The 60948-nt window shown below is 43.9% G+C and overlaps 1 long non-coding RNA gene across 1 annotated transcript; it reads right to left on the reverse strand.

Moving 5' to 3' along the window:
• Window positions 1–27533: 27533 nt before the first annotated feature.
• Window positions 27534–60697, reverse strand: LOC115945678 (uncharacterized). The gene is made up of 3 exons (XR_004079958.1): window positions 60553–60697; window positions 59659–59812; window positions 27534–27821 (listed from the first exon to the last, which is right to left on the reverse strand). It is a non-coding gene; the product is annotated as an uncharacterized lncRNA (long non-coding RNA).
• Between the last annotated feature and the right edge of the window lie 251 nt (window positions 60698–60948).

The following is a 60948-nucleotide window of genomic DNA, read 5'->3' on the forward strand; positions in this document are numbered from 1 at the left end:
GAGGCACAGTATAATAATTTATGACTTTTAGGTAATATGTCATATGAATCTTAACATATGGCATTATACTGTATGATGTCAATCTTGGCTCTTCCAAGGGAACCTGGATAACATCCAGTGAAATGTGAATGAGCCAAACGCAATAGAAAACCATATCAATGCTAATCCAGGTTTACACCTTTCATTCAGCACTCCAAGCTTTCACCAGATGGTTTTGCACAGAAGCACTAATGCCAGAAATAATTGTGTGGACTCCCCCAGCTTTCTGACATGGTATTTCAAAAGCCTTGAAAGTGAAAAGAATCCCAGTAAACAGTACCAGCTATCCCCATGTGCAAGAAATAGTCTTTGGAAGAAGGTGCTGAAAGGTGACTCAAGAGCTTTGCCATTCTGGGTGACGGCTGCTTCCTTTGGCTTGCAAGGGCAATCTGGGGAAGCTTCCTTACCTATTTTAGTGAGCCCTTTCCTAACAAACCCCATAATTATTTCACAGGAAATCAACAGAAGGCACAAGGACCTGGTACAGCAGCACACTGCCAATTCTGCCACTAGATACTATATAGGCCATTCTTCACCACCACCCAAATAAGCAGCCACAGACACCAGGTCAGGAGAAACCACACATTGCAAGACACTGTGCATTGGGTTTGCTGTGCCAGTACCCTCATACCAGGACACATAAGGATCAAGTCTGGATCTGGCCATTACACCCATGTATTACTGGGGGTTTTCTTTGGTGGAGGTGGTGGTGTTCGCATTGTGGGTTGGTTTATCCCAGCAGACTGCCTCAGGCAGTGCCTTTAGAACTTATAAAATACCTTAGAAGTTTATCAGGCTTTGATACAAGGAGCAGAATCAAGTTTTGCCATACCCTACTTCACAGACTGTGTAAATACTACAAGACCCTCAGCTGGTTCTTATAAGTTCCCTAGAGGAACTAGAAGTTCCCCTAGAGAGAACTTATAGGAAGCCTTCCCATGCCAAAAAAAGGCCTTTTTTAATCATTCCTGCCCCATTTATGCCTCTGTATTCTTACTTGCTTGATAGCGTATCATGCGCTTAGCTCCACAGAAAGCTCTCTTTTGTCTGAGGTACCTTAAAATGGCATATCCCTGGTCCTGAATGCTGCCGGCCATAGGGGATGTGCCCCTTATGAAGAGCACATATGTCAGCTTTTTCTTTCCTAAAAATCCAAAAGCCCACTTGTTCCCCCCTTTCCCTCCTGCCACCCCCAGCAGCATATGTGCCATGAACCAGCTGTCAAAGAAATACAATTTTAAGCTTCCTGCCTTGGATGCACATTTTCAGAGCAGTTGAAATAAAACAGCGTATTGCCCACATTGTGCCAGAAGTGTAAGGAAGAGGAAAGCAAAGGTTTAACTTTTACTGTTAGATCCCTGTTCTTTTGTAGGAGACATGGCTCCATCAGACACAATAGCTTTGTTACAGCACATTTCATTCAGGGCTGAAGCTCTGAATATTCAGCAGGGCTCCAGGCTACTGATTCTTTGCAGCAAGGTTTCTTGTCTTCCAGGAAGCCCTTGACAAAGGTCACAAACAATTCACTCATTCCTCTTATTAAAATAAAGATGGGAAGCATTGATGATAGCTCTGCCCAGCAGCTAACTTCATCATCTGTAGCAGTTCCAACATATGCTTGTGAGATAATGAAAAATACAGCATTAAATACAGTGGCAGATTGAATCTTGTTTCAGGGTAAATATAGTAAGTCATTTTTTTTTCCTCCTCATTTCCTCAGAACCTGTTTAGCATTAGACTGTTAATATCATCACTGATACATGACAAAACCATTGTATAATATACTGCATCCGAAGCCAGCCCCCCCATAAAAGTGAGCAATGACAAAGTATGAACATTATTCAAGCATTCATAATAATGAAGTGCTTTGAGCCACGTTTCCATGGGCAGACCTTCCAAGAACTTGGCTTCAGACTGGGATGTGTGCCTCCGAGTCTCTCATCTTCTAAGCCAAGTTCAAGACAGAGTCACTTCAGTCTTCATTTCAGATCCTGTGGTTTCCCTAATGTCGTTGACCCTTGCTCCTGGCCACTGCTTACTGTCAAAGCATACCTCAACTTGCAGTCTTGTCAGTATCCAAGGCAGCTGGTTTATTTTCTCCAAGGAGTCTTTATCAGAAGCCTAGACAGTATTTTCCCTGTTTTTCCAGTGTTTCCATGTGAAATACATATGCATATCTTCAACAGACAAACATCATCCTCGTGGCTCTCCTCTGACTTGCTCCACCAGCTCAATTGAGACAATCCTCCATCCTGCTTGATGATGGTACAGAACAGCGGTGACAAGTAGTACATCTGACCTTGAGGTCAAATCACTGTACTATGTGTGTTTCTACACGCTCCAACAGTGAACAAATCAAACCACTTCAATCAGAACAAATGCCTTCTTTTCTTTACTATTTTCAAGGTATCTTTTCAGGTATCTTTGTGGGGTTGGAACTAGATGATCTTAAGGTCCTTTCCAACCCAACGTATTGGAGGATTCTATGATATTTCCCAGGCTTTTCAGAAAAACAAACATAAAAAAACCCCCCTAGAATTTGACAGGTTTTGAAGACATACACCCTTGCAATATGGCTGTAGCACAACTAAAGCTAGCTGAGCTAGCTGCTAAAAGGTTCATGTAAAATCAGTTCCCAGAATCACCTGTCAGGTTTATCACATGCTTAACCATAAGCTATTGCAGGACGTGCCCCATTTCTGTGCTAAATTCTGTAGAAAAAGCAGGGAGTTGCACGATTCAACAACCATGATGACCAAAGGCTATTTTCAACAAAAAGGAGTATAACTTACGGACAAGCTATGTAACTTTCTCTGTACTATCCCCATACTGAGCTCTTGTGACCTGGTAGCACTGCACATTGTGCTCCGAGTTTCATCACTGTGGTAGAGACACAAATGTATTCCTGATCACAAGAGCCAATAAATCCTTTTGATACACCAAAGCCACCAGTGCAAAGCAAAGTCTATTTCAAGAGGAAGCAGGCACAAAATAAACCCCTCAGATACTGCTACACTAGAATGGCATAGGCTGTAAAAAGGTTTCTTTATGGATGAGGCTATGGTATCTCCTCTGACACACCTGCTTTTTGATGGAAGACTGGTCTAAGCAGTTGATATTCAAGTTCTCCATCTATCAGATAGTGGTAAATAAGCTATTGCAGTACTGCAAAAGCATTCCTAGCACATCAGCTGAATGTTCCTGCTGGTGATGCTCTCTGGGATTCACAGCCAGAAGCAGCAGAGTGCTCATGTCCTCATGACTTGGAATTTTAATTCCACAAATGACATGTTAGGAGAAAGAGAACACTCTGCTCATGTGTAATCCCCAGGGATGTGTAAGCTACAGAAACTTCAAGGCAGAGTTCACACTCAGGTATACCTGCACAACACCAAGAAACAAACTGACAGCATATTTTGAACATGCTCAGCCCAGTTCTTCCTAAACACCACACTGATGGGCTTAACTCCATCAGGTGAGGAAGTCCACTTCACCAGAGCTGACACACAGCCCATGTATTCTCTACACGCATTCTGCAGCTGTGGCTGAAGCACCTTGTAAACCCTACTCTCTGTTGCCACTGCATGAGAACATCAACTTTACTGTAATTGCTTGCACCAAGACACACGCTTTGGTATCATTCCCACACATGCACACAGAGATATAGAGATATTTGGTTTCTGAACAGGTGAAGCTAACAAGTAAGGCTGCCCAACAGTCTCCTGCTAGTATTGCAAATATCTTTCCCCTGTTCCCCTGGGGCTTCAGGGTGACCCTGGGCATGATGTGATAACCTCAGATGTACATTGCAGGCTGAAGCAGTCAGACAGATGTGACTTATGCAACCGACTCACCTTTTTTCTAGTAGTAGGCACATATATTACATTGATACTTTTCACTGACAGAATAAAAAACATGGTGAATTCAGTTAGTAACAAGACAGAAGTAACCTTTACAGTTAACAGCAGCAGTGACTACACTGAGCTCTTGAGAAGCAGGGTGATTGACAACTGGGTTTTGAGAAGAAAGGACTTATGTAAAACCCATACAAGCTGGTCTTAAATCTGCTTAATGAGTGGACATTTAAGTTCCACCAAGAACCATTCTATGCTTCTAAAATCCCTGCAGATGCATTCCCACTGCAAGAGAATTTATCTTGAAGCCAGAAAACTGCATTTTGAGTGTTGCCTTACTCAAGAAGTGCTACAGCTCTTGGTGTCACTTGACAGAACTAAGACAAGAAGCAGGTTATGGACAGTTCACCAGGCAGCTACAGAGAAAGTCGTTCATGGCTGTTCAGGCCATGACTGTCATTGCACTGTAACACAGGACAAAGAAACAAGCCATGAGAACTGGTCAGGTCAATCCTCTGGGTACTGCTCTGAGAGACTTCTTTACAAAAGTGCAAAACCGAGTGTTTAAAAGAATCACTGTAGATATACTAATAAAAGTAATTTTAATGGAAATGTATAAATATGTAATTCAACAGAATTTGATGGGAAGGTTCAGTCTTTCACCTACCAAAAGAGATCATGTCTGCATTGGTGATGATTTATACAGGATTGAAGTGTTTTATATAGAATTGAATTGAAATAATGTGTAGAGAAACCAAAGACACAAAGGAAGAAGGAAGGCCCTCCCACGGAGTCATGAGGTTCAGACTAGACCCCCTTGCTTCCTAAACTCCTGATGGAGCTGAGGTGCAGTTAGACCTAGCTCTAGTTTCAGGCCTGGACAACGGTTTATGTCTAATGGAATTTTAAAGGAAATTTACATAGAGGAGTTAGAAGTGAAAAGGAAAAGTGAAGCCCTCATATTGAGTCATGAGGTTCAGACTAGATCCCATTGTTTTGGCTGGATCTAGACTTAGTCTCAGACTTGGTCAACAGTGGATGTCTAAAGAATGACAAATGTAATTTAACAGCAGTTTGCATTATTAAAATTAACCACAAGATTTTGAAACCACTTTGTGTCAGTGACAATAGACAATGGTCCATGGTGAAACACACAATTATAGAAAAGTACTGTCTGGCACAGGCTATGGAAACATAACCTTGAAAATAGGCGAGTTAACACCGCTGTCAGCAAAAGGGAGTTTTATACCAGTAAACCTCTGTTCACATGCTGGCCATGTGTGCACTGATGTTGCAACTGGTAATTTTCCATTCCAACCTGAAGGGGGATATAAGGACCTGTGCAGGGACAGATAGGTGAGAAAGCCAGATACACATAGAATCATAGAATAGTTAGGATTGGAAAGGACCTCAAGATCATCTAGTTCCAACCCCCCTGCCATGGGCAGGGACACCTCACACTAAACCATATCACCCAAGGCTTCATCCAACCTGGTCTTGAACACTGCCAGGGATGGAGCATTCACAACCTCCCTGGGCAACCCATTCCAGTACCTCACCACCCTAACAGTAAAGAATTTCTTCCTTAGATCCAATCTAAACCTCTGCTGTTTAAGTTTCAACCCGTTACCCCTCGTCCTATCACTACAGTCCCCTCAACAGCATCCCTGTAGCCCCCCTTCAGATATTGGAAGGCTGCTATGAGGTCTCCACGCAGCCTTCTCTTCTCCAGGCTGAACAGCCCCAACTTTCTCAGCCTGTCTTCATATGGGGGGTGCTCCAGTCCCCTGATCATGCTCGTGGCCTCCTCTGGACTTGTTCTAACAGTACCATGTCCTTTTTATGTTGAGGACACCAGAACTGAACACAATACTCCAAGTGAGGTCTCACAAGAGCAGAGGGATGCTCTGATGACACACTGCCTACCACCCTTCTGACTGGGCAATGTGTTCCATCTCCTCCTGCTTGGCAGTATCCCAAGGCAACCAGGGGTTGGTATGTATGTAACCTGCTTTGCATTAATATATATGTATTTGCTTTGTACTAATAACTCAATAAATACACTAGAGCATTTGATTGTTTATACTGTGTTTGTTGTCCAGTCTTTGTACATGGGAATCCTACAAACCTGGAACACATTTCATCATTGAAGATGGGTATACGTGCACTTTCATCTGTACCTAACTAACCCAACAGACTAAGACTAAGATGGAGATATATAGATATATGGATGTATTTACATATACACATATATATGTATGTTAAACATTTTGCTCGGGTGCAGTGAAACATAGCATTACTAGTAATATACTCACATCAGCTTTGTCAGCATTCCTCAACAGCTTAGGGTCAGTGAGCAGCAGTAACAGCCCAAGCAGATGATCCCACTATTTTTTAAACTCTGAGGGTTTAGAGGCTCTTGAGAGGCATCCCACTCAGAGGGAGACAACTAGGTCACAGCTCACTGGAGTCCAGGGGAGCCCAATGGGACTCTCTTGGGACCACTATTTATCAGGCCATAAGATGATTGGCTTTAGTCACTGTAAATTTTTATCCTGGTATCACATCTTTGTCTGATTTGCCATCTCCAAAGAACTCCTGACATGATCTAGTCTCTAGGCCTTCCTGTTATCTACATAATCCTTCCTGCCTTTGTTAGACATTAGAATTAATTGTCAGGGGGTGCCCAGCCATCCAACTCCATGCATTTATGCAAAGGCTAACAGGAATTCCTGGGGGGTGTGGAGTGTGAAGCACAGGCACACTCCTGACCTGGGCCAATCCTAACAGACCAAGGCGTTCTGTCCGGATAAATTCCTTCAGCAGATCCTCACACCTCTCACTGCAGTGAGCTATTCCAATAAAAATCTCCAGACAATGCACAGCAGCTCCCTCCTCACCTTAATTAGGAGTGGCAGTTCCACTACATTAGCCAAGTGAGGATGGAGACTCGTGACCAACATGTCACCTCTCTCCCACTGCTGGATGTTTTGCATTTCCCAGTCCTGTTGTGTCGCTGAAGGGGAAGCTGAGAGACAGCATGCCAACCCAAGAGAGACCTAACCTGCCACAGAGCCAAGCAAGGCCAGGATTTGAAATCAGCACCATTTTTGACTGGTTTGCAGGTGCAAAGTGCTATTTGTGAAATGATTGCCTGAGACACCCACCTGGGTTTATGATGTTGAACTGGTTTGCATCAAGAGTTTCTCCTTTGTGAATAAGGAAAAGTCATCTCTCAAAATGCTTTGGTGAACTGGAACACTGAACTGAATCTTCCTTGCAAAGGTACACTCAGAAAAAAAAAGAAAAAAGAAGGAAAAAATTGCTTACTGTTTGAACCCCTTTGGCCAGCACAGAGGCTGCTAGAGGCAATGAGATCTGTTACAGGCAGCACAGTATAAGGAGGAAAGCAGGCTGTCACTGAGCAGGACAGAAGTACATGACAATTAAATGACACTTAAACAGAATCATTTAATAAGGTGCAGTGCTACTCCAGGGCCAACAGACCTCAGGGTTCTCAGCTCACACATGCAGGCCCCAGAATGGCAGCTCCACTTGAGCAGCTCAACTAGAAGCCTGACTCTGAAGTTACTGCTCATCTTCCCCAGCAATTCTTTCATATCAGGTTCCATTTTGCCATCATTCATGGTACAAAAAGCACATCTCATTTTCAAGTATGCCTTTAAAGCCTTTAGCCTCAGAAGGCAGCATGTCCAGCACAGGTCCCATAGCCTCATGGAGCAGTACTCATGTGCCATTCACTGATCTCTCCCACTTCAAGCTCACGCCTAGATTTAGCCTGAAGTCATCATCGTAAAACCTGAAACTTCACATTTCTTGCCTGTTCCCTCAGATGTCAGTTCTGGGACTTGAAGAAGTACAAAAACTGCATTCATTACAGTGTGATTTCCAAGAACTCAACCACGTTTAATGAAACAGGGGTTTAAAATAAAAAAACAGGTTTTTATTATATACTACAGACTTTTTCAAATACTTTAGATTATGAATTTAGATTTCTGCAGTGATGTTACAAAAAGAAAAAAAATATTCTAGGTTGCTTGAAGATGTTTTAGCTAAGCAGGCAGAACTCCCAGCTAGTAGGTACATATCCCTGCCATTCCCATTTCCACTGGTATTACCAGCACCATGGATTCTGCTGTCCATGCAGATCATGAGAACATTATTAAACAGATTAACCCATACTGCAATTGGGAAAACAGACTCAGCAAATAAAGCTGCTGGCCCCCCATGTTGGAATAGCCTTTAGAAGGTTTTAAGCACAGACATCAGGCATGCCAGGGACAAACAGGCATTACAGCCAGCAGTTCTTCAGTTTGAAGACAATCATCCAAATTGCTTGGAGAGAGATAAAAACAGGGGAGGAGGAGGAGGGTGGGAACAACAGACAAGAAAGGAGACAAGCATATTTTGCAAAACTGTGCAGACTTAGCTGCTCAGTATTCTCAGCTGATAAATTGATCTTAATGATGAAGACTTGGAGCACTGTGTGCAGCTCTGGTGTCTTCAGCATAAAAACGACATGGAACTGTTGGAGCAAGCCAGAGGAGGCCACAAGGATGATCAGAGGCTGGAGCACCTCCTGTACAAAGGCTAAGAAAATTGGGGCTGTTCAGCCTGGAAAAGAGAAGGCTGTGTGGAGACCTCATAGCAGCCTTCCAGTATCTGAAGGGAGCCTACAGGGATGCTAGTGAGTGACTATTCATCAGGGACTGTAACGATAGGACAACGAATGATGAGTTTAAACTGAAACAAGGGAAGTTTAGATTTGATATAAGGAAGAAGTTCTTTACTGTGAGGGTGGTAAAGCACTGGCACAGGTTGACCAAAGAAGTGGTAAATGCTCCATCCCTGTCAGTGTTCAAGGCCAGGTTGGACAGAGCTTTGGGTGACATGGTCTAGTGTGAGGCATCTCTGCCCATGGCAGGGGGTTGGAACTGGATGATCTTAAGGTGCTTTCCAACCCAAACCATTCTGTGAAAACCGGCCATCAGCAGCCATTGTTAGTCACTTGCTGAGGGGGGTGGCTTGAGAAAGGACGCCTGTGGCACCGGGGCGGAGCTGGGGGAGATCAGCATCCAGAAGCCTCACCACAGACCGACAAGAGCCACTGAGGAGGGAGCCTCAAGTCCTCAACAGGACTTGCCCAAGAGCTCAGCTACCACAAGGAGGTGACTCACGGGGGGCGGAGACAGGAGGAGGGGCACCAACTGTGAGTGGTTAAAAACCTACCCAGGGAGCGCGGCAACCAGGAGGGCCGCGAACAGAGCAGGCAAACAGAGCGGGTTGAGGCAGTTTTCGCGGCAGTTTGCGCGGGCAGGCGAGCGGGATGGTGAGCACTCACCGTATGACCAGGGTCTGGTCTGGGAGCTCTGCCTTGGCTGCCCCGGTGGTGGCCAGCACAGGCACCCAGACAGAGCCGGTAAGAGGGGAGGCTGTGGTGCAGAGCTTGGAGTGTGGAGAGTGCCTGCATTGGTCTTGTGAGGGAAAGTTGCAGAATGGGCAGGGCTGTGCTCGCTGCTCCCTGATGGAGGTCCTCCTCCAGCAGGTGGCTGAGCTACGGCATGCTGTCAGTAAGCTGCAAGATGTCAGGGAAGCTGAGAGGAAGCAGGACTGCTTGCTCCAGGACCAAACAGTGCAGGAGCCTCAAGCTTCCCCTCTAACTCGTGGAGGAAAGAAGGAGGCTGTTGATCAGGGAAGCTGGGAATTAGTAACAAAAAAAACCAACCAAAGGAGGAACAGAGCAATTAAAAGCAAGGGGCTTCCTCCTAAATCTGCTGTACCCACCCAGAACCGCTTTGCTGTCCTGCAGGGGGCTGATGAGGAAATGCACTTGCATCAGAAACAGTCGGCTGGTGCACTGGTACAGAAGATCTCTACTGGTGCCGCCAGGAAAAAGCGGTGGGTTGTAGTAGCAGGGGACTCTGCCTTGAAAGGGACAGAAGCGCTCATCTGTCGCCCTGACCCGGTCGCAAGGGAGGTGTGTTGCCTACCTGGGGCACGGATCAGGGATGTTGCAGAGAGGCTGCCTGCTCTAGTAAGTCCCACGGACTATTACCCGCTTCTAGTGATACATGTGGGTGCTAGGGATATGGATAGTAGTAGCCTGAGGAGTATAAAGAAGGACTACAGAGCTCTGGGAGAGGTGGTCAGGGGTTCTGGAGCTCAGATAGTCTTTTCGACAATTCTCCAAGACACAGGGGAGGACCTTCCAAAGGCAAGGAGGATTGGACAGGTTAATAAATGGTTAAAAGGGTGGTGTCATAGTCAAGGGTTTGGGTGTCTTGGACATGGGGCCCACATTTGTAGGCCAGGCCTACAAAGGCTGGTGGAACTGCTTTGATAAAGAAAGGGAAGAGTGGCTTTGCTGGGAGGCTTGCCAGACTTGTCAAGGATGCTTTAAACTAGTTGTGTTGGGGGAAGGGAGCATCATTCCATCCCAACACACCCAGTCAGTTGCCAGCACCTATAATAAATACTCTGAGCAATGTAGTAATATTCTAGCCACTCCAGCCACTGAGCTGGCTTCATCTGGAGCTCGGATCAGATGCCTCTATACAAATGCCCGTAGCATGTGGAATAAACAAGAGGAATTAGAGATGTGGGCACATCTACGGGGCTATGATATAATAAGCATCACCGAAACATGGTGGGATGGCTCGTTTGACTGGAGTGTTGGAATGGAAGGTTATAGGCTTTTTAGAAAAGACAGGCCCGGTAGGAGGGGAGGGGGAGTTGCCCTTTATGTTAGGGATAGGCTGGAGAGTATGGAACTCTCTCTGGGGACAGGTGATCAGTTAACAGAAAGTTTGTGGGTCAGGGTTAAGGGGAAATCGGTTATGGGACACATTACTGTGGGGATATGTTACAGACTGCCTGATCAAGAGGAACCTGTGGATGAAGAACTCTACAGACAAATAGGAAAAGCCTCACGCTCACAGGCCCTTGTTCTCATGGGGGACTTCAACCACCCTAACATCTGCTGGGGCAACAGTACGGCCCAGCACAAGCAATCCAGGAGGTTTCTCAATTGTGTGGAAGACAACTTCCTTCTGCAAGCAATAAAGGAGCCGACAAGGAGAGGTGCCCTGCTTGACCTCATGCTCACCAACAGGGAAGGGCTCATTGGAAATGTGACTCTCCAGGGAAGTTTTGGATGCAGTGATCATGAGATGGCCGAATTTGAGGTCCTCAAGACAGTGAGAAGAGCGTGCAGTAAGCTCACTGCCCTGGACTTTAGTAGAGCAGACTTTGGCCTCTTCAGGAACCTGCTTAGCAAGGTTCCATGGGATATAGCCCTAGAGGGCAAGGGGGCCCAAGACTCTTGGTTAATATTCAAGGATCACCTGCTACAAGCTCAGGAGTGTTGCATCCCAACTAGAAGGAAGTGCAGCAGGAGGGCCAGGAGACCTCCTTGGATGGATAAGGAGCTGCTGAGAAAAATTCACAGGAAAAAAGAGGCTTATAAAAGGTGGAAGCAAGGACAGGTGGCCTGGGATGAATACAGGGATGTTGTCTGGGTAGTTAGGGACCAAGTTAGGAAAGCTAAGGCCCAACTGGAGCTAAACATGGCAAGGGATGTTAAAGATAATAGGAAGGGATTTTATAGGTATGTAGAGGCTAAAAAACAAACTAAGGACAATGTAGGCCCCCTCCGGAAGCTTTTGGGAGAACTGGCTACACAGGACTTGGAGAAGGCTGAGGTTCTGAATGACTTCTTTGCCTCGGTCTTCACTGGCAAAGGCTCTGACTGCAGCACCCAAGTCTTGGGAGGTGGACACAGGGACTATGAAAACTTAGACCTTGGGTCCACTGTACATGAGGATCTGGTTCAAGACCATCTTAAGAACCTGAATGTACACAAGTCCATGGGACCTGATGAAATCCATCCACGGGTCCTGAAGGAGCTGGCGAATGAAGTTGCAAAGCCACTGGCCATCATATTTGAAAAATCATGGCAGTCAGGTGAAGTTCCCAACGACTGGAAAAAGGGAAATATAACCCCCATTTTCAAGAAGGTGAAAATGGATGAGCCGGGGAATTACAGACCAGTCAGTCTCACCTCTGTGCCTGGCAAAATCTGGGAGCAGATTCTCTTGGAAGGCATGCTAGGGCACATGAAAAACAACAAGGTGCTCAGTGACAGCCAGCATGGCTTTACTAGGGGAAAATCCTGCCTGACCAATTTGGTGGCCTTCTATGATGGGGCTACAAAAGTGATGGACAGGGGTGGAGCAGTTAACGTCATCTACCTGGACTTGAGCAAAGCGTTCGACACTGTCCCACATGACATCCTTGTCTCTAAATTGGAGTGTCATCAATTTGATAGGTGGACCACTCAGTGGATAAAGAACTGGCTGGATGGTCGCACTCAAAGAGTTGTGGTCAACGGTTCAATGTCCAGCTGGAGATCAGTAATGAGTGGTGTCCCTCAGGGGTCGGTGTTGGGACCGGTCTTGTTTAATATCTTTGTCGCTGATATGGACAATGGGATTGAGTGTGCCCTCAGCAAGCTTGCCAATGACAACAAGCTGTGTGGTTCGGTTGATACGCTGGAGGGAAGGAATGCCATCCAGAGGGACCTTGACACACTTGTGAGGTGGGCTGATGCCAACCTCATGAAGTTTAACCATGACAAGTGCAAGGTCCTACACGTGGGTGAGAGCAATCCCAGGCACAGGTACAGGTTGGGCAAAAAGGAAATACATGGTAGTCCTGCAGAGAAGGACTTGGGGGTGTTAGTCAATGAGAAAATGAACATGAGCCAGCTTCAGTGTGCACTCACAGCCGAGAAAGCCAACCGTATCCTGGGCTGCATCAAAAGAAGTGTGACCAGCAGGTCAAAGGAGGTGATCCTGCCCCTCTACTCTGCTCTTGTGAGACCTCACTTGGAGTATTGTGTGCAGTTCTGGTGTCCTCAACATAAAAAAACATGGAACTGTTGGAACAAGTCCAGAGGAGGCCACGAGGATGATCACGGGACTGGAGCACCTCCCATATGAAGACAGGCTGAGAAAGTTGGGGTTGTGCAGCCTGGAGAAGAGAAGGCTGCGTGGAGACCTCATAGCAGCCTTCCAGTATCTGAAGGGGGCCTACAGGGATGCTGGGGAGGGACTATTCTTTAGGGACTGTAGTGATAGGACAGGGGGTAATGGGTTGAAACTTAAATAGCAGGGGTTTAGACTGGATCTAAGGAAGAAATTCTTTACTGTTAGGGTGGTGAGGTACTGGAATGGGTTGCCCAGGGAGGTTGTGAATGCTCCATCCCTGGCAGTGTTCAAGACCAGGTTGGATGAAGCCTTGGGTGATATGGTTTAGTGTGAGGTGTCCCTGCCCATGGCAGGGGATTGGAACTAGATGATCTTGAGGTCCTTTCCAATCCTAACTATTCTATGATTCTATAATTCTATGGCTTCCCTGAATGAGAGGTATCAAAATATTCAGCTGACCTGGTTCAGCTGAAGGATGCAGTTGGATAAGTTCAAAGTTATCACCTCAAAAAAACTGCCATTAGTCAGGGAACAAAGGATCCTGTGCCTGCTGTCCTGCAGGGCCCAGGGCCAGGCTCACACCTCCTCCTTCCAACATCAGCCTGCTAAATGTTCACATGATCTGAAATTGATTGTTCTTAATTGCACCAGACAACTAATGAAAAGGCAAATGATGTCATGAAATAGGCAACTATGTTATAAACTGACAGGTCAGTTCAGCTATGACCTTATCCTAGATATATCCCTATATATATACATTTCAGACAGAATGCTCTCATTTCAGCACTGCTGGGCTTTGGAATACTCCGTGGCTGTACTTACAAAACTAGGACAGCTGTTCAACTGCGCCTTTTTTCTCCCCCAGAAGAGGTTCTCCACAGTACAGCATTACTGGCCATCCAGTTCAAAGAATCATACAATAAACTAGGTTGGAAAAGACCTTTAGGATCATCAAATCCAACCATTTCCCCAGCAGTTCCAAGACCACCACTAAACCATGTCACTGAGGGCCTCACCTACAAGTTTTGAGAACACTTCCAGGGACACTGACTCCTCCATTCCCTGGGCAGCCTGTTCTAATGCCTGATCACCCTCTCAGTGAAGAAATTGTTCCTAATATCCAGCTAAACCCTCCCTGGTGCAGCTTGAGGCCATTTCCTTTTGCCCTATTGTTTGTTACTTGCAAGAACAGACCAATCACATCTCACCACAACCTCCTTTCAGGCAGTTGTAGTAAGCATTAAGGTCACCCTGAGCCTTCTCTTCTCCAGACTAAGCCCTCCCAATTCCCTCAGCCATTCCCCATCACACTTGTGCTCCAGACCCTTTCACCAGGTCTGCTGCCTTTCTCTAGAACCCGCTCCAGCACCTCAATGTCTTGTAGTGAGGGGCCCAGAACTGAACACAGGATGCGAGTTGCAGGCTCACCAGTGCCCAGTACCGGGGGACAATCACTGCCCTGGCCCTGCTGGCTACGCTGTTTCTGATACAGGCCAGGATGCTGTTGGCCACCTTGGCTGTCCAGGCACAAGCTGCTCACGTTCAGCACCATCAGTGAGCACCCTCATGTCCTTTTCCACCAAGCAGATTTTCAGCCACAGAGTGGCATTCTAGTTCACAAACAGTGAACCTCAGAGAAAGAACTCATTAGGGATCTTAATACACTACAAAAAGGATATGAAGATGCCTCCTGTATCACCCACAAGGCTATCTGAGGCCTAGCTTAACGCTGTTAACCCAGCGTGTAACCTCATAAATGAATTTAATATTAGTTTCATTTACCATCCTCGTGTCTCCTGGCAGACTGGTTTAAAACTTGATACCTCAGAGCTCACCCTCCAATTTCCAGTCAATCACAGTCAGTTTTTATACATCCCTTCCCGTGTCCGTTTTATCTCTCAGCTTCAACAGCTTGTTTGCCTGACATATTCCCAGACTAATACCACCAGACAAGTCCAACTTAACTTGTCTCTTAAGATGGACATTCCTGCCCCTAACTCTGCTTTGCCTTACTTACTTATCTGTCCCAGTTGGCCATCTTCACTGTGTCTTGCACGACGCTTCCCTGTCTTTTGAAAATAAACCCAAAAAACCCTAAGGGAACTTGGCAGGAAGAAGTACAGCTGAATTCTAGGACTTTTCTGAACCACATAAACGGCATTTATACTAAAACAAGCAACAGCTTTGGAGTTATTTGGTACAGAAAATTCCATGTGAAGAGAGCTGTGGACTGGCCACTTAAAAAAAAAATAAGTGTCAGCTGCGACTCTCAGCATCTTCTCTCATTTTTTCAGCCCATTCTGAGTAAATAGCAGCACCAAATGGAAGCCACTTACAGAAAATAATGGAAGACAAATGTTTTGGAGAGTTGGGGTCCAAACGCAAACCTTCCAAACCTTCTTTCCAACTCTGAAAGATTATTCAGGTCTCCCACTCTTTTTTGGGTTGGTCCTTTTGGATTAGCCACCTCTACTTGTTCTCACTAAACTCACACACCCTTAGTCTTTCATCATGTCCCAGTTGCACACAGTTCCTTCAGTTCCTTAGGCACAAGGGGCTAGTTCGGTGTTCTGATGTTTATCCCTTTAAGCCACTCCTGCTTGTAGCCAAGTAGGTAATTTGCTATTTCTACCTGCTATGTAAACTGATTAATTGCAGGCAAACATAAGACCCATTCTCATGCTGAGGAGGAAGGAAATTTGTATCAACTACTCCTTTCAACACTTAAATTTCATCAGGCTTCCACCAATTGTAAACTCCAGCCTGTGCTCCAGCTCAAATCTGAACTTTCTTCTGGCCAAAAGGGCACAACTTTCCAGAAGTCTTTTAAACTCACTGTAAACCTCACAAGAAACACCAAGATTATTTACCTTATTTCAGCCTTAGACAACAAATACTCCCTCAGGCTCAGGACTATACAGATGGTTACTGAAGAGAACGGACCATCTTTCAAGGGCCAGTTGCAAAGTGACACCACCACTTTGTCACTCCAGCTTCCCACTTCCAGCAGAGTTGGAAATTCTTCATAAAGAAGCATTCTGCAGATGGCAACATTTGCACATGATGTATATCACCTTTAGGGAACCTGAGAGGTTAGACAGTGTTAAGATGTCCCTGGCATTGTCATCCATCACACTATCAAAGTCAGAAAGTTGAAAAGTAACCCTCCTTAGTGGTGAGTCACTCAAGCTCCCTGCACTTTGCCTGGAGGTGCAGAAAACCCCCTCACAGTGGGGGAGCCAAAGGCAGAGATTGATTTTCAGGGCCTAACTTTGGCTGGGAAGTCACATACAGATTAATCCGTTAGTGGAAATTACCCCATGTCTGACTAGCCCCAAGCAGCAGCACAGTGGGTACACTGAAGAGCAGACACAGGTTACAAAGCTGGCCAAGCTCATTTTCCTCCCTTATTGCCACAAAGGTACTGATCCTAAGGCAGCAGGATTTACCCATTCAACCTTCCCTCAGGTAAATAACTCCTTTTGTGTTCTACTGCAGCTTCTTCCTCTTCCAGCTCTTTTTTCTCCCTTCCTTCCCTCCTCCCACTCAGCCCATGCAGTATAAAAAAAGGAATAATCATCTTTCCATCCCTCCTGCAAGCATGTGTTTATCTCTTTATTTTTAAATGTTACAGCTTCCCAACATCTGTCTCTGTGTGGTATAATCTTACTGATGAAATATTTCATGTTTTCCTTGAGCTCTCATCAATATGTCTCTGTGTTATCAGCTTAGCAGATGGAGACTCAGAAGGAATAACCTCAGCTTACCTGGGTGATTTCTTCTTAAGTACATACTTATTGTACTCCAGGACAAGAATCATCATCATCTTAGCAATGCAACACAATATCTCTATGCAGCAAACTGAATTCTCTCCTCTTAAGTCACGTATGCCTACTTCATTGCAATTTTCCCCTTGGATTCTCCAAGTTATTCTCACCCACCACTAACATTCCTACCCACATTTCACACATACTGAAAAAACTCAGGCAGATACCAAGGCCACCAGAAAAGCCACTGGCATAGTCAGGAATTGAACCTCATTTTCCCTGTACTAAATCACATCTGTACCACCCACCTGCTTCCTGCCTCATGTGTTAACTGTGAAAAAGCATGCAAAATAATAGTCACCATGGTCAGGGAAAGAGCTTTGGTTACGTGGAGCTCTACTGATGATGTGAGAAGCAAAAGAAAGGACAGACACTTTCTTCTCAGCCTTGTAAAGGATGCCTGCGGAGCTTGCCTTGTTAAACAGTTCATGGCTACCACCCCAGCATGCTTCTGAAACATCTCCCCTTACACATTCAGACAGTGCAAGTTATGCAGTTGTTACTACAAAGCAACTTGGTAAAAATAATAATAATTAGTAGAAAATTGACCATGAAATCAACACTTTTCTCACTTCATATTTTGGAGGTTCCTCTCCATTTAAACGTTCTAGCGATTATACGGAGCAAAGAGGTTTGCTTGAGGTTTTCTCACCATTACAGAATGCCTGCCTACCTTTTGTCACAGTAGGATTTTGTGTTTGCCCTCCAACAAAGACACTTGACCACGACCTTATGCAGCAACAGCTCCACTAGACGTGACTAATACAACAAGACAGGTATAAGTCTCCTTTTTTTTACCACTTCCCCTCTCCTACAGCACAGAAACACTGCTCTTCACATAGAAAAGACAAGCAAGCAATAACATGAGGAACCATTCTGACCATCATTTACTGACCACTGACACAGATAACAGCCCAAGTCAATGCTTACAGCCATCAAGGTTCCGTCAAAAAAAGCCATTCCCTGTATTCAGCTGAAGAGAGCTTTTGGCCAAGTAACCAAGAACACATCAGCTGGTTCTAATCCTTTGTCTTGGAGTTGCATTCAGCATCAAAATTACATGCGCTTCCTATAAAGCCAAGTAAAGGAGGTACACATAGGAGCAGCCTCCCACGTAGCACATGCTGGCCTATCTCTCTGCAATCTCCCCTGACATTTAAACCATGTCTTCTCTGCACCATGCCTGTATCAAGACACTCACACAGAGTAAATGAGAATCCAGCCCAGGGTACTGCAGAGCTCAGCCTAACACATTAGAGGATGATTACAGAACTGAAGGTTATTTGTTGTATGTTAGGCTATGTTGGGGGGGTGGGGAAGGTTTTTTTATTCATTTGGTTTATAGTCCTATCTGAATAAAGGTAAACACATAGGGATTATAAATGAAATGAATCTGATGCAAAATAGAATGGGGGTGGTACAAAAAAAATCTCAAGAGGGTCAGGAGATAATGAAGATTATGCCTCAATATTGGGATTATGATGTTAGTTCTTTATTTCAATAAAACTGGATAGAGATCTTTTATATCAGGGACAGAGCTTAGCTGTAAGGACAAAGTAATCTTCTGGGAATTATGCATACAGGCTCGACATCATTTTTATTGGATGGCTGATGAACTGGAAAACTCCAGGATAGCCTGGTTTTAATTTGTAATCTTAATTTTCATATAAATCGGTACAGTTGAAGGAAGGGGGGCAGATGTAGAGGGACTCTGATGCTGTGCTAATATCACAGCATTAAGACAGCACATGCATTAAGGTTACAACTGTAACTCATCTAGTATCTGATCCTTTTTGCCTACCCATCTGTCTCCTATCTATCATTTCACCACAGAAGTATCTCAACAGTGACTCAAGAGCAGAAGACACACAATCAGTCTAATGTTGCATCCACCAAGAACCACCTCCATGTGCCCAGTGGCTCACCAGGAATCAACAATGTGAAAGAAGCAGCTTCAGACAAGAAGTTTTGGGATATCATATTTTGGGATTATCTCCATCCTAACCCTCTGGTCCAAAATAAACCACCAACAAGCCATGAGACTGAGCATTCTGTTTGTGATTTTAACTGTCAGGTCACCTAAACATGTCTTCCGAGCCTTATGGGTACTGCAGCCCTGACCATCCAATGGGCTGAGTATTCACAGCTTCTGGTGGTAGCCTGTTAAGAAAGTCAGAGAATGGTTTGGGTTGGAAAGCACCTTAAGATCATCCAGTTCCAACCCCCTGCCATGGGCAGGGACACCTCACATTAGACCATGTCACCCAAGGCTCTGTCCAGCCTGGCCTTGAACATTGCCAGCAATGGAGCATTCACCAGTTCTTTGGTCAACCTGTGCCAGTGCCTCACCACACTCATAGTAAAGAACTTCTTCCTTAGACCCAACCTGAACTTCCACTCTCTAAGTTCGAACCCATCATCCCTTGTCCTATTTCTACTCTCTCAAGAAGAGTCCCTCCCCAGCATCCTTGTAGGCTTCCTTCAGATACTGGAAGGCTGCTATGAGGTCTTCACACAGCTTTCTCTTCTCCTGGCTCAACAGCCCCAACTTTCTCATTGTCTTTGTACAGGAGGTGCTCCAGCCCCTGATCATTCTCATGGCCCCCTCTGGACTTGCTTCAACAAGAATACCAAGTATGGTATTAAGACTATTCCTGCCTGCACAACTGATGGTCTTAATGAAGCAGAACACATAAAAGACCTCCAGTAAAGCACCACAGAGGATGGGTCTTGTTTCAGGTCATGCAACAGGGTACTTGCCAGTTACACTGCTTGGGCTGGTATACTAAACACTCACATCAAATTCCTGTCCTCCAAGACACGGACTTCACATCTACTACCTTCAAAAAGTAACTAACAGTCCCAAGCTGCACAACCATCAGTAATGAGTTATGACCCCAGAGGTGAATTATTTCCTCAGCAATACTCTGTGGAACAAGCAACGGATTGAAGTAACCATGCTATCATTTCGATCACCCCTATCCCTCTACCTTCCTGATAAGTAACAAAGTCCACAGCATTGATAGAACAGCTGCTTTCATAAGGGCAGCAATAACGAAAGAAGCTCCCATAATTTCCTAGCATTTGAGCATCAAAACAAGATTTCCAGGGAGAAAATTGAAATGCCAAAAAGATTTATATTTACTTATGCAGATATCCTGCAATACTAGGCTTTAAAACGTGGCTTATTATATTGGTGCTGAGGGAGAGAAGAAAAAGGAACCAAACTTATCATTCCATTTCCCAAATATACAGCCACTGTAAAATATAGAGAATGGGCAAAGCTATTTTTTAAAAGCTACCTGATACCAAAATAGGGAGAGTGAATAACAGAAGAGAATCTGATCTAGTCGGACATAATCTTCAAGTGTAAATTTCTTCATTTTATTACTGTCGGGAAGGCCTTAAATCAATTCCCACTTTTGCTTTTGTTTCCGAGATGACACTCTGACGTGCTGACAGAAATACTGTATAAGCAAGCTGCATATAGGACTGCAGCTCTTCCCCTCTCACATCTCTCCACAAGTTCTTTGCTTACCTTAATCCTCCACTCTAGGAAAGCCAACAAGTCACTACAAAGAGCGAGCATAACCATCAGCAGCAGTCACAGCAGCGCAATAATCACCTATGAGCCTGGTTAGAGAATGGAAAATCATGACAGATAATGGGATTTCATCAAAATAGAAGATGAAGATGTATGTGATGGCATCTTATTCTGGACTTCCAAAAAGCCTCCAAGTGCCTCATAAGACCTTCCAGGAGAATTAAGAAGTTTTGCACAGACAGGCATTTTGGCTGCAAGTTAGTCAGAGGGATGAATGGAGAGGCAGGAAGAGATTAGGAGCAAATGGTCAATTAATAAAATGGCTCAAGATTAACAAGGAGGTGCCCCAAGACACTAAAACCATAGTTATTTACAGTCATTAGTCATGATTTAGGAAAGAGGCTGAGAAATGAGGTGATGACCTATGCAGATAATACCAAATCATTTGGATTAGTCAGATCTAGAGAAGCCTTCAGGGACCACAGAGGAGATGAAAGACAGAACCATAACAGCAGTGAAGAAGAAAGGTAATGAGCATTGGAACAAATAACAGGAACACTCTGGTGCCAAATTCTAAGCAGAGACTATTGCAAATCTGAAAAGCCAGCCAGTTTTTTTGACAACTGGACAAGAAACATCAATCCTGTATCCAGGTTGGATAAAGGAAAACAGAAAACTGTGCTGTAAGAATCTAAGTATGGAAGCAGCTCCAGAATGAGCACTGCAAATGGTCACAGGTTCCCTGTAAAGGGCCTGGATTCGTTTTTTGTCCAGTCATTACAAATAATGATTTCAGAAAGTGACAGACAAAAACCTAACCCAGGGAAATCTGAACAAACCAACTATATATGTATCACTATATAATCTGAAGGGAAGATTACACTCAGTGAAGACTGAATGGCAGCCACACTAAAATTCAAGATGAACATAGAATCATAGAATAGTTAGGGTTGGAAAGGACCTTAAGATCATCCAGTTCCAACCCCCTGCCATGAGGCAGGGACACCTCACACTAAACCATGTCACCCAAGGCCCTGTCCAACCTGGTCTTGAACACTGCCAGGGATGGAGCATTCACAACTTCCCTGGGCAACCCATTCCAGTACCTCACCACCCTAACAGTAAAGAATTTCTTCCTTAGATCCAATCTAAACCTCTGCTGTTTAAATCTCAGCCCGTTAACCCTTGTCCTATCACTGTAGTCCCTAATGAAGAGTCCCTCCCCAGCATCCCTGTAGGCCCCCTTCAGATACTGGAAGGCTGCTATGAGGTCTCCACGCAGCCTTCTCTTCTCCAGGCTGAACAGCCCCAACTTTCTCAGCCTGTCTTCATATGGGAGGTGCTCCAGTCCTATGATCATCCTCGTGGCCTCCTCTGGACTTGTTCCAACAGTTCCATGTTTTTTTTTATGTTGAGGACACCAGAACTGCACACAATACTCCAAGTGAGGTCTCACGAGAGCAGAGCAGAGGGGCAGGATCACCTCCTTTGACCTGCTGGTCACACTTCTTTTGATGCAGCCCAGGATACGGTTGGCTTTTTGGGCTGTGAGTGCACACTGCTGGCTCACGTTCAACACCCCCAAGTCCTTCTCTGCAGGGTTGCTCTGAATCTCTTCTCTGCCCAACCTGTAGCTATGCCTGGGATTGCTCTGACCCAGGTGTAGGACCTTGCACTTGTCATGGTTAAACATCATGAGGTTGGCATCAGCCCACCTCACAAGCGTGTCAAGGTCCCTCTGAATGGCATTCCTTCCCTCCAGTGTATCAACTGAACCACACAGCTTGGTGTCATCGGCAAACTTGCCTTTTTTTTTTTTTTTTTGCTGTTTATCCCTGTACTCAACTTTTTTTTTCTTTTTTCAGGTAAAACCAAGAAAATTATACATGTTTCTATCAGATGGTTGTCATAAGCAAAATATCCTGTTTAAGTTTAAACCCAACCATATATACTACCATGTGCTAAATATGCTCTCACTTGCTTTTACTACTCAGTCTCTGTCATCTTGCAACTGCCCATTCTGGAATTGCTTTTTACCTTTTTAAGTTTCCCCCAGAACAGTGGGTCTGCTCATCAGCAGCAAGATGATACAGGATAACCATGTAATTCCGTGTAATGTTCTGATGTTCCTGCTGCATTACTTTATGACAGCATGAATATGTAAAATGCAGGTGACTTTTACGTGACGTGAATTTTATCAACATGCTATATCCAGGTGTCCACAGATCACTAGTGACATTGAATTAACAAGTTTAAAAAGTATGTCTTAACTAAAAAGCAGGCAGTGAAATTCAGGTGGAGAAATCAAATTCCTTCCAAAATGTCTATTAGTCTCTATAATCTGGAGGATACAATTGAAAATTACTTAGCAGTGGGAAAAGGTCCACTTTTATGCAGTATTTTACAGCCTCCTGGTACTCCTGTTGTTTACAATAGTTTCTGAACTTCCCACCAAGTTAAGAAATTATACAACAGAAAAATACATCCTGGCTACTCCATCTGCACTTCTTCCAAGCCCATCACACCGTTTGTCAGCTGTGACCAGGACCTGATATCCATCTTTAGTGACATCCTAAAGCCCAAGAGACCCAGCACATGCTTCAGCAAGGCAACCACGCGAATGCTGGCACAGTATACCAGTATACCCTGGGAACAGGCAGCAGGTACGCAGACATCTCCAGGTCACCTGAGCCCCCTTGCAACCTAGGTGGAAGTTTATCCTGACTTCACAAAACTCTTCAGAAAGAACAGAAGTTCAGGGAGAAATAACAGACCTTCTGATTGCACTTGCCTGCAGATAAACAGAGTTGAACACATCCCATGCTACCTTAGTGTGTCACACAGAGCAGCTTGTAATGACATGTGCACATACACCCCTACATAACGGCTGGGGTTTCTGACAATTTCTAACTCGAAGGAGATACACAAGAGCTTAATTGCACTTCTTTAAAGCACTCCCAGTGCAGCATGAGCTGGCTTCTGGAGGCTCTGCTCTAAAATGAGGATAACATCCTTCTTATATTTCTTTCCACGCACACTCATGCTTACACTTCCTTTTCTTTTGTGATTGCAGAGAGTCCTGCTCACTGTGCAGAGCTTCCCCACACTTGGTTACATCTAGGCAGAGCTTCTATCATAGCCACAAGGACAGGTTGCCGAAAGAAGAGGTGAACACTCCATCCCTGGCAGTGTTCAAGGCCAGGCTGGACAGAGCCTGGGACGACATGGCCTGGTGTGAGGCATCCCTGCACATGGCAGGGGGTTGGCAGTCTGTGATTCTGTGATTTCATGACTAAGGACTATTAACAACTATTTATCTTACAACCCATGCCACAGTATATCAGGATTTGGTACCCAGGTTTCCAGCACAGCATAGGTTTGGTTTTGTCTTTTTCTTCCTCTAATCAGTAGAGCCTTCTGCCACCAAAGCTTAGTACACCACATAGTCTCAATTACAAAAGCAGTTAGAATTATGGTGCACTGCCTCTTTCTAGTCTTATTTCCTGTTAAGTTCCCATCAGTGGCAAGTAGAAACAACCAGAAAAGCTCATTTGGGTTCCAGCTGTCATCTTCCCTCCTTGTGCCATCTTTTCTTGCAATTTCAGGCTTGCTCATTCCAAATGCGCTTAGTTTAAAGCTTCTATTTTGGCTCTCAGGGCAAAGACTTGAGTATTTAGTAGCTTTCCCACTGTTCCTGTCTAATCTTCCTATTTATAAACCTGGAGATTCCTCAGCTTTGCTAATCTTTCCTGAGTGGATATATCCTCAGAGTGATTTCCTAAGCAAGAGAGTGTTAAACAAACTGCTTGATAATTGCCATTTGGAGCTTCTTGTCTTCTTTTGCACATTAAGCTCCAAGCCAACCACGACTATATCATTTGATACAACACAACTGCACATGCCTCTAATTCCCATTCTCTCCTCACGTATTTAATGCCACCAATATTTTTTACCCAAGATAAAAGGTGTTTTTTTCATAGGAAAACTACCCTTCACGCCCCTTTTCTCAAAAAGCTGATCACCACGTAAAGCAACTGGTCTTACTGCTGCACTAAGCAGGGAAGCTAATGGAATTCCCACAAGGAAATTCAAAAGTAAAACGAATTTCTGCTTTCCATATTTCCAAATTCCTCTGCTCTGTTAACATACTGCCAGGGAAATAGCTTGCATTTTTGCCTTCTTCCAAGCAAGAGGAGAAACACAACTAGGCAAGAATTTAAACATACCCCTCCCCCCATCTCTGTATAATATCTGTTTAATCAAGAATCCCAGCTTAATCCCAGCTTTCCAAGCAAAATAATCATAGAACATTTTATATACTACACTCATTCCAGAACTGGACATGAAAATACCTAATCCTGTAAAACTACACAAATTTCTGATCAAAGTATAGCAGGTAAATCAAACCTGAAATGAAAGGATTAGAAAAGGTTACTGTAATTCTTTTCTATTAAGTAACACAGTAGCAGATTTCACTGAATCTTGCTCTGTAATTCCCATCTGGAAAAGCAGCACTGGAGGATTGAACAGGTTTGATAAATGCAGTTTTATGACATCTGTAAAGTAAAAGCCAGCAATTGGAGCCCATCCTAATACTCCATCCAGCAGCAGGTACTGCAAGAGCACTGATCAAAACCCACTACTTGGGACAGCCAGAATGACTCAGACAGGTTGTGCTCTTCCCCCAGCTCTGTCCATGAGTTTTCCAACCTCTCTAATCCAGCTGAGAACCAGCTGTGCATTAAGAGAAGGCTTCCTCCTCATGCTCTCCCTGACACCCACCCACAGCACTGTGCAGTTCTATTCTAGCCTGTGACGCTTCCTAGGCTAACAGGAGAACATGCACAGGCTGCTGCTGGAGGATCCTCACCCAAGGGCCAGCTCCACCTCATCCACTCCCCCTTTTTCATGAACACTTACTTACAAAATGAAGACACAACACTGGAACCTCAAGGAAAGCTTGGGAACATGGCATGGATAGGAGCTATGCATCCACCTAGTTCTGAGGCACCAAAGGACAAACCCTGAAAGTTTCCCTCTTCCTTACAGATGATCCAATATCGCCCAAAGCCAAGAGACCACCCTTCACTTGCTTCATCAGGATGTGAAGAATCCTCAGATGGTCAGCTCACCACTCCAAAATACCACATAGCAGCCAAGGAAGCCTTCCCCAGCTATGTGTGAAGATACAGCATGCAGAAGTTATCTTCTCCTGGTTTTCCTTGACCCCATAAAGTTAACAGCCAAATTATTTCCCCACATCACACCTTTTTCTGGTGGAGAATTAACCCACAAAGCCTGGGAGAACTAACTCATATGCCAAGAAAAGGACAAATAGCTTAGCACGCTCCTCTGCTGCCCATTTCCAATACTTTCATCCATACTAACAATTCTTCTCAACTCCCAAACTACAACTTAAGAAATAATCAAATTCACACCATTCCAAGACAAGCCTGTAATGGTCTTTCCTACTGGAGGGTTAAAACAGATCTTTTCCCCCAAAGATTCTGGGGTTTTTCTGGCTTATTATTTTTCCAGAGCCCAGGAAAAATTGTGAATAAAAATTGGTTTTGTTCAGTGGCCCTCATTTAGCCCCAACTGTGAAAATCAAGCACAACATTTTGTGATTCAGAAGCCACAAGAAGCCACAATGAGTTTCCTGTAGTTTACAAAGAAGAATAAAGATCACCTAAAAGATTACTGCCCTAGTTGCTTCAACAATACACCTCAGAGGTCACCAACGAGCCAAAAAAGCTTCCCTGCACAAGACACTTAATTGTCATTAGAATCAACTAGATTGGAAAAGACTTTTAAGATCATCAAGTCCAACTGCCAAGGCCACCATTAAATCATGTCACTGAGGGCCTCATCTACACTGTTTGTGAACACTGTTTTTCAGGAATGTTGACACCACCACTGCCCTGGGCAGCCTGTTCCAATGTCTGACCACCCTTTCGGGGAAAAAATTATTCCTAATATCAAGTCTAAACCTCCCCTGGCACAGCCTGAGGCCACTTCCTCTTGCCCTGTCACTTGTTACTTTCAAGAAGAGACCAACCCCAGCTCACCACAATCTCCTTTCAGGTAGCTGTAAAAAGTGATAAGGTCACCCTGAGCCTTCTCTACTCCAGACTACCCCCCCCCCCACCCCCAGGTCCCTCAGCCATTCCCCATCACACTTGTGCTCCAGGCCCTTCAACAGCTCCATTGCCCTTCTCTGGACCCGCTCCAGTACCTCAATATCTCTCTTGTAATGAAGGGCCCAGAACTGAACACAGGATTCAAGGTGCTATTAGTCACTGTTTGTTCTTAGGGTCTTCTGAACTTCAGGCATTTCTTGGAGAAGCTTTACCGACAGATCCTGAGCTGTTCTGTCTCTCTTCTGTCTTCTCCCTTCTCAAGTGCCTGCAAACCTCATCATAGCTGTGGGCAAGCTCCAAGATCTGGACATACAGGCTTGCCTGAGGCTTTAGCGATATGTGCCGTTCCCTCAAACCATGGCAGACTGGTACCTTAGTACAGCACTTTGTCATGGCTTGATCTTGAGTCACAGCCCCATAAGCCCTCAAAGCTCAAGGCTCCTGGCTACCCCATTACCTGAAGAATGAATAGGGAGGCGTTAAGCACCTTGCTTCTCTCTGCATAACCAATCAACGATTTCCTTTGGCTTTTCCTGTGTGGCAAGCACAGGTACAGGCTCATTTTACTGTGCTTCACCTCTTGCTCTTCACAGATCAGTACTAATCATCAGCCCATAATGCAGTGCCGAATTGCTAGCCCCATCCTGATGATGTAGTTATTTCCAATTGGCACTTGGGAGCAGTGAAGATGGGAGGCATTACTCATCGCCAAGAGTACAGATGTTTCTAATTGCTTTCCATTACCAAGAATAACAGCTGTTTACATCTATCAGCAAATAATTCACAAGAGCTCCAGACTATTAAGATAACACACCCCACCTGGTCACCATCACAAGTTGTCAATGCCAAGGTAGTGGCTGCCAGAAACCCCCTTCTGCATCTCTGTTCATCAAATGACTGCATGTGTCACCTTCAGATATCCTTATGCTACCCCACAAGCCCAGTTTCTTGGTGGCCTGACAGATCAAATGGACATATGGACTCTTCATGGCTTTGCAGTAAATGTTTTATGGTTATACTGCAGCCAAGGGCAAATGACAGAGGAGCAAGAGACTTGCAAATAACACACTGAAAGAAATACCCATACTTTTAATAAATTAGTTAGCAAAAAAAGTGTGCCTGTGCTGCTCTCTGCAGCTGTGCACAGAATAGTCTTTATAATACATGGAGTAGCTGATGAAATTATTGTTTCTTCAGCTCTCTTGTGCACTGCCTAGGGATCAGGAAAGGAGCCTGCAGAAAATGGTCACAAGGGAACTCTGCTGCTCACTTCAGTGATCAAGTTCTCTTTTCTCAGACCACCACCAATCTCACTGTGGTCCATCACCAGACCAGGCTGTCAGCACTGTCCTCTTCTCAGCACTTCTCAGCTTGGGGCCCAGGTCTGTGGCAAAGACTCCCCACCACTTCTGCAACACAAATAGATAAGCAGCCAATTAAAATTAATTATTAGGAAACAGGTAGCATAACACCCTCCAAGTGCCTGTTCCAACTGCCAAGTTCTTCACTATTAACCATTTCCTAATCATCAAAGTTTCATTTTCATTTGCCTTACGGAGCTCTGTAGATTCATGTGTCTGTGAGCAAGAAACCCGATCACACAAATCAAAGCGCATTACTGCCACAGACTGAGCCAACTGGGCCAACCTGATTAGAAACAAAGGAGAGAGGAAGGAACAACAGTAAGGTCTCCATCAAATGTTTTGGTCCACATATAAGCTCTTTCTCCAGCCATCCTCTGGGAAACCTTTTCCTCATCTATAAATCCAGATTAACTGGCTCTGGAAACAGTAGGGATATTTCAGGATTTTCTCTTAACAGTACTCTACTAAACTGTTTCCACTCATGATATCTTTCTTGATTATTGTTTTATACCCTAATTACTATATTCGTAAAATACTGACAAAAGACATGACCCTACTTCATTTGGGGCCACGACAAGCAGCTTGTACTGCTTTAATTAGATTAGCACAGATGTGGCACCAACTCTTCCAAGTGTTAGTGTGCAGTTCCTATGAGTTCCATACACCAAAAAGAAAGATGATTTTGACAAAGTACCTCATTTGGAAGCTGCTCCTGATTCAGATGTGTCATCTGTGGCCCCCTCACCCCCTGCCACCTCCTTTATGCCTAAGTTACAAAAGGCTTTTTTCTGCAATTACAAAGGTACTACAGGTATATCCCTTTGATCTACTTTGGAAAACTTAATTTAGGAATGTATCTCTTTGGTTAATCCACTACTCTTTTTTTCCTTGGGAACATCAAGACACTCAATTTGCATTTCCTTTACAAGTTTCTTTCAGTACAGCAATCCCAAAAAAGGAATTACTCAAATCCCTCTATGATTTTTTGGTCTCCCAGAGCTGTCTAGCTATTGTTGTTCTCATCATTTCTGCTGTTTCAGGGCAGTGTCTCCTGCCCAGGGATTCCTGCCAACAAGAGCAGAATGCCATTACGAGAGAAGGCTGCTGTGAGCTGCCACCATCACAGGGAATTTATCACTGCAAGCCACAAGCATAATGGACTCCTTCACCAAATGACTTTGGGTGCACAGGGCTTTGGCACCAAATCTGCCATCCACACACAATTATTAAACTGAAAACGCATGTAATAAGAGCAGGGGACAGGGACATCACATCAGTGCAGGCAGCAATCTCTCAAAACCTCTGCATGCAGAAGCAGAGGAATTCACTCCAAAAGTCCAGACTGCCTGACACAAGGCCAGGAAAAAAACAGAAAGACACAAGAAAAGAAAAAAAAAAAAAAAACGGAACTCCAGAGGTTTGCTAAATCCAGCAGCCTGGGAGGGAGGGATGCTAATATCAAATGGTTTTGGCTGGGAGAATGTGCTTTGCCAGAAAACTCAAGCTGCAGAAGCTGCAGCATTATTTGCAAACCTTTGATGCCCAGACTTTTCATCCTTCCCTACCCTCTGCTGGATTATGTATCATTACATGAACTCTATTAAGCACATAGGGACCTTCCCCAATAGTCATTCCTTAATCAGGCAACTAATTAACTGGCTGATTTTCCAAAGCTTTCAGCAGCTCAAAACTCTCACAGTACTCAGAGAACAAGGTTTTCCCTGTGTGTGGCCTTGTCATCCTTCTAGGCCAGGATGGTTAAAGAAAACCTCATAGTTGTGAATGCAGAAAGACAGTTGGATATACAAAATGGAATGGCAGAGTACAACTAGAGAACTCACTGAACAATGCCATCTCATGTGCCCAGAAGCCATAGGCTTTCACAGCTTGGCTGGAAGCCTCAGTTCTTCCAAAATGGTTACCACCATCTCTTATGATTGTCATTTCTCCCTCAAGCACATCTTTCTCAGACTGCCTCACTCACAAAATAACCTAGGTATTTTCATTTTCTTTAGATCTATATCAAATTTCCCTGTCTTAAAAACCCAACTAGCCAGCTAACAGAGACAGATGCAGAGGCATGAGCACATGCAGTATATCACTAACTCCACCTAGGGTCTTGTGCTGTCTTCCCTCTCTCACCCTCAAGTACCCATAGGTTCTCCCACTGCTGTTATTTAGTTCCTGACACACAGTTGGATTCTTAAAATGTTGAACTAGGAGCAAGAGGTACTGCTATAAGCAGCTTCAGCCCCCACACACACCATTCTGGCCCCTGTGTAGCTTCCAAGAGCCTTATGGACCTCATGGATTCTCCTATACATAATAGGGGAGATAAGATCTGGATTTTGGATGCCTGGCTTCTTAGCTTATTTTTTTTTTGCTGAGGTGCTGAGCAATCTCAGGTGAACCATTGAATGAGAGCTGCCACAGTGCAAACCACAGGCCAGGGGTTGAAGCCCAAGTCATCTGATCACGTATTTCCTATTTCAAGTCCCTCTTATTTTCCACAATGCTTTTACCTTCCTCCTTTGCTTTTTCTTACTCTTTATTCTGCCTCTGCCAGCTGCTGGCCCTTACTACCACTTGTCACTTGTTCTCCCAATTCCCTGCCTTTACAGAACTGTACAGTCAGGGTATAGGAGGCAGAGGACATCCGCACATGCACACACTGCAGCAAGGCTTCTCTGCTTCAGTGCACGGCAACCAACATGACAGGAAGCTGTGTTTCCAAGTATCTGTGCTTCTGCAGGGTGGTGTGTAACGTTCAGAGCTCACAGGCAGCTTCTCATTACACAGTCCAAGTGCCCCGAGAAGGGGGATGTATATACATGGAGTCGTAGGATGGTTTGGGAAAGGACCTTAAGATCATCCAGTTCCAACCCCTTGCCATAGGTAGGGATGCCTCACAGTATGTGTTTATATAGGCAAACATAACAAGCAAGCCTGTTCAAACAGACCTTCTGATAACTGATCAATTATTCAGATAGCCCTAGGAGCACAAGGAATATGGAATACAGTGCACTGTCCCTTCCTTAATCTCCAGTCCTCTGGGAATTGCCACTGGCTGGTGACCAGATTAGCTTCTTCACTGGCTATTATCCATGCAATCTGTGTACCTTCCCCTCAGACTTCTCTCTCCTTTGTCATATCTTTCTGTATAAAATACATTCCTCTTAGGCACCAGTCCCTTTTGCTCTCCACATTCCACTGTTTGCAGTGTACCTCACCACCCTACTCCAACCCATGCTGAAGTGCTCCATCTACAGATTTCTTGCTGAAAGGAACTAGCAGAATATTCAGTGCCTTCAATGTCCATCTCTACTCCTCAGCAGACTCGTGAGTTTCATGCCATCTACAACTGTGCTGTATGAATCAGTTTCTACACTGACCAACATCATTAAAACACAAACAACAACAAAAGCCAAACAAACATCAAGGTGCTCATTCTCCTGGTGGCAGTTTCTTAAAAACCTTCAAAAAGCCTGCACTGTTAGAAACTCAAGAAGCACATTCTGGTTTAGGTCTTTTCTCCCCACTCCTTACTATCAATCTTTGAAAGCCTCAGGATTTCTGCAGCACTAGTCTCCTAGCTCTGCATGCTTGAGGCTGCCACCTGCTGCGAGTGTTAGGAAAGCAGAAAGCTGGGACTGTAGAGACTGAAGAAAAACCCAGTAACAGTAGCCAGAAATGCAGCAGAAGAGTTCCTACCCACAACTAATGCTCCTGGGGGTTCCTAAGCTGTCCTGGAAACCACTGTGTCCTGGTAACAGGAGCTGCAGAAGGCAGTCAAAGCCTCCATCTATCCATAAGGAACAGTATAATTCACCTGTATGTTTTTGGACTTGAGCATACAACACTATAGTTGATGTGGAAGACAGAGAGATAAACCTAGAATGTTGAGTCCTGAAAGCTGCCAGTACAATCCGAACCAATTAATCTTCCCAGAGTGGATGTGCTCTAATAGGATGCCCAGGCACACACCATTCATCAAACCACATCTATCCATCATGCTGCACCAGATACTGAGTTTGGCAGTGCTGCTGCGTGACAGTACACCTCTGAATCAGCATAACATAGTTTCTTTACATAATTACTTCTATTTGTCCTGAGAAAGAGGAGCCAAAACCTCTTACAAAACACTACTTATATCTTAGGAAGTGTCATGGGTTCAGCAGTAGCAGTCATTTTTTCTCCTTCTTGTAGCTGGTGCAATGCTGTGTTTTGACTTCTGGGCTGGGAACAGTTGCTTGATAGTGAGCATGTTTGAGGGTGTTTTTGTTCAGGGCCTTTTCTGAGCACGTGCTCTGCCGGGGAGGAGGGGAGGCCGGGAGGAAGGAGAGACAGGACACCTGACCCAGGCTAGCCAATGAGGTATTCCATACCATAGCACGTGATGCCCAGGATGCAACTGGGAGAGAGAGCTGGAAGGGTGGAGCTCTGGAGGAAAATGGAGGAGGGAGCACACAGTGCTCGGCTGGGCAGGGTGGAGTGAGTTATGGGTCGGTGGCTGGTGGGGTGTTGTATTCTCTTCACTTGTTATTGGCTGTATCATTATTATTTGTAGTAGTAATGGCAGTAGTGATTTGTGTTATACCTTAGCTATTAAACCATTCTTATCTCAATCCGTGGGGGCTACATTCTTTGGATTCTCCTTCCTAACTTTCTGGGACTTGGGGGAGCAAGGTGGGGAGTTGAGTGAGCGAACTGTGCAGAATTTGGTTTAAACCACGACAGGAAGACATCAAAAGAAAAACAAATCTTCTTGACACAACTTGCCTGACAAAATGAGAAGCTCATTTGCAGTAAGCATTTCAATTTCTTCTTTTTGAGGATGGGGTGCCCCAAAGAGATGCCATGCAGATGAGTGTGACTGTACATTCAAACTGTATATAAATAGCAACTGTTATGCCACCCCAAGCAGTGTTCCTACATCTGATGGTAAAGCAGCTGCTCTCAATTTCGATTTGTTCTCATAGCACTGAATATAGCCAGCAGAATAAGAGATCCTGATAAGAGACACATGTATCAATATAGGTATGCAGGAGAGGAAATAAGGCACTACTAAGGGAAAAGCCAAATGCCATCCTCCATGAGAGATTTCCAGTGAGCAAAGTGGAACACATATCCCAAGACAAAACAAAGCACCTGTCATCTTTTCCAGCAAAGGCCTTTCTTAACTCTCTTGTCCACCTAAATTCCGCTTTTATAGACTGGTCATTTTAATTCCTAAGAAAGTTATATCAAAGTAACATAAAGGACCCATATACTCTCATTTTGCACTCCATTTAAACTAATAGTAAAAAAAAAAAAAACCAGCACAAACCCTCAGATTACTGGGGATGGCTGAAACAAACTGAAGTGACAGAAAAGATTATTTGTTAAGAAAGACAAAACGTTTATTCATGCTTTAATCAGGAAGGAGGAAATCAAGTGACCCAGTATACAACTTGAAGATGAACAAGTTACTCTTAGTTGTATGACATGTACTGGAACAACCAAAGAGGAAAAAAACACTACTTCAGCTAATTAAAACAGACTTCCCACCACATTGCTATTTAACCTGCAAAACTCACCACTTTTTTTCCCCTTTACCCTCCTGCAAGGAATTTTTCTATAACTGCTCTATGTGGCAAAACCAGCTTCCCAAAAACATGCAGAATTTTCATGCAAGCACAACACAAACTGTAGCTCTGATCCCTTCTTTTAACTGACAAAGGGAATTTGCTCAGATAGGAAATTATTCTCCTCCATGGAACAGGCCTCCTTCACCAAGGTGACAGCAGCCAACACAGCAATGACTTCCACTTCAGCAGGCTATTCAACACCAGAACAGCCATTCTCTCACACTCCTTGGGAGCTATCTGGTGTTGACCCTCACCACAAGAAACAGGGCTATAGGATAGCTTCTTGAACAGTGAATGAAAAGCAAACAATGTTAGGTTGAGTGTGAGTTTCAAATGGCATTCTTTCTTGTTAAGAATTATCAACTTGCACCTTTTACCTACACTGCTGCCTCAGCCAGGATGCATTATCCCTCCACTCTGAGCCATGGAAAACAGCTATGGAAACATCTGTCTGAACTCCTAACCATGGCTGTGCACTGTGCTGCTGCTTCACCAAGCTTCTGACAGCTTTCCCACATGCTTTCCCACCTAAACACAACAGCCTGTTGACACATTTTTACAAGGGAACTTCAAATGGATCATTCCCTGGTGCACTCCCAAGAGGAAAGTCCAATGCATCTCTCCATGTCCAAGTGACTACTATTCTTTGTTCGAGGCTATATAAAAAGGCAGTATAGCTAATGGGAGCACAATATGCAAGGTGCCAGAGCAGCTCTGTGATTTACAGCATGTCTAATGAGCAAATCCATTGATGAGGCTTGTTGTCTACCATAAAACCAGCCTGATGTAAACAGTGATTAGATGCAATTAGCTCCATGCAGCACTAAATAACTTTCCATTGTTAATGTATTGCTTTCCCCACACCATCAGAGGTACACAGGCAAATATATGAAATAAGGCATACTCCATCTAAACCTCATGTATTCATATGCCTGGGTCAGGTGAATGGTAATGGGGAAGCAAGAAAAAAACAAGAGGATGGAACTAGTTCACATTTCAAAGCATACACACATGTAGCTGAGTAACCCAAGCCATCTCCTGTGCCATCTCTACCACATTCTTCAGGGAACTCAAGCATTGCTCCCAGTAGTAACTGTAACCAAACCACCACACGCTTGCAGCATCCTGAAAATTACGGATGTGTTGATCAGACTGTCCAAAGAAGCAGCGGCTGGTCAAGTAAACACACACATCTGTTTTGGGGAATTATTCATTTAAGTTTTGACCACAGCCAGGAATGGAGATCACAGCAGCACTCCAGGTCCCTGTTTGAATGCCTGAACACACTCCCAGGGAATTCATTTTTCCCTGATATCTAGTTGGAATTTTCTGTGTTCCATTTCACCCTGCTCACCCCCCAGGAGAGTCTGGCTCTGCCTTCTCTGCACTCTCACATTTGGCAGCTGTAGACAGCAGCAAGATCTCCCCTACTCAACATCTCAATAACGTCTTTTGTTACCCTAAGGGTACCCATTCCCAAGAGGTCATGGTTAAGAGCTTCCCTTCAACGTCAGACTGAGCAGTTCTGTTGCCTGTGCCTCTTTTCCTACCCTACACTCCCAAACACTCATGTGATACTGTATTAGTAGAGTGAACCAAAGCTTCTGGTAGCACAGTGTGGCTGAGTGCCTCTCTGGGCCAGTTGCCTTGTCTCAAAAAGATCACTTAGAGAGCCTTCAGGAAGACTCCCTGGAGAGCTTAGTCTTTCAGAAGTGCTGCTCATGACAATGATTTCTGCAGTCCCAGATTCCCTGCCTTTCCCTTACTTCCCTTCTGAAAAGCCACAGAGAAAAGGCAAGGGGGGGGGGGGGGGGGGGGGGGGCTGGAGCAAAAAGCTGGCGTGTGGCGGTTTGAAATGAGCAAGATGTTAACTAATTTTACTTTTAATCTTCCTTTTTGCTGCAAAGTGGGCCATTCAGGCATCACATCTTCTGCATTTTTCCTTGCCTCTTTCAGATAAGCATATTGGGGCAGAACTTGCCAGCTGTCTGCCTCCTTCGCCTTCTGCTACCATTATCCTGAGGTACCACCCCACCTTCTGGCCCTCCAGCTTGTGGGGGGGTGGGGAAGGGAAAAGGAAGAGGGAGGGAGGATGGGGAACACACACTTCTCCTTTACGACACATCACATGGGGGAGAACCACAATGAATCTACATCAATATCCCAACAGGACACAGCAGATACGGAGAGCCAGAGCTTTTCCAGACAGTTTACACCTGCCCTCATCTACAGGCAGGCACCCACACAAGCAAGGCAAGGGCCCTGCAGCTTTTGCTGTAGCTTGCCTTACAACTTCATCAAGCCTTCCCCATTCAGAACCAGAAACCCCTTTCCCCCCACGCCTTGGAAGTACTTGCTAACAGTAACGCTCAGCCAAATCAGTCAAGTCAGCCTTGGAATGACTGCAGTTTCGCACTTGCAGGCTCCAAGTACGCACAGCATCCTGAGAATCAAAGCCCTGATGCCTCATCCTGTTGGTGAGTAGGTGTAGCTGTTTGCAAAATACGCAGCATACAGACCTGCTGTGTGGCAACAGCTCTATATTTACAGATGGATTCCAGTGATGTGGAGCATGAGCACATAACATCAGTGTATAATTTTCCTATACTTAACCACCATACAAGAAAACGTGAGAAAGAGGAAATAGAAGAGTGTTTATGTATCCACTCAGAATCATAGAATTGCAGAATGGTTTGGGCTGGAAAGGACCTTAACACCATGTAGTTCCAGTTCCCTGCCATAGGCAGGGACACCTCACACTAGATCATGTCACCCAAGGCTCTGTCCACCCTGTACTTGAACACTGCTAGGGATGGAGCATTCATCACTTCTTTGGACAACCTGTGCCAGTGCCTCACCACACTTACAGTAAAGAACTTCTTCCTTAGATCTAACCTGAACTTCCCCTGTTTCAGTTTACACCCATCATCCCTTGTCCTACCCGCTACAATCCCTGATTGAACAGTCCCTCTCCAGCATCCCTGTAGGCCCCCTTCAGATACTGGAAGGCTGCTATGAGGTCTCCACGCAGCCTTCTCTTCTCCAGCCTGAACAGCCCCAACTTTCTCAGCCTGTCTTCATACAGGAGGTGCTCCAGCCCCAATTATCCTTGTGGCCTCCTCTTGACTTGCTCAAGCAGCTCCATGTCCTTCTTATTGAGGACACCAGAACTGCACACAGTGCTCCAAGCGGGATCTCACAAAAGCAGAGTAAAGGGGCAGGATCACCTCCTTCAGTCACACTTCTATTGAAGCAGCAGTAGAACACCACCAAAGCAGACTATTCCAGAGATCAGGCTATAGACCAACACAGAAACCCGGGATGTTCCATGAACAAGTTTGAGAAACAGGATTTATGTGGCTTCCCCTAAACTCATTTGCTCATGTGCTTTCTCTTACGTTAGTACTCATTTTAGCTGACACAGCATGCAGATTTCTCCATTGATTTCATTTATGTAGTCAAAGGAGATAGTAGACATTTATATTTTGATGCTCTTATTCTTCATACAACCATTTGTGCCTACATTCTCACATGTTTAAGGACATCACGTTATTCAAGTGCTCCACAAGTTCCAGAACTGAGCTGTAGTTAAGATCTGCCATAACTTATCTATTCAATCTAGTCCAAATCATACCTAAAACTTACGAAAAAGATCATTAACAAGATCAGACAGCTGATGACAAAAAACAGTGTGGTGCAGACAAAGAATGTAAAACTCCTTTCTAAATTATCAAGGTCCTCACGCATTGTTATAATTCTACCCCTCTGGAAGAAATAGAGCTTTGGTTTTCAAGTCCTGAAGACTTCCTCAGTCAACAAGCAACCTCTCTGATATACCACAAAGCATCTAGCAAATGCAAAGCGGGATTTCTGCTAACTAAATCAAGCTTTCTAGCCAGAATTAGCAGTCATCTCTGACACGCCCTTCAGGACAAAAATGCTCCAAATAGACTGACAAATCTCAGGAATTACAGCTGTGAAGAAACCAAAAAGGCTTTTAAAACTGCAAATCCTGAGTCTTGTGAGCAAAACAGTTTTGTTTTCTTTGGGCAATTCCAAAATAATTCCCAGTGGGGCTTCCCATTGTTTCTCCACTTTTGTTCATATACATCAAGCTACTCCTACAGCACTGAAGCAAACCACAGTGTAATGGCATTGCTACTAGCAACAAGCCAAGATAGGAAGGCCAACATAGCTTGTGCCGCTGTGACATATATACATTGTGAGAGGGAAGTTATAGCCACTGGGCACTACAGAGGAGAACCTTATTATGATAATGACATTCAGTATGATTCACATTATCTTTTGTTTCCTATAAGTTGGCAGTTGAGATCAGCTTCTTCCCCATCTTTTGCATCTAAAGGAGTTAAAATGTTAGCTATGCATGGTTCGGTGCTCACAGGGATAAAACAGAGGTCTGTGGGATGAGATGTGCAATAAAGTACCTCCCCTCATATGATCCAAACAGCACAAAATCTTAACATTGAGACCTGATCTGCAGCGTCAGCTAAAGCCACATCTGAAACTGGATTAGAAAAAATGCCTCTGGATTCATTTACAGTAATGAGTGGAGGACCTAAATCCACTGACAGCAAGCTCAAGGTAAAAACCAATGGAAAAATGTTTCTACCAAAAGAATGCACATAGGGATACTGACTGCCCTTCCACTTAACTGGCAGACAGAGCTCTCACACTCTTCCTCTGTGCTGCTCTGCTTTAGAAATCAGCTCCTGAAAGAATGTGTAATTGCAGACAAGTTGTGCAGGATAAATAAACTATTATGCTAAGGAGCAAAACTCTTAAGAGTTTCCACATTGCTTTGTTTTAAGCTAAATTAGAGACTTGTTTCCTGCCAGTAGAGTATCTTGTAACTTTCTTGTGCTTTTAGAGAGATTTTTTTTTTTGAGCTATTTAGCCATCTTGCCAAACACACATTGGCCTCAAGTCAAAATCTGCCTTAAATATCACAAGATAACAGCAACAGAGAACTACACACAACTGAATATGAACATTTCTTTTCTGTTACATTCCTTCCAAGACACCTCCTCTGATTTAGTGGATGATATGCCACTGAAATCCATGAGGTGGCATCCATTTATACCAACAGACAGTTTGAATAACTACTCAGTATTGGTTTCAGAAGCTGCACAACATGCTCTTGATCATTCCTGTGTATTTCAGGTATAAATAGGGTGCCAGTGGCCAATCCAATTCCAACCAAGACTAAGACAGTCACTTACCTACTGAGCCTACAACTAGGCTGTTCTAATTTGAGAGAAGGCAAGGAAGTAGTAAACACTGCAGACAGCCTGTACACGCAGCTATGGTAGTAATAGCAGAAATAACAACAGCAACCTGTGTTTTCTGTGTTATGCCAATGAAGATAAACACAACAAAACAGTCATGCCTCTTTTCTTGAGCTGTTCTGTGCAGCTTCTGCCCTTGGTATTTTTCTGCTTTTCCAGTACGCCTTTCTACAGGCATTCAAGAACAGCAATTCTTTGAACACCTCACTTGTGAGGCCCTTCTATTCTAAACTGCTATTAAGCAAAGCAACCCAGGAGACATTTCATGCACACAGCTGAGTGCTGCAAATAAGAACTGAAGGTTTAGAGCTGGCCTGGCTGTGAGGAAAGCTTTAGCACTGCTGATGCTAAGGGGGAGCGACAACCTTTAGTGTTCCTTTCTAGTTAGTCTGATGACTTACCATTACAGCAGACAACATGGAACCTTTTTTACACTGTTAAAATTAGACTCCCACTGATGAGAAAAATGAAGAATCCTTTATTCCCACAGCAGTGAAAAAACACTATTTTAAAGTGCAAGCAAAAGATTTCAGAGTTTCACATTTGGACTCTATTAACTTCCCTTACATTTTTCACAACAATAAAACCCTCTGTTTACACAAAACTGCCACTGTTCCCTTTTCTCAGTGTGACATACTGCCATACCTAAATTCAGGCCTGGCCTTCCTAAACTCTAACTTTGGTTTTGAGATATTGTCACTGTCCATTCACAACTGCACTATCACTCACTAGAGGTGTTTGTACGTGCCAACAAACTTCCTTGACCTTTGACACCTTATTTACACATGGAAACACATGGGTTGAAGGCAATTCCTGGGAACACATCTAAAGTGACAGAGCATTTTCTTTCACGCTTATTAACACATTTTCAGAATGACCCCTGTTTTAGGCATTTTAGTTTCTTCATTTTTCCTCTCTGGATGAATTTAAGAACCTTGATTTCAAAGCACTCCACATGACTTAAAATTAGCTCTCCTTGTGATGGAATTGCAGCACTTGGCATTTCATCAAATACAATCAATTCTGTGTGAATTATCAGAGAATCATAGAATGGATTGGGTTGGAAGAGACCTTTAAAAGTCACCCAGTTCCAAACCTGCTGCCATGGACAGGGACACATTTCACTAGATCAGGTTGCTCCAAGCTCCGTCCAGCCTTGCCTTGAACACTGCTAGGGATGGGGCAGACACACCTTCTCTGGGCAATCTGTGCCAGTGCTAGAAACACTCACCACCCTCATAGTAAAGAGTTTCTTCCTCATGTCTAAGCTAAATTTATCCTCATTCAGTTTAATGCCATTCCCTCTTGCTCGTTCCCTACATGCCCATGTCAAAAGTCCCTCCTCGGTGTTCCTGTCTTTCCCCTTAAGATACTGTAAGGCTGGTCTAACGTGTCCCCAGAGCCTTCTCTTCTTCAGGCTGAACAAGCCTGTCTTTCTCTACAGAAAAATAAAGTCAAGATCTTAAGGAGGCTTACCCTACACCTGGTTCACATGCCAGAAAACACCTAGTGCAAGTTGCAGAACTAACTCCAATACATTACACTGCAATGCAATAAGCTGATCTTTTTAAAATGGCAACCTTCATATTCAGCACAAAGGAAACCACCACCGGGCAGCAGCCTGGGATGCTGCACTCCATGCCTTGGCCACTTTTTATAAAAACTCTGTCCGTTTTACACCTGAGGCATTGCCTGGCTGAACATTAAAGTTATGCTGATGGAATAGTACAAACCAGATTTTCCTAAATGTTGCCATATCTTAATTCCTTATTTGTCTTCAATGAAATGATGTGCTGTTGCATGGCTCCCCTTTAATGTCTGTGCACTGAGTTATTAAATAAATGATTGTGTGCAGTGGCAGTGGCCCATGACACACAGCTATTTCATACTCACAATGCAAATTCAGCTGGATGGATGAAGCTGTCACACTGCATCCTCGGTAGGATATTTGTTAGCCTCATTTTGCTGCTGTCACAGGCTATGTATGTTACTCTGCCCTACTCTCATGCCAAGCAAGAGTTCACAACTCACTGCTGGAAAAGCTAAGTGTGGAAAGCAGTAGAAAATGAATTCTCAGTTTCTAGATATGGCTTTCAAAAGAAAACAAGAGAATTTGCATTACAGTGTAGAGAAAATGCAGATCCAAAAATCAAACATGCTCAAGAAGCACAAGTGTCTCACACGAGATTTTGAAGTTGAATGTCAAAATGCTTCTGCAATTCGATGATGGAGTTCTGAACATCATCTGTTCTGGTGCATCTCCAATATATACCAATAGTGGATATAATTAGCAGATGAAGGATACAGGAATGAGTACTTGCCCTTCTAACTGATATCAAGAATGGAAGATGAATGAAGCCAATGAGAGGCTAATGTGACTGAGCACCTCCGTGTCATCACCACCACCAAACAGGCCCACACTCTAGCACCATGCAGCACAGTGAACTGCCTGCTATTCAGTCAGATGCTGGACATTCCATCAGTGCTATTAAACCCAGCACTGAGTTTTGAGGCACATAGTTGCATATTCAAAACAGTGGCAACACAACCAAAGCCACTTAAGGAATGCTACCAGAAGCTGGCAGCTTTTAAGCAGGACAACAATGTGGATAGGACTTGAATGCCTCTTAGAGAACCCAGCATTAGTCATTGTATTCCTCATGGTGATATAATCCTCCCAAAATAACTGCTTTTGTGCATTCAACTTCCCACAATCTCACCCATTAAGTAGTGCCCTGATGATCTACATGCAGCCACACACAACCACACCACCATGTACACACATACACACATGCATATACAGATTCTAAAAGCCAAAATAACTTTGGCACAACACAAAGAGGTGGTTGTCAACAAAAACAGATGGTCAAAGAACTGGGCAAACACTCAGAGTTCCAGAAATGAAGCTTTTGCTTTCATTCTAAATGCCACACTTTCTTACCCAGCTCCAGACAAGAGGATACATGAAGCCAGTCAAAAGCTAGCTTCCTGCCAGGCTTCTCTGTTTTCATGACAAAATTAAGAGTCCACAGATGGAATAACTCAAAGCTAATTTTTACACAGGTTGGTTTCCCCTCTCTCCCTCCTCCCCATGATTCCAAACAACAAGAATAACATATTGTAGGAAACTGAAGCAACAAGTACAAGGAAGGGAGAGTAAAGTTGCAGTGTGAGGTCATTTTGTTGCTATGACTTCAGTATGAAGAGACCTCTGTTTATTTCAAGAAATTATTTCTTTTACACTGTGACCCAGGAAGTCTGTTTTAGCTAAAAGCCTGACAATATTAGGCTCCCCCATTCCAAGTTCTTGATCTTTTTTTGTCCCATAGACTGAAGACAACTATCTTACTCTTGCTCTGGCCAGTGATCAAACTCTCACCAAACTTAAATCAGCACAAGCTTTCTCTCTTACTGTCACTGCTCCTTCTCTCCCACCAATCCATGGAATCAAGCACAGCCCAATGGAAAGCAGACTGGGTAGAATCCTGCCTAGCCTGCAGCACAGTAGATCACAAGCACCCAACTTTAAAGCACTGATCATCCCTCTGAAACCATTCCTACAGGGAGACAAGTTCAAAGAAGGAAAAAAATTACAGTATTAAAAGCAAAATATGGGTTTATCTTTAATTCTTAAAGAAGTAAAGTTTAGAACTATCCCAGCAGCACATTGAATTTTCTGTCATTTGTGCTCAAATGAGCACTCCCAAGAAGTTGCTAAGAACAGAAGCATTCAGATACCCAAATAGTATTAAGAGTTAACAGCTCAAAGAGCTGTCATTTGCAGCATCACTGCCCTGTCATCTGTTACTTAAACCAGAAGAACAGAACTGGGCTACAGCACATCTAAAAATCTTTATAGCACAAGGTAAAAACATGGGTTTGTTAGGACATAGAAAAAAAGAAATGTTTTAAAAGATGTGTAAAAACACGTGAACTTCTTTTGTGAAGATCCTCCTGGCTCTTACCATTGCCTTCATCCCATTTTTTTGTTGCTCGCATTTGCAAAAGTGAAATTCCTTCTACTACACCCAAACCTCAGTGCAGTTTTGATTTTTAAATCACACATGTATCCTGCATATAGCTGCTAAAGGAGCTTTACACAGTATTATACTATTGCAATAAACACTTTATTTTTACTTTATTAAGCATATACAAAAAATAGTAAGCTATTTTAAGCATCACCTACCAGCTAGATAATTCCTAATCTATCTTTTACAGTACTACCTCTTACATTGCTGCACTGGGGAGGACAAGCACTGATATTCCAATGATTATTAGGGCCTACGTAACTCTTCGTAGCTTGCATTGAAAAAGCAGTATTCCCAGTTTAACTTACACAGCTTTTTACAGTGCTGAACTCTGACCCTTCTATTCAACAGTCTCTATAAAAGCCACCTGGCTCTAGCACATTACAGAGTTTTCACACAGCACCTCTACAGGGCAAAGCCAGTTTCACCACATACATACATTAACTGCACAACAAGGATTTACTCATCATGTAACTGAGCTAAGTGCTCATTAGCCACAGCAAACAGTACACAGGGCCAAGGTTAGCTGCCTGAGACTGACCTTTCTGAATATCATGCCTCCAAAATAAACTGCACCATCTACAGTGTTTGATGTTCTGGTTAATTGGAACCTCTTTTTCTTACGTTTTGTCAAATGCGGTAAATGTCACTGCAAATTTTAAGTGACAAGTGCTTGGAAGACATTTAATTTCCCAGTGGCATGTGACAAACTAAAGCACTGTTTGCATTATGCTTGTTAGAGTTGATCTCAAAGGTCCGAGGATGTGTAACATAACGAGGATGTGTGGAATGTTCATTTGCACATGAGCTTCTGCCCTCTGACCTCAGCAGTAGCTTCATTTATGAAGATGTGTAATGGGGTGACTGCAAAATTAGCTGCATAGAGCAATAAAGGCAAAAGCAGTGAGTTGGAAACTCATGACCAACAGCAGACTCTGCTCCAGTCTGGTTGCTTTACCTCAAAGAGCCCAGGCCAGGTAAAACCACTCAAGCCAAAGCAACCTGTGCCAACCCTGTGAGCTGAACAGAAACCAACGTGCCAGCAGGATGGGGCATTATTCACATACAGCTCATGGTTTTGATCCCTACCTTTCCTTCCCCCATCTAAGTAACTTTAGATACAAGAGGACTGAATCCTGCCCTACAGAAAAATAACTGCAGACCTTGACATGGATCAGGATCTTCATTATTACCCTGAATCTCACAACTGGGGTCTCTAGGAGCCTCTAGAGTATCTACAAGCTAGAGCTTCTGAAGTGCTGTTCTGTATTGAGAATGTCTTGAAGTAAAAGCTCTCTTTTCCATCTTGGACTAAGAGTTTGTCTCCTTCCTGACACACTATACTTAACCACAGTCCAGTAGACTACAACACTAATTAAGCACAGATGACATTTAGACAACCCGTTTTTTTGCCACTTTATTAGTTATTTTCCACATTCTGTTACCTCTGCACAACCCTGTTCTGTTTCCTCTTTAACCTTTCCATAATTTAATAGACATAGTCTCTTTGAGTATACATAGTTATTTACAGCAGCATACACTCACTTAAATGCCAAAAGGTAAATTTTAGCATTAGCTGATTGCTCTTAACCCTTGTCCTGAATACCAGAGCATGAGACTGAAAAGTCCTTAATCAGGGTAAGCATTACTTAGCAACAACTGAAAACATGGGTGTGTTACCAGCATTGTTCTCAGACTAAAGTAAAAAACACAGCACTGCACTAGCTAAGAAGGGAAAAAAATAACTTTACAGCTGAACCCAGGACAGTAAGAAATAACATAGCAATTGACAGCACAACAGCAACATTCTTGTCTTACACCTGAGGCAGCTCTCCTTCCTCAGCTGAGCACAGAGCTTATTTTGCCACCTAGGTTCCTGACCTTAGCACCCTGCAATCAGTACCACAAAGCCACAGGCTGTCATTTAACAACACATTAGCATTTCATCAATTCAGAAAAAACCTTATGATACATCCATTTCGTGATCTCCCCCCCCCACACACCCCCAAACCTCCCCCCAGACCCATAGCTTTCTCTGATTTCTTTCAACAACCAGTAAAATTTAGCTAAGTCATTAAGAAGCTACAGATGCATTTTGTAAGCATTCAGGGCTCTTTTAGTCTTAAATCATCTCCACAGTAGTTTTTTCCAGCAGAACATCTGCTGTGGCTCACACCAAAGAACCACCTAGCCCAGCATGCTGTCACAGAGGCCAGAGGCAGACACCTTGCAAAGGTACAGGAATAAAGCAGGCACATGGGGACACTTACTCAGAACACGCTCCCAGTCCTTAAGAACTTGTAGCTCAGGGACTTCTTGAGCTCAGGATGGCTTTTTTGAGTTTAACAACTCCCAGTGGGTTTCTCTTCCAAGCGCTCATACAGACGTCTCTCATGTGTGACAAGCCATCACTCACTCAATCAAACCTATCAGCAAACCTGTGTTTTGCTCCCTAGAGACCTTGATAGCTGCCCCTCCCTGCTCAACCACACCTTCCATCTCCAGCACATAAAGTCATCTGTGTATATCAATGCAGACAGCTTGGCTAAAGATTCTCTGCCATTCAAACAAAGGTCCCTGTCCCCTCAACACAAAAAAGACGGACAGCAGACACAGGACAGAAAAACCCTCATCCTTAGACACAGTTCTACACTTGGAAGCCACTGTGGCATTGGAAGATGCTGGCCAAACATTGGTAAGGCAGCTACCCTAGATGGTTCCCACCTGCATCTTCTCACAGTAATCCTGAGTTCCTCACCCAGGCATCTGCCATCAGCACAGTGTTTAAGGCACATGGTGTGACTAAAGGCACCACTGGGACTCTTGTCCTTGGCCTATGTTCAGAAAGGACACCAAATTGCAATTAGCCTGGTGAAGATTCAGCTTGTGCCTTGGAGGAGCTGAAAATAAGTTTTCCCTTTGGTGGTGGCCTACAGGTCATAAATTATTATTTTTCTATAACCCTTCTGTTACCCTCTTTTGCAAAGCCTCAGATTCCTCAACTGGGAGCATCCCACATGGAACCACTGGTAATAGACACAAGTCTAAACCAAAGCAGACACAACATGATCAAGAGAATCCCCAAGAGAGCTATTCCCTTCATTGCTGCATTTATAGCTCCATTTAGAGCATAGAGAAACTCAAGTTTCAGTCCCATTCCTGCTACCCAGTGGGGAGAGCCCCTCCCCTAAACAGATGGAGCCTGCAGCCCTCCTTGACTGTGTACATAGGACTGTGTACATTAGTTCTTCATTTCTTTCTGTGCAAAAGTAGCATCCCCGAGCAGGGGCCAATACAGCATCGAGCTCCCAGCACTATGGGTTCCAAGCACTCTGATTTTGATGGTGTACATCGTCTCCTGAAAAAAGCATACTCTGTTCAGGAGTACCCCTTCCTCCCATCCTGCTCTGATTAATCCTAAAATTATTTCTGACAAACCTCCTTCCCATTCCTGTCCTCATAACTTCCTCCATCTCTCTCCACAGAGCAATGCTGTGTCTTAAGAATTTAATTCCTATAGAAGCTCTCTGGAGCCAGGCATCTTTATTGCTCTGCAATAAGATAAAAAGCAAAAAGCAAGGAAAAGGGAGAGGTGGAAAGTACTTATATATCCTCACTGCAAGGTCAGCCACTAATATGCTATGAAACTATTAACAAAGAAACTTAAATTTAACATGTCCCCTGGGGGAGATCATGTACACTGCTTATACTCTGTCTCCTTTCTTGATCCGTCCCTTCATCTCTATGCTGACTCCTGACAGGACAGACCTACTGTGATAGGTCTGAGAAAGCCTGCCCAACTGGAATGCTATATGGGAATTCAGCAAACACCTGATCAACACCCCACTGACTCTCCCCCTACCTCCTTTGCTCCATCTCCATTTGGATCTGGATTCCATCTTTACACTATTCAGTAGGTGACCTGAATTCATCGCATCCCTTCTCTAGGCAGCTTCTTACATTATTCTAGGCACTCAGAGGCTGGTACCTTTCCTTTTCTACAGAAAATGAGGACCACAAACACACTGCTTCCAGTTGTAAAGACTGCTCAGCCTGCAGTGAGCCTTGCTGCCTAAGCACCAGGATCAGCTACCTGGCATTTCAACTACCTGATTCCTCCATTCAGACCCCATACAGGCTCTGCCACATAGCTTGCCTTGAACTCCCATTTGTTCCACCCCCAATAGCACAACGCCTGGGCTCTGACTGCTGGACATGCAAGCAACAGACAGGAAAACACTAATTCATTCCATAGACTCCCTCTTTCACGTGTAAGTTGGCAACAATCTCCTCCGTCACATGTGTACCAGCAGTTTTTTGCTATAGCAGGACAACTCTTTACTCTCTTACTAAGCCGCCTTACAGAACAAAATCCTGCACATCTCTAGCAATTGTGTTTACTCAGACATAATTTATTTTAAGCCTGCCCTTTCTCCATTCTGCCTCAGGCCTAGATCAGGTCAAGTAGAGCAACCCTAACCAGAAGCAAGAGCTCTCTAAAACCTCTATTAGCCAAGTGGAGGCTTTTGAACAACTGAGAGAAAGCCTCTCTAATGAGAGCTTTCCTTCCAGCTCTTTGATTAAGAGCAGTGGCCAGAACAGCAAAAGTGACAGAAATGCTCTTACATTTAGCCTGTGTAGCCAGGCAAAGCAACTGCCATTGAACTGCATGTTACATGCTTGCTACATGATGCGAGTAAGACAGAAGCCTTGGAATGGGAAGGCAGAACTCTGCACCACAGTGCTGCTCATTTTTTACAGCAGTTACCCCCGAAATGCTGTATGTACAGTCTACAGAACATTGTGGCCAGAGCTTCTGGCTTTGAGGTCTGTATCACAGATGGTTTATCTGAAATAAAATGGTAGCACGATAGAACCGCGCATGTTTCCTTTGTTAACAGGAGCAAAGAAGGAAAGGAAAATATGTACACAGTAATGAAAATATAGCAATAGAAGCAAGTGCAAATAAAATACCATTCTGGGTGAAAGCTGAGGTCATTACTGCGTACTTAATGTTAAGGATTTTTAGCAGTCAGCATAACAGGCAGCAGGAGAAGGGTTCACACTGTGTGGTTTCTGAGATCAGCAAGTGGGACATTCCTTTATACCAAAACAAATCATAAAATCACAGAATGGTTTAGATTGGAAAGAACCTTAAGATCATTCAGTTCTGACCCCCTGCCATGGGCAGGGACACCTGACACTAGACCATGTCTCCCAAGGTTCTGTTCACCCTGGCCTTGAACACTGCCAGGGATGGAGCATTCACCACTTCTTGGGGGAACCTGTGCCAGTGCCTCAGCACCCTCACAGTAAAGAACTTCTTTGATCACAACAGCACTCTTCTGGAAGAGACATGTGGTAGAAGCCCAGGATCCTTAGAATCTCAAAGAAGCTCTACGAATTTCCTTTACACACACTACTGCCATGGTAAACGCAGCATCTGACACCCCTTCTGAGCTACAACAGTCAGTGGTATATACTGGATACCTAGCCACCTCTTCTTTAAACAGACTCTATTGACTTCAAGCATAAAAGGCATTACTTCTCAGTACTGTCAGCTTTACCTAAAGGAACTGAATCCTTTGTAGCAGTCCATGGGTTCAAATAATCTACAGAATTTTGACAGATTCTGTAACTCACTAAGAACACTGCAAAGTAACAACACAGTTCAAACAAAATGTGATCTTCGGACACAGGAAGGCTCTGCTCCCAAGTCTGTCACCAACTTGTGTGGACCTGCTAAAACACAGCCAAGTCACATTGTTATTTTCTCTGGGGAGACCCCATAGCAGCTTCCAGTACCTAAAGGGGACCTATCAGAAATCTGGAGAGGGACTTTTACCAAAGATTGTAGTGACAGGAAAAGTGGGAATGACTTTAAACTGACAGAGGGAAGATTTAGATTAGATATTAGGAAAAAAATTCTTCACTGAGTGTGGTGAGACACTGGAGCAGGTTGAATTCTCCCATACTTGAGCAGAGCACATCCAGTAAGCATTACCAGTTACAGCACATACATCCTACTGAACCCAAACTCAAATACCTCACCTGGCAGAGATATTCAAAATTTAATTATTCAAGGAAAATTATTCAAGGAAATAGCTTCCTTTTTGACAAAGCTTCTGGAAGCCAGAGTTCACTTAAATCAATGTGAGGCATTAGATTCATCCATAATGTTTTGCAGATACGCACTGCTTCACCTCACTCTGAAAGCTGTGACTGTGTTCAATAGCCAGTACTGGAACACAAGTAGTTAGACAAGTTGAAACAAGTGCTAAATACTCACTGTGAAGTCACTTCTGTCTTCTCCAAATAATCTATAGTTAGATGGTTAATGTGTACACTCTGCACCTAAAAAAATGGACTCTAATATAAGATTTTGCTGCCTTTGTGCTGTCAGCTAGGATAATTTTTTAAGTCATCCACTGCTGTATGTTACACATAATTGAAAAAATTATTTTGGATAGACATTACAATGCTCCAGTGACATTTCTTTCACTTGACCAGCATTATCTGTAACAACATCCATCTTCCCCATGATTTGGAGCTGAAGATATTGTCCTACCTAAACAAATGCTCAGCAGTAGACAGTTAGCCTTGCCTTTATTTTCCCCATCAAGGTTGCCCAAAGAAGTAGGAAATGTAGTAGATGTTCTATCCTTGGTAGTGTTCAAGGCCAGGTTTGGGCGACATGATCTAGAGTGAGGCATCCCTACCCATGGCAGGACACTTGGGAGTAGATGATCTTAAGGTCCTTTCCAACTCAAACCACTCTATGATTCTATCAAACATTTCTCAGGGAAGTAGAACTTCCTTCTGTACTAGGCTCTTACGTCTTTCCTACCACTAGTTTATGTACATTAAAAAATCCATCAGCTATTTCTTCCACTGAGAGAACAGTCACCTCATGTTTTCCTGAAATTATCATACAGATTGCTTAGAGTGACTAATACCATTTTCCCTATTTAGAAGTCAACAGATGTTTAATATTGCATGTTCTGTTTAGCCTGATTTGTGTCATACTCAAGGTGTCAAATCCAAGAGGCTAGCCACAGGAATAGCTAATGCTCCTGTATTGGTACCACAGGACACGCAACAGCCACACATTACAGCAAGTTGAGACATTAACAATGAGGCATATTCTAATTTCCAGCTAGGAGCTCTTGTGGAAACCAAGACAACACAGGAGGGCTGAAATCCAAAACTTTGTTTTGCTTGTTAAGTTCTACCTAGCTTGTCTGCACAAGAACCTAGGCAAGGCCAGCTAACTGAAGAGCACCCCAACAAGAGCAATAACACTGCAAAACCATCATAAAATACACTCTACGCCCCCACCCTCCAGTATGTTCTGGAATCCCAGTGAACTGGCACCTCCTCACACATCTAATCCAAAGCTGCAGAACAGATTGGTCAAATGCCAGTCCTTGAGCACAGTCAGTGTAAAGCTGATGAGAGTAACCTACTTTATTACACATGAAATCAAACTCCACTTTTCCTGGCCTAAACATTTATGACTGAAGATACACAATAAAGTTATTAGCCCAGACATACCAGAGGCGTTTAACCCAAATCTAAGCCCTTGGAAGAAGATTCCCTGACACACAGCCACCAGACCAGTTTGGAGCAATGTAAACATCTCTGTGTGTCCATATGGCAAAGAGTAGCACCTAGGATTTGAAAATACAGAAGGAAATGTTTAGGGAACATTCACTCTCCACCTTGTCTAACATCACATTTTCAAAAGTTCCCCTACCTTTCACTGTTAATCTACCTCTCTGCTCAGATACCACATTTCCAGAAACATTAGCCAGAAACTAACATCCCTCTGTAGCATCATGATGTATCCTGGCTCAAAGCACTTAAGAACATAGTAATCATCTGCTCAGAATTAGGCCAGTACCAGAGTCCTTTCTCTCACCACAACTGTGTTTTCCTTCCTCCTGTCACATTTTCCAGGACAGCTAAATTAACACAATGAACCACATAAATATGTGGCTCTGCAACCTTGTAGACGGAATTCCTAGTATTCTACAAGTTAAAGGCTCCTCTGTGTTCCTATCTCTTAAAACCTAATAAAAATTATTTACAGTCTCTCTGGGCTATCTCGTTTAAGCCTCTCCAGCTCAAGTATGACACTTCCTGGGACACTATTAGGTTTCTTACAGTGCTCTGACTAGCAATCACATCTGTACCTGACTGCCAGGAGACACTCTTGGCTGAGCTAGCCACCTTGGTCTATTGCTGAGAGCTCTGAAATTTCTCAGTTGAAACATTTGAAAGTTAATGAACCCTTCTGATATGAAGCTCCCACAGCTCAAGAGTTCTTTTATGAGCCTGACACATGGTGGATGCAGAGGAAATCCGTATTTCAGGCAGGCCTCTCTTTTCAAAACACACCAAGGCAGGAGGCCGGGATGACAATCGGGAGCAAAAGGTCTGCGTGGCTCCACCATATTATACAATACTCAACGCCACAGCAAGTGCCAGTAGCTTTTATACATATAAAGCTACTCCTTTAATTTATGAATTGTAGCAAGAAAAAAAGACAGCTCGCTGAAGAGCTATACACAGGCTCAGGATCTACCAGGATACTGTGAGCATATGACAAAGCACACATGTTTTTCCCCTCTCATTGTAATGAAAAACTCCATTGCCCCTGGGGTAGGGTGGATTTTTCCCACCTCTCACAGACAGAAATGCAGTGTTTTCAACAGCCCAGCAATAAATCACAGGTACTCACTGAATGAATACATGAGTGTTACAAATGCTAAACCTCTCTCTGGAAACAGACATCAAGTCACAGCCACTGTCCAAACTCAAAACAAATAGCAATAGAAAACCCCTTAACTCTCAAGTCAGCTACAAAGAAACATCATAGGGAAAAATAAGCCTTTCAAAGCAACAATCTACTTAAGTGAACTTTCATTTGTAACTTGGCTTGTGTTTCAGGGACACCTTTTTGCCTTGCAGAACTTACACCTGAAAGCAGTGGCATCTAGAAGCAAAGTCTGGCCACTGTACTCTCAGCAATGCCTCTGTCCCAGAAGCACAATCTGCTTCCATGTTGTGTTAATTTCAGTTATCCATTCCCCTCACCCGGAACCCTTGCCTGACACTGATACCATTGCACTTGACTGGGACCAGACTGGTACATCCACACACACACCCCCCCCCCCCACCCCCGTCTCCCCAAACACACACACATGCAAAGTGCACGGCAGGCTGGCCTATCACTGCAGTGGAGGAGGAAGGGACTGGCTTTTGTCTTTTGGGTTTGGGGGGTTCTTTTTTCCCCTCTTTTTATTGCTAAGCCTGTAATTGGGGTTGAGAACAGGGAGGGGGAAGGGAAGAGAATCTGGTGAACAGCTGGGGCCCATCACTTCTCATTGCAGGTCTTGGAGAGATGTGGTTGACAGAGTGATGCACAGAAGCTGTCCCAGTTAATGACTTCACCATTCTCCATCATTATCCCCATCATTTGGAAATTAGGAGGACAGAAGGTATTTACTGTAAACCTGCCACCTCCCAAGGAGAGATAAATAGAAACTGATAAATGGGATCTTCTGGTGCTGTTCGTCTATTAACCTTCTGCTTCCCAGTTTAGGCATATGCATGCTATTCTGCCATTAATATCCAGTAATTGGCATACCAGTAGGCAACACAACCTTACCTTTGCATATGAACATCTCCTGTGCAACATGAAAGTGCACAACTACACCTCGAACACAGCGCTGCTAACCAGGCCAGCACAGAGCTCCCACGCTGTTGCCTGCACTTTAGCTCTCAGGTCAGAACTACCAGTGAGACCTGGTGCATCTTAAGATGAGGCATCAGTCTGGTCATGGAGCAGGGTTAGGAGAGGGAGAGATGGGAAGAGAGGACTGTGTGCACATGGCCTCCCCTCCAAAGAGGTCAACGAAACAGCAAGTAGATATGTTTGCACCTCCAGCTGAGCTGTGATCAGTTCTGTCAGTTTACCTCTAAATACAGCTCACAAATGCCTCCAGGGAAGAAGGGAGTCCCACTTCACTGCTCTCACTCGGCACCAAGGGAAGATGGATTTTCCTCACTAGCTTGAAGCAAACTGCTCTGCAAAATGTTGAAAGCAAGCTTCAGAGGGCTCAGAATTTATTAATTTAGTTTCTGTGTCAAAAAGTAGCCAGTGACTTCTTTGACTAATATTTCTGCAGTTCTCCCTCACTGTAGGTGAGGAGCCCTCTTCCACCTAGAAGATCACACCTCTACCCAGGAAAACCTCACCCCACTGCTGCTTTCTCCATGTACTACTTGAGATTAACTGCTTTTACCTACCCTACCTCTAGGCATTTCCCTTGCAACCACATGATTCAAGTTCACATGATGTGCAGGTAACTAAAACTCAGAGACGATAGTACCTGCATTTCTGACAATGAAGAAGTTAAGCCACAAACTTCCATCAACTCTGACACAAGCCTGACACACAGATTCCCACATTATTATGGTAATGTTAAACAACATCTAAACTTTTCCAGAAGCTCAGGAAAAACAGAGGGCTTGTTCTTGAATGCACCATCCTAGGAAACAGGTGACCTACTCTATGTTCAACAGACAGCTCCAGTATCTTGGAAAGCAAGTATTTCTCTCTTCTGAGCTTTGGTAACATCTGCACCTGCACACTCGGGACTTTTCAGGACAGAAGCTGACAGTCCCAGTCTCAATTAATTTAAGCACAGAAAAACAAGTACTTGCTCATTTCAAATATTTAGTGCACATACAGAAAAAGAAAGAAAGGAAAAATAAAAATGCCAAAAACTCTATTGCTACTTCCTGATGGAGGCTTTAGGACCCGAGAGAATCTCTGCTTACAAGATCCAAAAAAATACATAGCCTTTAAATTTTGTGGCAAGTGAAGGCCAGGGGAAATACAGAGAAACCAACACCCTTACTGAATAACACTTTGCAGAACCTGCTTGTATGTGAAAGCCATCTCTAGCGCTGCCATTGCAGGGAAGCCTCCTTGAGCCACAGTTCATCCCTCCCAGCCTTACTGGGAGGTAATACACTTGGTACATTTGGTGCTGGAAGACGTGTAAATATCTTCCCCAGGTACACATGCCTTCAGTGCAAACAGGCATGACAATTCTGCCTTGTTCCAGCCCTTCCCCTTTCATGTAAGGCAGAGGGACATTTTGCAACAGTGGGAAAATCCGAGCTACTGCTATACATTTTAAAGCTTCCCACATCCATCAGATTTAAGAAAACAGTACTAGAAAACTACCCCTATTTGAATACAGTTTGTGCAGGGGACCATTGAGCACAGATACCTCTTTGTCACCCCTGCTGTCCCTTCCTAAAGCCAGCCTAGTGACTGGAAGGCACCACAAAGCCAGCTCTCAGGTGCCTCAAGCACACACAGGAACCCAGAGCAATGACTCTTTCTTAATCCACTCTCACTGTCTTTGCCCACCATCTAGAGGTGCACAGCCTTGCACAGACAGACAGCGAGTACACACAGAATGCGGTACCAATGGCTGGTTTGGAGGTAGGAGTTGTGTTTGCTTCTTCTGAATACACTGTCTTGTACACATCAATTCAGTGCAGGAGACTAATGAAAACGTGACTGTGATAGTGAGCTCTAATGGTAACACAAGTATTAATTTCCATCTGTCTAAGCAACTGGCAGTGTCCATCAATTATGGCTATAGCCAACTAACAGTTGCAGCTGCAAAATTAAAAAAAGCAAAATTAAAATTTCAAGATACTGTCATTCACCTGAATTTTTTACAGTTGTAATTAGCAAGCTGCAGAAGCTGTCAACAATCAACATCAGCCAATCTGTCTGCACCAAGAACCCGACTGCCTGCCAGAAATTGTCTTGGACAGGGCTTTTTTTTTCTCCCCTTGCTTTCCCCATTAAGTTTTTTTTTCCTTCAAGCCTCCCTAACACACTCATCTTCTTTACCACCAGTCACTAGAATTGAATGCCTCAAAACAGAAACAGACAGTATGACTGACACATAACTGATACATCCACAATTATTTCCTTTCTTCAAAACTCAGTACAAAAATGTGCTGCCATCTTTTTCCTCATGTCTCTGCTTCCCTGCCAGTACAGGAACAGTACTGCAAGCCCTTCATAATGATAAAGGGCCTGGAGCACCTCCCACATGAAGACAGGCTGAGAAAGTTGGGGCTGTTCAGCCTGGAGAAGAGAAGGCTGCTTGGAGACCTCATAGCAGCCTTCCAGTATCTGAAGGGGGCCTACAGGGATGCTGGTGATGAACTATTCATTGGGGACTATAGTGACAGGACAAGGGGTACCGGGTTGAAACTTAAACAGCAGAGGTTTAGATTGGATCTAAGGAAGAAATTCTTTATTGTTAGGGTGGTGAGGTACTGGAATGGGTTGCCCAGGGAGGTTGTGAATGCTCCATCCCTGGTGGTGTTCAAGGCCAGATTGGACAAAGCCGTGGGTGATATGGTTTAGTGTGAGGTGTCCCTGCCCACGGCAGGAGGTTGGAACTAGAGGATCTTAAGGTCCTTTCCAACCCTAACTATTCTTATAATTCTATGATTTTAAGGTCTTTTTCACCCCAAACCATTCTATGATTCTGATTCCTGAAATCTGCTCAGGCATGATGTGCTCTTCCCATCAAGGATGCTAAGCAGTGACAACACTTTAATAAAAACGGCCTTCTACGAATAAAAGCACTGGGAGATCTTTTTCTTTCCTCTGAACCAAGAAACACCATATTTAGCGGGAAGCATAAAAGCACATTTTCAACCACACCATGGTAGTTGTCTTTAGACTTACCCTGGTCTTGCAGACTGACAAAATGAAATTATATGGCTTACATCTTGATTACAGGAATCATAGAATCAGCTAGGTTGAAAAAGGCTTTTAAGATCATCAAGTCCAACATTTACCCTAAAGTTTTGGATCTGCTGAATACATTTCAGAGAAAAACAGCATTTTGATGAATACTATCCACCTTTAAAAGCAAAAATAAACATGGCATTGGAAAAACAGACTTCAGAGGAAAAACAGCTCTTCAGGATTTTCATTGAAACAAATGTTAAAATGCTTTTATTCTAAAAATGGCACAAGCAAAAGCTTCAAGCCATTTCTTACAGACATGTTGTGGACAACACATTTGCTTTGAACTTACTGGTTTGTCCTGCAGCCCTCGCTCATGGGATGTCATTCCTCACACACCAAAGGCCTCAGCCCACAACACCTCACCCCCACACAGCACCTCCATGATACCTTAGGGCCACCTCATCTCTACTCGGTGCCCCCATACTCTTCTGCACCTTAGGGCCTACAGGGGCAGCTTCATCCCTCAGGAGCATTTAAACTGCCCAGATCCGCCTTGGGCAGGCTCGACTCCAGCAGGACAGGGACAGCTCATCCGCCACTAAGAAGAGTAACCCAAGCAGTTCAGGGCAGGCTTGGGACTACTTCAGCGGGAAATGCAGGTTGTTTCCTTTGTGTCAAGTAGGAAATGCAATGAAGAAACTTAAAATAAAAAGATGTTCAAATAGATGATTTGTTTTTCCCTTCCTGCTTGTGAAATCTTTCATTTGCTTTTACAGCTGATCACTGTACGCTGTCACAGCCACAATACTGGGACACTGGGGAAGGGAACAGGTTGGTTATATGGCAATTACAACACTCTGGCCTGTTCAAGGACATGGTAAAAATTTCAGTGAAAAAATAACTTAGTGAAAAAAAAGTAAAAAAATAGTAAGTGAAAAAAATAACCTGTAGAACTGGAAGTCAGAATTTAACAGATCATAGATAAATTAATTCAAAACACTTAAGAGTATGCTTTAAACATAAAAGGCACATTTTTACTCTAAACTACTATGTTAAGTTTTGGAGTGCTCTTTTGTTGGTGCTTAGTTTCTGTATGCTCTTCATTCTTTATGGTATTTTCCAAAGGAAGAGGTTTCGGTTAAGTCAAATTTCAGTAGGAGTCTGTGGGGGTTTTCACCTTTAGAATTATCCAGGACTTTTCTGAAATAACAGAAGCAAAATGATGAATTCTATTTATTAAAATCAGTAGAATTAGGATCAAGACTCAAGTACTAAGCCTGTATGATGTAGTTTCATCTGTGCAGTCAAGACACTCAAATGCCCACTGCCTAATCCTTTCCGAAAATGTGAGAAAAAATATTCAATATATCAATTTTACATGAATTAATATATAACATGAACAATGAGTTTGTTCTTTAACAGTGCAATTAAATAGGTACTCAAAGCAGGTTTTGGAAAATCTTGAAAATCTTCAAGTCCTGTGATTCTCCTGACTTAAAATGAATCCTGTCAAGAGACCACTCCCAGAGCAGGTCTTTGTGAAGGCAGACACTTGTTGTATGGAATTAGACAAGAGATTATTTACAGAAAATTTTTCGAAAGCACTCAAGGAATTTGTTACTGTAACCCCCACAAAAATCAGCAAGATCTGTTTCATAAGGTGCCAGCCTTTTTGCAGACCCCTCAGCATTTCACAGGAGTTGCTTTTTTCTTGGTTTTGGAGGGGTCTTCTCCCATGGAAAATGATAACTTTTTCTTTCTGTTCAGCCTGAATGTATTAATTTGTTTACAAATGGCACTTACCCAGAGCCCCAGTCCTGTTTTCCGTGTGATTACAAAAAACAGGGCACATTCTGCAGCAGCCTGGAGCTTGTAGTAAGCTGGCTCCTTGATACCATTTTGTTATGAACACACCTTTCAGTAGTCCCAGCCCATTGCTTTCTCACACCAGTTTCTCCCTTGCTTGGCCTGGTGCATACTGAAGCAAGAAACTCACTCTCATGAACTATTCAGCCCTTTTTCTCTTCAGCTTGCACTGTACAGGGAACGCTAAGTGCATTTTCCACAGAGACCATGTTTGCACTTTGCTGACAAGGGTAAGGGCAGGTAAGAGCAAGTGCAGGCACAACATATCCCCTGAGACAACCAAAGCTGGCTGGAGTCTATGAGGAAGATAGTCCACTGAGAGGAATGCTGTCTGATGGCTACGGGGTAACCAAAGAGTGCGAATCTGCAGAGAAGGATGGCAGAAATCATTGCTTTTGCCCAAACTGCCATCTTCCTTGATTTAAAAACCATGAAAATGCAGTTCTGGAACAACTTGACTGAACCTCTGCAAAAACACCAGCGGCACTTGTCCTGAAGTCAGACTGTGAGCAACATCAGGTCACGCAAGATGACTGTGGATCGGTTCTGTACATGCTGAAAATAGCAGGGGGATAATAAGCATAGCTGTTGCTTTCCCTATCAGCAATTCCAGAACTGTTTCTGGGAAACCTTAAGGATTCCTAGCTTTTTCCATCCCCAAGTGAAATAGTAAATACTTGTCTTTTTCCTCAGTGTAATTCAATTCTTGCCAGGCAAATAGGACACAAGAGCAATCTATAAAAGAACAATCCTTGGGAAGAGGATTTGACTCATACTCTCTCCTGCATAGCAGCTGTGGTTTAATTGCTTTATTGGGTAGTGAACATATAAACTAGAAAGAGATCAAATTTCTATCAAGCATCCAAAATTAATGTGAATAAGCTGGTGCCAAGCCATTTTAAGGAAACAAAAATAGGTATGGAAACTGAGCAAAGAGAAAACATTGCTATATATTGCTCTCCTGTCTTAGACACAGTTTCAAGGGATGCTGCTCATTATAGCTCCTACTCTCCTAATGGGTGTATCATCCCTTTTCCCCCTGTACTGGGGCACTGGTGAGGGCACACCTCAAATCCTGTGTTCCATTCTGGGCCCCTCACTACAGAAAGGTATTTAGGTGCTGGAGCAGGACCAGAGAAGGGCCATGAAGCTGGTGAAGGGCCTGGAGCAGAAGTCTGATGAGAAGCAGCTGAGGGAAATGGGAGGGGTTTAGTCTGGAGAAGAGAAGGCTCAGGGTGACCTTACTGCTCTCTACAACTACCTGAAAGGAGGTTGTAGTGAGGTGGTGTCGGTCTCTTCTCTAGGTAATGAGCGATAAGACAAGACATAACAGCCTCAAGCTACATCAGGGGAGGTTTAGGCTGGCTATGAGGAACAATTTCTTTGCAGAGAGGGTGGTCAGACATTGGAACAGGCTGTCCAGGGAATGGTGGAATCACTGTCCCTGAAAGCATTCACAAACCTCATCTACAGATGAGGCCCTCAGTGACATGGTTTAGTGGTGGTCTTGGCAGTGCTGGGGTAATGGTTGGACTTGATGATCTTAAAGGTCTTTTCCAACCTGGTTGATTCTATGATTCTATTTCAATTGGGAATGAGAAATTATGAAACTTGAGTGATAGAAAAAATTATTTATGACCCAGCAGGGTATTGCCTGAAAGGGCCCTGCCCTAAGCAGCATGTTTTGTGCCTCACTTCTGCACCTGTGCTTTGGCAGGTGGAGAGACCTGCTTCTCACCAAGGACCTCTAGATGTCAAGACACAAAATGGTTCTTGAACTCAACACAATTGGCCATCAAGTGGGAAAGAGCAAAAACTACCAGAGGGTTCCAGGCATTTCCCCCTTTTAAACTCTTGCCTGAAGTCCTGTTAGGGAAAACACAGGCAAAAGCTTCTTAAACCCTATGAAGTCTGAAAACAATACTTTTCTAATCTGACCAACAGCCAAACTCAGTCTAGAGTGTTCAAGATAAACCAGAAATAATCGTGATTAATTTAAAGAAAATCAAGTTGTGCTTAAAATTTTGTGGTGACTCTGGAGTATCTGGGGAGCCGCAGGTGTGCTGAGAACTATAGGAACACTGTAGGCTCCTTTCTGCACAGACAACTCTCGTAACAGAGAAGGCAAGACATGCTGGAGCAGGAATAATTTACCTAAGGTCGATCCCTTCACCAATGTCCTTTCCCAAGAGAAAAACACACAGCTCCTACCTTCCCCTTGCACATTTTCAGCCTGTCCTATGAGCTACTTACCAGAAGTGTCATGAAGCAGGACCAAACGGACTAACTTTTCACTAAATCAGTTTTCCATTGTTGGGATTTCTTCAGCATCACGTAAGGAAGCAGAGGAAAGGGCCATGTTCAGCTACTACCAAAGCATCTTGGAATGTTTAACAATCTGAAGAGACTAGGAAAAAAAGTAAGTAGGAACTGTTACTGCTAGTCCTGTTTACTGGCACTAAGCCTCACCAATGGACAAGGTCCATGTGTCATCAAGCCCATGACAAATCACATTAACTTGCTTGACAGCATTTGTGATTGTGCCTCTGCTTTAAGCTAATTTAAACACCTCTTACAGAAACATTGGAGAACAGAGCCATAAGAAACCATGTTTGACAAATCAACACGATCAACAAACAGTGATGTTCCTGTGATTGTACTGTTTAGTGCAGAGACAAAGTCTTGTCAATATTGGTTCTGTTTTCCCTGCAGTAACTGCTCAGTTGCATCATGATGCCAGCAACCAGCTTTAATAGAATTTGCTGTATTTGCTCTGTTCGTTTCCAGTGTTTCTGCTCTTCCCAGGCCAAGCTGGTGCAGGTACAAAGGAGTAGGCCAACATACAGTAGAGAATATTCCAGGGAAGTGCCTGTGTTCAAACACTGATGAATTCATACGCTAATCACCAACATTTATAAGACTTTGCCCCAAGTTGTTTTAGAATACCATGCTTGCAGGGAATGGCACTGCAAAGCCTCAAGATTCTTCCCCTTTGTTTGACAGGGAAAAAGGCAATGAGCAGTGAAAGGAGTGCTTACTCACAAAGAGAGCCTGGAGCCTGAAAGGGGACATGAGGCATAGCATGCTCTCTGTGCTACCTGCCATTGCAGTGCTTACCCTTATGGTGTGTGGAATTCAGTTCCTTACCCATTTGAGCTTCATCATCTGTTGTGGAAGCTGCCAGCAAGTGTTCCAAAGATGGTACTGAGACAATAGCAATTTTACTCAAGATGACTGCAGTTACTGAAAAAATAACTATCTTCTTCACTTTCCCTTTCCAGTTCCACTGCTTATTAAGATCTAAAAAAGAAATAACAGAAAAAAAATCCAAACCCAAAATCATATCAAGATCCAGCTCCAACCTACTGAGATCCCCAACATGACTTGCACACTACATTACTCTGAGAATCAGGGCCTTTAGCTCTAGCAGCGTGACAGGGAGTTCTCCAAATCCCCTTCTTGTCTCTCACGGTAAATGACGGGTTCTTAAATACTTGATGTGCAAAGCATCAGTGGTCCCAACTGCCACAGTGTTTACCATCA

This window comes from Melopsittacus undulatus, chromosome 5, assembly GCF_012275295.1.
Source record: "Melopsittacus undulatus isolate bMelUnd1 chromosome 5, bMelUnd1.mat.Z, whole genome shotgun sequence".
Lineage (NCBI taxonomy): Eukaryota > Metazoa > Chordata > Aves > Psittaciformes > Psittaculidae > Melopsittacus > Melopsittacus undulatus.